Source organism: Ipomoea nil, unplaced genomic scaffold (assembly GCF_001879475.1).
Source record: "Ipomoea nil cultivar Tokyo-kokei standard unplaced genomic scaffold, Asagao_1.1 scaffold0276, whole genome shotgun sequence".
Taxonomy (NCBI): Eukaryota; Viridiplantae; Streptophyta; class Magnoliopsida; order Solanales; family Convolvulaceae; genus Ipomoea; species Ipomoea nil.
The window spans coordinates 5,277,874-5,349,962 of record NW_017616704.1 but is presented as its reverse complement, the minus strand read 5'-3'; the positions used below and the strand labels follow the sequence as shown (position 1 = coordinate 5,349,962).

Below are 72,089 nucleotides of genomic sequence, written 5' to 3'. Positions count from 1 at the left end.
AAGAGAGAGGATCAACTGATCCTGTTGAACCTAGGCAGTGTATGCCGGATTTGGAACGGTGGAACCGGCGGCGGTGACACCGGAGTCGCCGGCTTGTTCCGCGGCGGTGATGGTTGCCGGAGGACATGGGAGATCACCGTGGATGTAGCCCAGCAATCCTTGTCCGCGCAAGAAGGGAATGATTTGTGTATGCCAAAAGGGAAAGTTTCGTGTGTTTAGCTTAATAGATTCGAAGTGATGGGCAGTGTTTAGGGAATTGGTGGTGGCCTGAGCGGGAACGGTGGTGGTTGTCACCGTGCGCTCGGAGGAATTCGTTGACATGATCGGGAGTAGGAGAAAAAATAAGACAGAGAAAGCCTAACGCTAATTGATACCAGATGAGAGAACGAATTCAAAATGATTCAGATTGATGAGAGAGATTACAAGGTAGAGACCTATATGAAAGCTACCACCTAACTCTCCTATACAATAGACTAGAATAACAAACTAACCTAAGACCACAAATATACAAACTATATAACATAACACTATTATAACATATATTATTAACAAGGATGTCCCGCTGTCTAGTCGTCCATGAACTCACGAAGCGTAGGCACGACTGGATTAGCAAAAGATCATCAAGTGGTGTTAATGAGAGTTCAATTTACTGCATTGTCTATGAAGAAGTTGGAATGGCTAACATGTACATCTACTCAATCTTTCCATTATATTGGACTATTAGAGACTGATCTATCTCTCTGATCTCCCATTAAAGATAAGGTAAGTCTCTCACTCTCTGACAACAACGCTAGCTCTCCATATCCCTTTAATTATATTCGACCTTGCTACAACATTTGAACAGGTGGTTATACTTTTGGTAAGCCTCATTTATTTACAAGAATGGGACCACAAAAATCTAAATATCGGCCCTGGTTGTAATTTGAGTAGGTAAGTTTAGATGTTCTTTTCTTCGAGTGTTTTTCTTCTTTCTTTCTTTCTTTTTTCAATTGCACATTTTTCTTCTTCGAGTGCATATTTTCCATTCTTTGCATATGTTCGGTCTCAGTACTTAGTTTTCCCTTTGAGTGCAAAAAATTTGGCATGTGAACATTTCTGTGTGTTCAAGTGCACATTTATGGGCTAATATGTATTATATGTTTTGCATTCTTTTCAATAATCTATAACTAAATTTCTAATGATATTTGTAAGATTTACAAACGATTTATATGGCCAATTGCTTCAATAACCCTTAAGTTGAATAACTTTTTTTTTGCTACCATAAATTGCTCCGATTTAACATATTTATGCCTTTGAGTGCAGAATTTTGGCATTCAAGTGCACATTTAATGCCTTCAAGTGCATATTTTTGTACCTTCAAGTGCATAATCATGGTCAAGTGTTTATTATATATTTTGTCTTCTTTTCAATAATCTATAACTAAATTTCTAATGGAATTTGTGAGATTTACAAACGATTTGTATGGGTAATTGATTTAATAACACTTAAGTTGAATAAGTTCCCTTTTTGGTACCATAAATTGTCTGATTGCACATCTTTGTGCCTTCAAGTGCAAAATTTTGGTCTTCAAGTGCACATTTTTGTGCCTTCAAGTGCATGTTTTTGTGCTTTCAAGTGCACAATTCTTGTTAATTCGAAGTGTAATTTTTTTTTTTTTTTTTTTAAAAAAAGTAGATCTGGATGAATATAATGGCCGAGATTTGTGCGCATTTTTCACCTAGGGAGTCCTTCGCACCTGATCTTGGACACACACACACACACACACACACACACACACACACACACATATATATATATATATATATATATATATATTTAAGTATTTAATTATTTTTTATTCTAATTCATATTTATTACCAAACAAAGTCGCTCTTACTTAAAGTCATTATCATTACCAATTATTTAATTCTCATTACCATTTCAATTTCAATGTTTGAACCAAACGCACCCTCGGGTAAACAAGCATAGTAGGGTGCAAAAGTCCCCAACTAAACATCACCTAACGGGGCGTTTGGTTGGAGGAAATTATAATTCCATTCCCACCTAATTCCAAATGCAAGCAAATTCCTTCGTTTGGTTGGAGGGAATTGCAATTTCGTAAAATTGAAATTCTTTTATATTCATGGAATTAGAATCTGATGCCCCCCTCCCCCCCCCCCCCCCCCTCCACCCAACACCTTCGTATTTCAATTTCATGAATTTTAGGAAGAAAAAATAACTTTGAGAAAAAATTATCCCTCTTTTTTAACCTAAATTGGTCTTTGATTTCTCTCTTTTGATTACAATGTGTCTTCTTCTTCTACTCTCAACAGAGAACATCAATAAGTTTCATTGCTTTCGTTATGCAATTCTAGAGTTTTTTTTTTTTTTTTTGAAAATCAATTCTAGAGTTTATTTACATTGTGTTACATAAATTTTCAAAAGCAAAATTTGAATTTGGTTATTTAGGATTTATAATAATAATAAGAGTAAAAGACATTTTTGGTCCTAGACTTATAGTAGCTTGGACAATTTTAGTCCTTTATAAAAAAAAAAAAAAAATTGCCAATTTTTGCCCACACTTATTGTGACGAAGACAATTTTGATCCTCTGTCAAAATTTTCATCTGTTGACCGTCTAAATGAGGGGTATTTTTGTCATCCAATGTGTTGTTCTCAAGCGAAGAAGAAAGTGCATGCATCGTAGAAAAATCATTTTGAGCCGCTGATCTCTCAGGATCAGTTTATAATCATAGATAGCCACCAGTACAAGCGGCAGCAAGCAGCCCAAATATCCAAAGAAGCCGCTGGTGACGCCGGACCCGGACGCACCGAAGATCGCCAGGCCGTGTAGCGAGTGTAGTAAGAAGTTCTGGTCATGGAAAGCCCTGTTTGGCCACATGTGCTGCCACCTGGAGTGGCAGTGGCGCGACATTAATCCTCCCCCAAATTTCAGGCGATCTTCTCCTCCTCCTTCTCCATCACACAATAACCACCGGCGACAACACTGCTACGACGCGTCGTTGAGTAGTTCCAGTACATGGCCTCATCATGATGATGATGAATGTGGTGGTTACTATTATTATTATTATTCAGAAAAAAAGGGAAGGGGAGGAGGAAAGACGGAGGAAGATCAAGAGGTTGCTGCATGCTTGTTACTGCTGGCCAATAATGTTGTGTCTTTGGATCATCACTACTCATCGGGTGATCCACAACAGGCGGTTGGGGCTGGTTTTGGCATTAGCTGCGCTGCTGCAGTAGGAACACTAATGGAGGAGGAGGATGGAGAGGAACAATAATAGAAGAAGAAGATGAGATGATTAACATACAACACAATCATCGTCACACTTGTAGCATCCGTTCCAGAGTTTTCTCCAATGGTAGAGCCTTGGGTGGACATAAGAAGTTCCACTGCAGGGATAGAGGAGGCAATGACAATACCCATACCTATATTCGCTCACCCACATCTCCACCTCTGCAGCCGCCTACTTTAACAACCGGCAAGATCTCCGTTCATACCTGGAATTTAGATCTTATCCACAAACTCCGGCATCGACGACTCCGCCTCCGTCCCCCGGACTCAGGCCATCGCCCCCGTCGAGTTCACAGGCTATTCCATTGACTCTGTGAACGCCCTCAGCTACTCCCAACGCCCCCCATCGAAGCTTTATCTCTCGCTGTCAGCCCCAGACTACCAAAAATGCCATTGTTTTCTGAATAAGCTTTTTAGGATGTTTTCAAAACGTTAAATGAGAACCCCTATTTATAGTTGTAGGATATGATAAGATGATTCTCCCAAATGCTCTGTCAGATCGGGGTGTGGGGGCCCTTAGGGTTGGGGTTCAACCTTTTGGAAAAACGATATGATAAGATGAGTTTTGATAAGTTCAAACTCTTTAATTTTGATATTATCTAATTAAACAAATTAAAAAATATTAGTATTATCCAAAAATATATTAATATTCAAAAATAATAATCTCTATTAAAATTTCAATGTCTACAGTGTCATATTGTACAATATAATGCTTTTAAAATGTTACAAAAAGTATTAGTGTATGGGTCTAACTCCCACGGTAGTGGAGGAGTGGCATGAAAATTAAAATAGTAGCAATTATTCCACCTAGTTGACTATTGACTTTCTTAGTTTAAGCCAATCAGTTACGAAAAATACTAATTTACTTTTTTATAGTTCTTTGTATACACATTACTTAATAACATCTGGAGTCCTCTAAGTATTGTGATTTTGTTATGTTTAGTCTTAAACTTTCAAATTGATCCATCGTGGTCATTAAAATTTGAAATTATTATTATTTGTTGTTGAGCATATAGCTATTAATGTGCAATCCAACTATCAACTTAGTCTTTTAGTTGAGATGGAGCACATGCTTCAATTTTCATGATCTAAATTAATCACATATGATCCTTCAACTATAAAATTTTAACTAGTCGTTCTTTCAAGGGCACCCTAGCAAATTTTTTCATAAACTAAAGGCATGAAAATAAAAATAGGGAATTAGGTTTGCACGCGGAGTCCAAAAGGGCGAGCAAGCATTATTTGCATGTACGTTATGTCTTCATCTACGGACGGTCCCCGCCGCATGGTTTTTAATTTGATTCCAAATGAAGCTAAATTACGTCGCTGTTGCCGACTATAATTTCATGAAACTTATTGGATCATACTTTTATGTACGTGTTTAATTGGTGTAACCTATAAGCAATCTCTGGTCCACTCCATGCTTCAAATCCGATCCATATGTCCTCCCATCCTACTCAACCTACAAACGTTAAAATTATCACTTTTCCACTCAAGAAATTAAAAAGAAAAACACTACCTACCCAATTATCAATTGGTACATTAAGGTGCTAAGCGCTAGTCGGACGCCCTAGGGCGCCTAGACGCCTCCTAGGCGATCGAGTAATTCAAATATATCATCTCCACTTTTCTCACTTAGGGTTGTGAGTTGTTAGACTATTATAATCTTACAAACTAGTCAACTATACATGTTAGATAGTTAGTTGAGTACATATATGGTTAGAGGAATATAGAAGAGGAACAATCGAGCAGATAAAAAATACCACTCTGTTGAGTTAGGCGCCGACTAAGCTTAATTGGACACTAACTAGACGGAGTTAGGCGCCCAACTCGGCGGTCGGCGCCTAGGCCACCTAGTCGGCCAACCAACTAAAAACCGCTTAGGGCTGAAATTGCCTTGGCCTAGGGGTGCATAGCGCCTAGTTAGCACCTAGACGGCGGCTGTCTAAGCCGATTTTTACAACTGGGTACATCATATGAGAGTATTCTTTTATTATCTTTGGATGACTTAATTTTTGTGAAATTGATTACTCACATAACACGCACCCCGTCAATTATATTGCACAAGAGCACATACTTTTCATCTAATCTATCCTTTAACGTAACATTAAAGAGGAACCAATCAGACCATCCTCTCATGCATTAGATAGCAATTAGCAAGAAGAAATTAAAGTGCATTGATCCCTTTAAATAAGTTCTCTACTCTAATAAGCAAAAAATAACATTTTTTAAGCCCTCGGTACTAAGGAGAAGACCATAATTAAGCGTGGCTGTTGGGATAGAATTTTTGTAGCCGACCATGACAATAAATAAGGTTCATTGATCCCTCTTTATTAGACAAACAAAAATTTTCTTAATCTTGTCTTGTACGTTGAATCAAAACAAACAAGAATAAATAATCTGAGACTATGGATATGATACCGCTACTTGATTTGGAAGGAAACTGTAACAAAGAATATATCAAAATGTTAAGTAAAAATCCCAAATCTTTAAAATTAATGGATAGAGATTGTAAAATTAATCATTTTAATTTCAAAAGTAAGTCAATAGTGACCTTTAGTTATGCACTGAGATGGTAATTTGAAGATCTAAGTTGATAATATATTTGGTAAGCGGACTATTAATGTAACTGTGAGATTGAAGGTAAACCAACTCCATATTAGTCTTGTACTGGTGGAGATATTGGATTCTATACAGAAAAAACACACCGAAAAAAAAATAGAAAAAGATCTAGGGGCCGTTTACTAACTGAAAATTTCTGGAAATTTCCGGAAACTGGAAAATAGAAAACAGAAAACATGTTTACTAACACAATTTTCTATTTTGAAAACTGAAAATATTTCTGGAAATTTCTGAAAAACTGAAACACACTTAAAAACTATTTTCGAAATGGAAAACAGAATCATCTATCATCTATTTAGTTATATGTCACTATAACCACATTACTATAATTACATTCATTATCATCTTATTTTACTTATCACTATCTTCTATTTTTTTCTACTTACTTTACTTATTTAAACATAATTTATTTGCTCACACTTTAAAGTTAAGACATTATTTACATTATCAAAATTAAGAATTAAACTCTATATAATGTTTTATTTTAGATTTTGATTGAACTCAATAGATTATTAGTTTGAATATTTTTAATTATGTTACATTATAATACAAGTTCGGTCTAGATATCGAATATTGAAATCTCACATATATTAGAATTCAAAGTAAAAGTTATATATTCATATACATGTCATTCAAATGAATACATCCAAAAAAATATTTTAAATATTAGCTCAAAAAATATTAATATTATCTCAACTAAATTTTAAGTGAAAATTGAAAAATTAGAAAACAGAAAACAGAGAACAGTTTTTTGGTAATAAACAAGTTTTCTAAATAGAAAACATAGAATGGAAAACAGAGAACGAAAACTGAAAATTAGAAAACAGAAAACAGAAAACAATTTTCTGTTAGTAAACGGACCCAAGGCCGGCCCAGAGGGGCGGACAACATGGGCACCCGCCCAGGGCCCATTGTTGAAAGGAGCCCCTTAACTTGGATTTTTTTTTTTTTTTTTGATAAAGATAAGAGAAAAAAAATTTCTTGCATGACCATGGATTTGAACCCACAACTTCAAAATTATTATTTAACATTAAATCCACTTAACCATTACAATCATTTAATATAATAATTCAATTAATAGATACTCTGTATATATTAGATAATATTAAATTAATTTATAATTAAACTTCATGTAGCCATATAGGGGCCCAAAGTTTGAATGAGCACTACTCCGGAATTAGTCTAACTGATTTTTTTTTTTTAAATAAAGTCTTAAAAAAATTATATGTCGATAAAAATTTAAAATTATCCTTTGAATTATTTTCAATTAACACAATCTTTTGAACTATATATATATATATATATATATATATATATATATATATATATATATATATATATATATTAAGGGCCCTAGTTTTTACTTTGCCCCGGGGCCTATAAAATGATAGGACCGGCCCTGAACGGACCCCTAAGGTTTCAAATCTATCTTGTTAATAAGTGCATGTGTATTTACTGCAATTTATATTTATAAGATGGAGTTAATACCATCTGAAGTCCTCCGAGTATAGTAGTTTTGCCACATTTAGTCTTAAACTTTCAAATTGACCATATGTGGTCCTTCGACTTTCAAATTTAACCATTTGTGGTCCAAGTTAACCACACATGGTCCTTTCAAGAGGATCACAACTGGTTAAATTTTGAAACTTGAAGGATCATGGGTGGTTAACTTGGACCATGAATGGTTAAATTTGAAAGTCGAAGGACCACGAATGGTCGATTTGAAAGTTTGGAACTAAACGTGGCAAAATCACGATACGCGGAGGACCTCAAACAGTACTAACTCTTATAAGATGTGTCATGAATATCTTAGTTTATGGCGATCACCCCACTCTTCCTATATTTAAGTTCATGTACAGTTGAACTCAGTTATATATATATATATATATATATATATATATATATATATATATATATATATATATACATACTTGAGTTCAAATGAGGACCGGTATATTATAGAGGATTGTGAGGACTAATATGACGTGTGCCATTACTCTATATGTCGTGTGCATGGCCTGATGTAGTCGTGTGCCACAGTTTGTATGTCGCGTGCATAGATTTGTTAATTAATAGAGTTTAGGTTCGAAACCTAATGTTTAAATGTATTCTTGTGTGCCATTGTGTATTAAGTTGTGTGCCTGATACTAATTTGTTGTGTGCCCCAATATTGGTCCGCATAGTCCTCTATGTATTTCAGTCCTCATGTGAACTCAACCCTACTAAAGTATGAGCTATTAAATTACCTGATCTAGGAACGGACTTAATAAAACAACAATCAAAATAAGTAATAAAAGACTCGCAACTATCTATGGCATAGCCAATGTACGAACGAACTGGTCCAGTGGTGGAAGACAAATAATGCTAAAGAGTTAGGCAATCCGTGTATAGATGAATAAACCGCTCCCCACGATTTCTGAGCCATGATAAAGCTTCCTTGCACGCATAAGCCTCGGCCATTAATGGCGAGAAGCAATCGGGAAGGGTAGTGTTGAACGTTGCAAGATATCCTCCATTCTCGTCTCAAAGTACTGCACCAACGGACACTTTATTTGTCTTGGGATGGTAGGCCGCATTGAAATGGCACGTCTGTACCAAAGGTGGCGTGGTATGGCTGGCAGCAGCAAGAAGCGTTACGGCCTCATCGGCCGTACTTGGCACCGAAGCAGCCGACTGCTGGTTGCTGCCATGGTGAACATGTTGTCATGCATGGAGCGCAATAGTGGCCATTGCTACTAGCTTCCTCGGAGTCGGCAGGTAAGCATCCCAAACTGCCCCATTTCTCGCCCTCCAAATATAATAGAGAATTGCGGATGTGAACATAATTCCATTAGTGTCTAGAATATTCATAATTTCACCAAACCAAGAATGAAAATTATTCGTCACAATATTGGGGATTGGAAGATGGGATTCACGCCAAACGGAGCTTGCAAAATCACACAAAACCAATGAATGCATAGTATCCTCATGAGTAATATCACACACAGCACAAGTAAGATCAATTTTCACCCTCTTTATGGGGAAAAAAATAGTCAAATCCATCCACACCACATATATTTTTGGAAAAAGAAATCTTCCATACCCAAACTAATTAATATGAACCATATACATACCAATTTACATTTTTGTCAATTAAAATAAATCCCAAGAAAAAAAAAAACAGAATTAAGAAAAAACAAATATAACCTTAAAGATTGATTGATTAACTAAATTAGTAGGCCGGATATGGTAAAATTATGGTGTATTTATATATTACTCTGCAAATCATGCGTAATTAAGAGGAGGATGAAATGGAAGATAATGTGGTTGAGGAGGATGTTCTGGGAGAGTGTGAGTGTTTGAGAAGCACAACCGGCGGCAAGACGCTGGTCTTTCTCCTTTCTTGCTCCTTGATCAATTCGCCGGCGACGCCTTCCAATTTTTGCAAATTTGTGATTCCGGCGACCTTCCTCCCTTGAAACAGTATAGATTCCACGTTCCTCTGTCTCAACATCTCGTCTGCAATATCACTTGCCGCCGATCTTGTTTTTCTGCCATCTAAAATTTGATGTCTCTTCCCAAAAATTCCATGGCCTTGAATCCGAATATAGTTGCTCTTGCTGCTTGCTTGTCCAAATGCCATTGATAATGCTTGATCCACCTGCATTTATATATGGATTATGATTGATCATCTCGCTCACTATAAAGAAATAAAGTTGCCTCTTTTTTACTAATTTAAAAGGTTAAATTTTAATTTTTAGATGTGAACTAATTAAAGCATGTGCTCCATCTCAACTAAAAACTTAACTCATAGCCTTTAGTCTGATTCTGATATTAAATTAAAGCATATGCTCTATCTAAACTAAACTAAAAGCTTAAGCTCATAATTGAATTGAGCTGTTATATGGTCAAACATATTACATTATTACATACATACCATGTCGGCGGCTCCATCTCCAGCAATGGAAACGAATGCAGCCGGCGAAGACATGAAATTTCCGGTGCCGGAATCTGATTCGCCGTTGCCCAACGACACCACTAACAAATCTTCCACTCCGTTGCATAGGGGGAACTCGTGCTTGTTGTTGAGCACGTGAGTGATGGCGGCGGCAGTGGGATTGTTCATCGCCACCCCACCACCCACGGCGGAGATTCTCGTCTTCCTGTCCACTGACTTCATCTCCACCGCTCGATCCGCAACCGTGGCCCCACACACCTCCGCCAACTTGAAATCACACCCCTCCATTTCCACAGCATCGGCTCGGGAAAACAAGAACGGCGCGCCGGTGCTGAGGTCGTAGCACGGGATCAAAACCGCTTTCGCCGTCTCTTTCAGAGTTGAACATCCGAAAGCCTTCTTGAACACCTTCGACGGCCGGAAAACCCGTCGGAAAACTCCTGTCGGTGATGACAGCGAAAATTTCCGGCCGTTTTCAACTATAAACTTCAGCGCCTCCTCAGCAGTAAACATTGGACCACCCCCATCTTTCCTACGCGTAAAAAGCAAAGCAGCCAGAACCCCTCCGGCGCCGGAGCCAGCAGCCACGTCGAAGAAATCGGCGATGTGGGCACTGAAATTTCCAGATTTCCGGCGAAGAATCGCTTCCAAATGAGCCAAAGACTTAGCGGCCAGCACCCCATCCGTGGACCCACCAGCATCAATGGAAAGAATCCGCACTTTCCCGTTACCCGGAAACACGGCCACCGACTTAACTCTCTCTTTACCGGCGACCGGCGACCGCTTCGGATCATCACATCCGAAGAGAAACTTGTTTTCGAGGACAGAAAAGATTTCATAAGTAAGCTTGTCAACTCCCATGGTGGAATCCAGCATCGAGACAGTGGAAACTGCCGCCATTACCTTAACCTCTTCTGCAGATAGTGTTTTCAAGAAACCAATTATGATTATTTGGGTGGAAGTGAAGAGAATAACGCAGTTCAAGCCTCTATATATAGAGCCAAGATTTTATGTTTGATTCTTAAGAATTAAATAAATTACAAATTTGTAATAAGTTCTGTTATGGTAAATGATCCACCTTTATTTGCAATTGTACATTCTTTGTTGAATCTCCAATCCTGAGAGGATGTAAATTCTTATAAAGAACTCCCTCACTTTGAGAGGTTACTCCCACACTGTGCTTGGTGAGACTCGATCACTGGTCATTTTTTTCGAATTTTACCTTATGACCAGTTGAGTTGTCCATACGATCTTATTTACGATAGTACATGCATAGCCACATAGGGGTTTAACATTATTTGGAATAATATTTCAAAATAAATTATTGACTTTGAAATAATGGCACCCTAGTTACTATATTACATATATAGGGGTTTAATTTAACGCTACTTGGAATAATATTTTTATTTTTTTGATTTTACACTGTAATTTTAATCAATTAGTCCTTATGGTCTTTTACCAATTAAGACTATAAAATGGAATTTTTTAATGTACTTTCAAATAGTAATTATAAATTTTTTGGTCACTCAAAAAGAACGGTAGACTACGGCAAATTATGCTCTGCATCCGTATGCACCATGCATGGTGCATACAGATGCAAAAACGACGTCATTTTATTAAAAACGCGCGTCTCCCCTTTAAAAAAAAAAAAATTCAAGTTCGATTCCCAGCAACAACATATGAACTAAAATTCCAGAATCGATGAACTATAATTCCATAATCGATGAACTAAAATTCTAGAATCTAATCTATGAACTAAAAATTCCAGAATGAATGAACTAAAATTCCAGAATTTATAAACTAAAATTTCAGAATCGATGAATTACAATTCCAGAATCGATGAACTATAATTCCAAAATCAATGAACTAAAATTCCATAATCTATGAACTAAAATTTCAGAATGAATGAACAACATAATGTTGTTGCTGGGAATCAAACCTGAATTTTTTTTTTAAGAGAAAACGCACATTTTTTATAAAACGACGTCGTTTTTGCATCCGAATGCACCATGCATGGTGCATACGGATGCACAGCATAACTACTCGTAGAGTACACGGACACTTGGACAACAACCTGTTGAATTTCTTCCCTGATTAAATATAATTATTTAATTTGATTGCAGCTAATTATTTATAAGCAAGCGTGGGAAGGTGGAGCCAGGGATGAACATCGTGGAACATTCCTGCGGTAAGGTGTGGTGGCGACGGATAGTTTGAAAGACAGAGGAGGGAAAATAATTGTTTTGGCGGCTAATGATTTTGACTTTTACTTTTATCCTTCCACGCTAGTACATACTTGTAATGGAATTTTGTGCTAAATAAAGATAGATTAGATTCTCACTTTATTTAACTATTCAAATTAAAGCACTTATTATTGTGTATTTTAATTGCTATCCACTGTACGTGCTTTCTTTCAAGTCAAATTTGGGTTTTAAAATAAAGAGTATTTACTACATTAAAGGAAAATACATTATTACCTATGTTACTATTTGACATTTTTTAGTAATATTGACTTTATTACAACTGATGTTTTATCCGTGCGTTGCATCAAATTTTTTTTATTATTATGAATTTAAATTTAAAAAATTGAAAAAAATGAAAAAATGTAAAAAATTTACAATATAATAATATAGTTGGACTTTTATATATTTGGTCAAGTATCTATTTTCATAACATACAAAATTTAAATTTAAATTTTGTATGGTTAATATAATCTTTAATCAGCATGTACATATTTTGATAAATTTATAGAAAAAATTCACATAATTAAGTTGATTTATTCCTAATTGTATTTCATATATATTATAATTCTAAAAATATGAATAATAACTAAGAGAATTATACCTAGAAATCAATAAAAAAATATATAAATTTTAAATTTTATATGAGTACGTTTAAACTCTAATCGGACGCATTTCCTTATATGATTGTATAATACATTGTATATACACATAATATTTATTAATATGTATGTAGGAAAATTCCATAATATAATTTCATTAATTATAATTTATATTGCTAGATTTATAATTAAAAAATTACATTTAGAAATTAAAAAATTAGCATTTAAATGTTGTATGATTAATATAGTATGTATGTATGTGTGTATGTATTTAAAAAAATCAAAATATTTATGAACACATATTTTATAATTTCATTTCTTTAATTATATTTCATATTTTATTAATTATAATTTTATGAAATTATCAAAAATATTGCCAAGGAAGAAATATTTTATTTCTGAATTTCTTTAATTGTATAAATTATAATTACCAAATATTGTGGCAATTACCATAATAATTTCATTAATTATAATATTTGTTCTCTTCTAATATTGAAATATATTACCATAAAATTGCCATAATAATTAATGAAATTGTCACAATTTTGAAATATATTACCATAAAATTACCATAATAATTACACGAAAGAAAACAATAAAAATTATCAGAATAATTACCATTAATAAAAAAAAATATTAAATTATATTAAATTTAAGGGAAAATGACACTTTTTCCCCCTAAGTTATATACTTATAGCACTTTTTCCCCCTAAATTATTTAAGTGGCTTTTTTTCCCCATGAAATATTAAATGGATATATTTACCCTTAAAATAAATATTTAATTTATTTTTCTTCTCTAACAAATTATTACTATAATTTGGTTCAAACTAAAGAGATACTATAGCAACCAAACCAAAATATTCCAATTACAATTTAGAATCAAACGCGATACTTAGAGTTTATTAAAATCGCGAGCCGAAATGACCGGCTCATGTTCCGAACTGAAAAAATAAAATACATTTTTTGTTGAATTTAGAATATTTTAAAATAAAAAATAAAATTTTAAAATAAAGACGGTTCAAAATCGTGAACTGGATCCGGAACCACCGGTTCACGGTTCAGGGTCCAGTTTTTTTTATTCATAAATTTAATAAATAGAAATCTAAATATTGGGTTTTAGATCTGAATCATAATCGAAAACTTTTAATTCGATTACTATAGTGTCCGGTTCAGTTCGAACCAAACCGTGGTCATCGCTACATATACACAATAATTTGTTAGAGAAGTAAAATAAATAAAATGTTTACTTTAAGGGTAGAAATGTCAATTTAATATATCAGGGGGAAAAACCACTACTTTTAAAATAATTGAGGGGGAAAAAATGCTATAAGTATATAACTTAGGGGAAAAAAGTGCCATTTTCCCTAAATTTAATTATATATTAAGGTAAGTATAATTTATTTTGTGCCAATAATATTATACCTTAATTATAAAAATATATATGTACATAGATTATCATAAAATAACCATAATAATTATACTGAAAAAGCTGAAGAGAATTACAATAAATAATTACTCCCTCCGTCCCATTTTGTTTGTCTGGTTCGGTTAACGAGGCTTGATTGAAGCTATTTTTACTTCAATTTTTCATAATATTAAATTTATTTTTAGTATATAAAATTTATATATTTAGAAACTACATTAAAAGTACTATTAAACATAAAAAATCAAATTTAAAAATAATTAAAAATGACTAAAAAAAATTAGCAATGAAGAAAGAGTTGGATTGACCAATGAATAGTAAACATGACAGGTAAAATGGGACAGATGGAGTATTATGCAATAATATTAATTATTAAGGCGAGTATAATTTATTTTGTACTAATAATATTATATTAAGTATAAATATATATATAAATTACTATAAAATTAACATAATGATTACACATAAGAAGGAAATGAGAATTATCATAATAATTACCATAAATAAAAATTAGGCAATGAATTAATAATTAATTATTAAGATAAATATAATTGATTTTGTACTAATAATATTATACCTTAAGTATAAAATAATATATATATATATATATATATATATATATATATATATATATATATTAACACACACAGAGATTACCTTAAAAGTATCATAATAATTACATAAAAAAAAAGAGAATGATAATTTATTTTGTACTAATAATATTATACCTAAAGTATAAAATAAGTATATTAGACAATTATATTAATAAATAATTAATATTTTTTTTGAAAGGGAAATAATTAATATTTTGATACATTAAATTTGACGAGTTAGTACATAGAATTAATTCTTTAATTATAATAGTATTATAGCTTAGGGTTTTTTTTTTTTTTTTTTTTTTTTTTTTTTTTTTTTTTTTAAGTACTATTGTGATTACAAGGTAGAATCTGTTCTATATACTTTCTCTAACTACTACAGTCCAAAGAATCAATACCCCACCACCGGGGTTCAATCCTGTGACCTTCCTTCAAGGAGAGCCACAGATATGCATCTGAGTTCAAGGTGCTTGACATAGCTTAGTTAATATATATATATATATATATATATATATATATATATATATATATATATATATATATATATATATGGAAGAGATCAGGTGCATTTGTGGCTTCCCGTGCGGTTGTGCGGTTGATTAATATGCGTGAGTTTTATACTTAATGTGCGTGAGTCTTGTGTTAATGTGCATGAGAATTGTACTTAATGTGCGTTTAGTGTGTAATTAATGTTAATGTGCGTGAGTTTTGTACTTAATGTGCCTGAGTATTGTGCTTAATGTGCAAGGGGTTTGTGCTTAATATGCGTGACTTTTAACACAATCGCACAGGAAGCTATAAACAAAATACATACAGACCACAAACTCACACACATTAAACACAAAAGTCCGACGAAGACGAAGACGAAGACGAAGACGTATATGATGAAGAACAGAGAGAGGGGAAGAGAGGATTAAGGGAATAGGAAGAGAAGACGAAGACGTATATGATGAAGAACAGAGAGAGGGGAAGAGAGGATTAAGGGAATAGGAAGAGAAGACGAAGACGTATATGATGAAGAACAGAGAGAGGGGAAGAGAGGATTAAGGAAATAGGAAGAGAAGACGAAGACGTATATGTACAGGAGCACATTAACATTACACACTCACACACATTAAGTACAAATCTCAGGCACATTAAATACAAGACTCAGGCACATTAAGTACAAAACCCACGCACATTAACATTACACACTAACGCACATTAAGTACAAAGTTCAGACACATTAAGCACAAGACTCACGCACATTAAGTACAAAGCTCACGCACATTAATCAACCGCACAGGAAGCACCCAACCGCACTGGAACCTTTCATTATATATATATATATATATATATATATATATATATATATATATATATATATATATATATATATATATATATATATACTTTTAATTATATATTGATATTGATAAGCATAATCTGTGTATACACTTTTGGAAAATATTCATTATTAAGAAGGTGATATAATTTAAACTGTAAATTATTAATTTGATTGCGTAATATAATTGTCCTACTAATTGATTCTATTCTACTACAATTCAAACATTTGAAGACTTTTTAAAGCTAAATACCTATTAATTGCCTTAATAATTAAGATAATTCTTAGTCTCATCAATAGTACTAACAGTATTACTTTGAATTTTTATAAATAAGATAATATTATTAAACTGAAATAATTAAAAATAATGTGTCCAAAGTATAAAAGATTTTATAATCGACTTAATAATTAAATATTAATTTTTATTGCCTAATACAAATTATCAATTATTAAACATTATTTTTGGTAATTATTGTATGCCATGTATTAATACTAAAAGTATTATGTAGGATTTTTATAATTAAGGTATAATATCTAAGACTATGTGGTCTAATGGTACTCGGGCTGGACTTTTGTTGTGAGTTCGAGCCTCAGGGGAGGTGATATTGGTTTTTTGTGTTTCAGTCACTTGAGAACGTATATGAACACAGATACTACACTGTAATATAGCCAGTAGCATTAAAAAAATATTTTCCGCTTATGGACACGCTCTTATGCGAACGGCCGCCCAAGAGAGAAATAAGAACCATTCAGCGTCATTCACGTGTCCAGATCAACGAATGAGATGTAATTTTTAAAAAAAACAACGCAGTGGTATTTTTGTAAATAACTCGAACTTTGGTGTATGTAAATGTCTTATAACCTTTGCAAGTAAAAAGTGAAAGTAAAATCACTTACAAGTACACCTACTTTCACTTACAAGTGCATGTAATTTTACCTTGTTAATATTCATGCACCTAGGTGCAACTACTTATAACTAAAGGTGCACCTAGTTATAACGTTTGGTGCACTTAGTTTTGATGCTCAGTGTAAATTTTACTTGCACTTCACTTACAAGTGCACCTACTTTCACTTACTAGTGCAAGAAATTTTACGTTGTTAATATTCATGCATCTAGGTGCAACTACTTATAACTAAAGGTGCACCTAATTATAACGTTTGGTGCACTTAGTTTTGATGCTTTACTTGCACTTGTAATACATTTTACATGCACTGAGATGCACTATATGAAACTGCTACTTGCACTTGTAATACATTTTACTTGCACTTCGATGTTCAATTATTTACGAAAATGCCACCGGATTTTATTAAAATATCAGTGTTTCTCATCCTTTAGATCTGGACATGTGAACGACACGCTGAATGATTCTCATTTCTCTCTTGGGCGTGCAGTTTGCACTTAAACGGCCTCCTATATATATATATATATATATATATATATATATATATATATATATATATATATATATATATACACACACACACACACATACATATGACTCTTATTTGTGATAGTCACAAAGATGCCATTGAGTTACAAATTACTTTAATTTACATATAACTATTTGACTTAGAAATTCATTTTCTGAAACCATTATAGCATTACTTCATGTCTTCACCAATAATATGAAGCAAAGTTCAAGTGTATCGATTCTTTTAAATAAGATTTTAAGTTGAAGTCTTGTGAATAGAGTGCAGAGCCTGAGAGATATTTTTGTAGGAACCGTTGGTAGGAAAACACAAACAGCTTTTCTGCCGAACCACTCGGTACCGAAGGTACCCGAGACATGGGAATATATCCCACAGTGCTCCCACCATCTTGTGAACCAACGTTCACTGGTGTAACTTGGGAATTAGCAACATTGTTGCCATTCCCTCCACTGTTATCCGCAACAACGTTATTGTTGCCGTTTCTTCCATTGTTGTCCGCAACAACATTATCCTCCCCATCAATTGGCAGTACGGGATGCTCCATTTTCTTCAAGGAAATTCGGAGAAGACCACCAACGGGAAAACAAATAGATAAGGTTTTAAGATTGTAGGAACCGTTGGTAGGAAAACACAAATAATAATCAAAAATTAAGATTATTATTTTCTTGGAAAGAAGGGAAGAAAAGATGAAGAAATTTGGCTAGTGTTTGGTGTTGGGATTTTGCAAGAGTCAAGTGAGCACTCTTTCCTTAAAACCTTATTTGTCACCTCCCAAAGATGCTAGGAGCGTTGTGGCCTAGGCTTCCCAGGATAAAACTTGCTATGATCCAATGTTTGAGCATTCAAACAAAGGATCCAGCGAGCAAGACAAGCTATGAACATAGTAGGCAAAGAAAGTGAGTAGAAGCATAATTTTGAGGCTGGAAAACAATGTTTCGTGTACAGTGGTAGTGCTGTAGTGTGTGTGAAAATCTGCTTCTCACTACCTCTCTTATATAGGGGTGAAGGAGCCAAAAGCTTTTAATGAGGCACTTTAAGGCACCCCCCACTACATCTTGTAACAGAAACATTTACCATGGGTTTCAATTCAAAAATAAAGATTGGAATTAATTCAAGAATTAATTCCGTAACAGTAAGAATTGAACCCAACAGTCACAGAAAGCAGTACAGGTTCGTGTAGGCCGAAACTTCCAGTTTCGACCATCAGGCCGAAACTGGAAGTTTCGGCCATGGTGCCTTGTCTCGTCTCGGCCTCCTTTGGCCGAGACCACAGTTTCGGCCCATGCCCGAAACTTGGATGGGCAGTTTCGGCCAACCTAGTGGCATTGTGTTGGAAAAAAGTTCCGGACTTTGGCATAACTTATTGCCCGCAAGGCCAGCCAATTTCCGGACGACATTCGTGCCCGCAGGTGTCGGCGCACACGAGCTCGGGCTTGTATCAAGCCTTTTTTAATTTTTGCTAGTTGGAATTTGATTTGCACCCCCCCCCCCCCCCCCCTCGCGAGAGAGCCTCTATGCTATACAATTCTACAAGCTTCAAAAGAGCTCTTGTATATAAGGGGGGAAAATCTTCATTCCAAAGCAATGTGGGACAAAAAGCTCACTTTTTCCCTTCATTTTCCAACTCAAATGGGTCTACTTTGAGAATCAATATCTCATTCACCCATTATCCGTTTTGAGCGTACAATATATCAATCTCTTCGTCTCACTACGAAGTATCCGAATCCACTTTGACCCGACCCAAATCGGAAGTGGACCCCACTGATAATTGTACCACAAAATAGCCACTTAACATGCCTTTTTATGCCATTTTAAGCTATTTTTTCCAACAATCCCCCACATGAATGAAAAATTGATTTTCGGTGTATTTTAAAATCAGAAACAACTGTGTTCAAACGGTTGATCCCTGCATAGGATAGGTAGGGAGTCACTATACCCTTTGAACCTTCCCTCGTAAAGACATGTTTACTCTACTGGCTGTACGGTAGAACGCGATGTCTTTGAACCGACTGCCGTTTGTGTTGACGATGACATATCTCACACAGGAATCTCCCAACCATGCTCTTGCTCTCACGAGTGTGCCCGTTTTGGTCGTGGGTCACCGTTCCTGGTTCTGCGAGAGTTTCTAAAGAATTGTGCCCAACAATTCTCCTTTGAAGCGACCCTCACTTCTCTCTAACATAGGTCATTCTTTCTTGAGTATCCCGCATACTCAAGAATCATTAAAGCATTAACATGCTAGCCTCTTGCGGGAGTCACTGTTTTAACGATGGGTGTTAGGGAGTCCGAAACCCCCACAGTGACGCGCTCCGTTCCATAATTTAGTTGTCCCATTGAACCTAGGTGCCAGCTAGGTTGGGTATCCACTATAGAACTTTTTTTAGTCCAAGGGCATTAGACCCATTCCTCGTGTCAACTTCTTCACAACTTCTCTTCCTAACCCTTTGGTCAGCGGATCCGCTATATTGTCTTTTGACTTTACGTAGTCAATCGAGACAACTCCAGTTGTGAGTAGTTGTCTAATGGTATTATGTCTACGACGCACATGTCTAGACTTACCATTATACATATGACTCTGTACTCTCCCGATTGTGGCTTGAATATCGCAATGCACACATATTGGAGGTACCGGTCTTTCCCAATTAGGAATATCCTCTATAAAATGGCGTAGCCATTCAGCCTCTTCACAACCTTTGTCCAAGGCTATCAGCTCAGATTCCATCGTGGATCTAGCTATCACAGTTTGCTTAGAGGATTTCCATGCAACGGCTGCACCGGCTAGTGTAAACACGTAGCCACTCGTGGACTTAGAGTCCTTAATATCAGATATCCAATTCGCGTCGCTATACCCTTCAAGTACAGCGGGATATCTCCCGTAGTGCAGTCCAAGATCACGAGTATACCTCAAGTATCTCATAACCTTTACTATTGCCTTCCAGTGCATAGCACCGAGGTTACTCGTATATCTACTGAGTTTACTAACCGCATAGGCAATATCCGGCCTAGTACAACTCATAAGATACATCAAACTACCAATAACCTGAGCATATTCCACTTGTGAAATACCTTCTCCGTGGTTCTTGGTTAGATGAATGTTTGTATCAAATGGTGTCCTAGCCACTTGACTATCATCCTTGTTAAATTTCTCAAGGATTTTGTCAATATAATGTGATTGGCTCAACACGAGACCATCAGGTCTTCTAATGATTCTAATCACGAGGATTAAATCAGCCAAACCCATATCCTTCATGTCAAATCTTGCATTTAACATGTTTTTAGTAGACTTGATCATCCGATCATTACTACCAACGATGAGAATATCATCGACATACAAACAAAGGATGACGTAGCTGTCTATCGTTTCCTTAACGTAGACGCATTTGTCACTTTCGTTTATTTTAAACCCGTTAGTTAACATCGCATGGACAAACTTCTCGTGCCACTGCTTAGGCGCTTGTTTTAAACCATAGAGCGATTTAACCAACTTACACACTTTCCTCTCTTGGCCCGGAACCACGAACCCTTCGGGTTGTTCCATATAGATTTCCTCATCTAATTCGCCATTTAGGAAAGCGGTTTTCACATCCATTTGATGAACTTCCAAGTTCCGCAACGCGGCTATGGCAAGTATCATCCTAATGGAGTTTATTCTCGTCACGGGAGAATACGTGTCGAAGTAATCGAGGCCCTCGCGTTTCCTGTAACCCTTGATTACAAGCCTAGCCTTATACTTCTCGATGGAACCGTCCGGTTTCATCTTCTTTTTAAAGACCCACTTGGATCCTAAGGGTTTACTACCCGGAGGAAGATCAACAAGTTCCCAAGTGTGATTCTGTAGAATAGAATCCACTTCACTTTTTATAGTCTCTTTCCACATTGGTCCTTCTGTAGAAGTCACTGCTTCTACATACGTTCGAGGCTCGTTCTCTATCAAACAAGATAGAAAATCGGGTTCATTTTCTAATAAACAAGTTAGAGTACCCGAATCGTACTCTAACAGGTAAGTTAGAAAATCAGGACCGAATGATTTTCCAACTCTCGCCTGCTTACTGCGTCTCGGCTCGAGCTCGGGTTCTCTCTCGGATTCCCCACTATCATTATCCATAGTTTCGTCAAACGTTTGTTTTGACGTACTTGGTCCCTCGTTGGACCTACAAGGAAATATATTTTCGAAAAAATATGCATTCCTTGATTCTATTATCGTGTTCTCGTGTACGTCCGGATTATGGGACTCGTGTACTAAGAACCGATAAGCACTACTATTATGTGCATAGCCAATAAAGATACAGTCCACCGTTTTAGGACCTATCTTTACTTTCTTAGGTGTTGGCACCAAAACTTTGGCAAGACACCCCCACACTTTCAGGTACTGGTAAGAAGGTTTCCTACCGTTCCACTGCTCATAAGGAGTCTTATCGAGCTTCTTTCGGGGTACCTTATTCAAAAGGTAGTTACTTGTCAAAATCGCCTCACCCCAAGCATCTTGAGGTAGGCCCGAACTTATAAGCATCGCATTCATCATATCTTTCAATGTACGATTCTTTCGTTCGGCAACACTGTTCGATTGAGGTGAGTAAGGTGCAGTACGCTCATGTATAATACCTACACTTGCACAGAAGTCACCAATAGGTGTTTCGTACTCACCACCTCTATCGCTTCTAACCTTCTTAATTCTCCAATAAGTTGGTTTTCCACTTCATTCTTATAAAGAACGAATTTATCAACGGCTTCATCTTTGCTCTTAAGCAAATACACATAGCAGTATCGTGTGCTATCGTCGATAAATGTGATAAAATACTTATTACCACCTCTCGTTTGTATCGATCTAAAATCGCACAAATCACTATGGATTAATTCTAGTGGTTCAGTTTCCCTTTCAACCGATTTGAAAGGTACTTTAGTTAGTTTTGCCTCAACACAAATTTCACACTTATTATTTGTGTCAATATTAAAGTTAGGAATATGGTCCATGCTAATTAATCTACGCATAGAATTAAAGTTAACATGACCTAGTCTACCATGCCATAAATTGGAAGACTCAAGCAAGTAAACAGAATTAACTTTGCTTTTATTGATAACAGGAATTACACTGAGCTTAAAGAGCCCATCAGTTACATATCCTTTACCAACAAACATCCCTAACTTGGACAAAACTACTTTGTCTGACTCGAACACCATGCGAAAGCCATGCTTGTTCAACAGTGAGCCAGACACAAGATTCTTCCTCAGCTCAGGAACATACAGCACGTTGTTCAACGTCAGTTCCTTCCCGGAAGTCATCTTCAGAACCACCTTGCCCATGCCTTCCACAGCAGACTGAGCAGAGTTTCCCATCCACACCTTTTCACCCTCAACGGTCTCAAAGGTGTTGAACATCTCTCGGTTGCAACACAAGTGCCTGGTTGCACAGGTATCAATGAACCACTCACGAGGGTTTGAGCCCACGAGGTTCACCTCGGTCACCATAGCCGAAAGGCTAATCTCGACCTCCTTCTGACTGTTATCTCCAACAACATTGGCTTCAGAACTCTTGTTCTTCTTCCTTGGAGCCTTGCATTTAGATGCTCTGTGGCCATGCTTGCCACAATTGTAGCATTCACCAGGAAACTTGTTTTTGGTAACGCCACCTTTTGGACCTAGCTTTCGCTTGTCCTTCTTGTTCCTCTTGGAGCTCTTACCGTGCTCCACAACGTTGGCCTTAGCGCCAACAACAATAGGAACTTTCCTATCATTCGTCCTGTTCCCTTCCTCAATCCTGAGTCGCTGGATCAGGTCCTCCAGATTCATCTTCTTTCGCTTATGCTTAAGGTAGTTCTTGAAGTCCTTCCAACCTGGAGGCAACAAATGGATCACAGATCCCACTTGGAGGGCTTCACTTAGCACCATGCCCTCGTCACGGATCTCGTCAAAGATTAATTGCAAATCTTCTACCTGACTTAGCACGGTCTATGAATCAACCATCTTGAAGTCGAGGAATCAGCCAACTACAAATTTCTTTGAGCCGGCATCCTCACTTCGGTATTTGTGATCCAAAGCTTCCCACAACGCTTTTGATGTGCTTATCTTTCGATATACATCATATAGCGTGTCACACAATCCATTCAGGATGTAGTTTCGGCAAAGGAAGTCTGAATCCTTCCAATAGCCAACTGCCATCACGGATTGTGCATCTTGTTCCTTCAACACGGGAACACTCTCGGACAAGAACCTTGACAGGCCGAGAGTTGCTAGGTAGAACAACATTTTCTGTTGCCACCTCTTGAAGTTCGAACCAACACCGGTGAACTTCTCCGGCTTTTCTGCCGAACCACTCGGTACCGAAGGTACCCGAGACATGGGAATATATCCCTCAGTGCTCCCACCATCTTGTGAACCAACGTTCACTGGTGTAACTTGGGAATTAGCAACATTGTTGCCATTCCCTCCACTGTTATCCGCAACAACGTTATTGTTGCCGTTTCTTCCATTGTTGTCCGCAACAACATTATCCTCCCCATCAATTGGCAGTACGGGATGCTCCATTTTCTTCAAGGAAATTCGGAGAAGACCACCAACGGGAAAACAAATAGATAAGGTTTTAAGATTGTAGGAACCGTTGGTAGGAAAACACAAATAATAATCAAAAATTAAGATTATTATTTTCTTGGAAAGAAAGGAAGAAAAGATGAAGAAATTTGGCTAGTGTTTGGTGTTGGGATTTTGCAAGAGTCAAGTGAGCACTCTTTCCTTAAAACCTTATTTGTCACCTCCCAAAGATGCTAGGAGCGTTGTGGCCTAGGCTTCCCAGGATAAAACTTGCTATGATCCAATGTTTGAGCATTCAAACAAAGGATCCAGCGAGCAAGACAAGCTATGAACATAGTAGGCAAAGAAAGTGAGTAGAAGCATAATTTTGAGGCTGGAAAACAATGTTTCGTGTACAGTGGTAGTGCTGTAGTGTGTGTGAAAATCTGCTTCTCACTACCTCTCTTATATAGGGGTGAAGGAGGAGTGAATTCCATTTTTGGTCCTATTGTTATAGGGGTGTTTCTAATTTTAGTCCACCTTAATTTTTTTTGCCACTTTACAACCTCTGTTATTGGATGTGTTCCACTTTTAGTCCACCGTTAATATTTCCGTCTAGAGGCCGTATAATCCACGGGCATTTTGGTCTTTGTATGGTTGTCTCTTCTCTTTTAATCTAGGCGCTTCGTCCTCCTCCTCCGATATTCGAAGATGGCTCTTCGAACAACTGGCCCGTTTGGTTCACGGAATAGGCCAGGAACGGCATAGCATTCCCAGTAATAGGCCTATTCCTTTGTTTGGTAACCATTTCTATTACCAGGAATAATATTCCTGGTAATAGCCTATTACCTCAAATAAGGTAATAGCTATTACTAGGCCCCCCCTGGTATTAGCCTACTACTGAACGTCCAGGAATAGATTTTAGAATCTATTTTCTTTTTTACCCCTTTCTTTAACTTAATTTTTTCATCATATATATAAATTTATCCTATTTCACCACCGTCGTCGCCACCACCACTATCACCACCGTCGTCGCCACCACCACCACCACCACCACCATCGCCGCCGCCACCACCACCACCATCGCCACAACCATCGCCACCCCCACCACCACTGCCACCGCCACCACCACCACTACCACCCCATCACCACCACCGCCACCACCATCGCCGCCGCCACCCCGCCCACCGCCACCAGAACCACCACCACCACCGCCACAACCGTCGTCGCCCCCACCACCACTGTCACAACCGTCACCGTCCCCACCACTACCACCCCAGCACCACCACCGCCACCACCACCATCGCCACCACCGCCACCACTATCGCCGTCGCCGCCGCCACCACCATCACCACCACCGCCACCACCATTGCCGCCACCGCCGCCACCACCATCACCACCACCGCCACCACCATCGTCGCTGCCGCTGCCGCCACCACCACCACCGCCACCAGAACCACCACCCAACAGCAGCAGCACCACCACCACCGCCACAACCGTCGCCGCCCCCACCACCACCGCCACAAGCGTCGCCGCCACCACCACCGTCGCTCCCACCACTGCCACCACCACTACCACCCCAGCACCACCACCACCACCACCACCACCATCACCACACCGCCACCACCATCGCCACCACCACCGCCACCACCATCGCCACCACCACCGCCACCACCGCACCACCACCACCGCCGCCGCCACCACCATCATCGCCACTATCACATATTTTTATAAGGATACTTATGTCTTTTAAAACATATTTCATTTCTATTCCTTAAATCAACCAAACACTGTAATATAATTTCTAAAGTCTATTCTTTCCGCGAACCAAACAATAGAATATAATTCATATTCTATTCCTTGCCTATTCCATTCCTTATGGAATAACATTCCTATTACCTCAAAATTTATTCCGTGAACCAAACGTGCTGAACGAGAATGGGATGCCAAAGCTACATCGTTTCGTTCGTTCCAACGTGGACCGGCGAGGTTTCTTACGTTTTAGGTTTAATGTTTTCATTTCTTTTAGTCAAGCATAGTCTTGGATGAAAAGAAAGATCAAAATACCCCTAGATTACAAGGCCTCTTGATGGAAGTACTAACGGTGGACTAAAAGTGGAACACATTCAATAATAGTGGTCATAAAGTGGCAAAAAAAATTAAGGTGGACTAAAATTGGAAACACCCCTATAACAGTAGGACCAAAAATGGAATTCACTCGGTGAAGGAGCCAAAAGCTTTTAATGAGGCACTTTAAGGCACCCCCCACTACACCTTGTAACAGCAACATTTACCATGGGTTTCAATTCAAAAATAAAGATTGGAATTAATTCAAGAATTAATTCCGTAACAGTAAGAATTGAACCCAACGGTCACAGAAAGCTGTACAGGTTCGTGTAGGCCGAAACTTCCAGTTTCGACCATCAGGCCGAAACTGGAAGTTTCGGCCATGGTGCCTTGTCTCGTCTCGGCCTCCTTTGGCCGAGACCACAGTTTCGGCCCATGCCGAGACTACAAGTTTCGGCCCATGGCCGAAACTTGGATGGCAGTTTGGCCGAAACTGCTCCAGTTTCGGCCAACCTAGTGGCATTGTGTTGGAAAAAAGTTCCGAAGTTTGGCATAACTTATGCTCGTGCCCGCGCACACGAGCTCGGGCTTGTATCAAGCCTTTTTCAATTTCTGAAAGTTGGAATTTGATTTGCACCCCCCCCCCCCCCCCCCCCCCCCCCCGCGCGAGAGAGCCTCTATGCTATACAATTCTACAAGCTTCAAAAGAGCTCTTGTATATAAGGGGGGAAAATCTTCATTCCAAAGCAATGTGGGACAAAAAGCTCACTTTTTCCCTTCATTTTCCAACTCAAATGGGTCTACTTTGAGAATCAATATCTCATTCACCCATTATCCGTTTGAGCGTACAATATATCAATCTCTTCGTCTCACTACGAAGTATCCGAATCCACTTTGACCCGACCCAAATCGGAAGTGGACCCCACTGATAATTGTACCACAAAATAGCCACTTAACATGTCTTTTTATACTATTTTAAGCTATTTTTTCCAACAATTTTTATATATGCAGTTTAAATTTTGATTTAAATTATTTGAAATTCAATATGACTATTAAATACTCCATACTAAATATTTCTAATTAAAATATCAAAAAGTGTCCATCTTTCCCCTCTTTGTTCTGCTTTTTGCTTGCATTGGGAGTGAACTTTTCTAAGCATTACTAAAAGATAAATTCCATATAGAATGTCCCTAACTCACTATTAGATTGGTTAAGACCAACAACTAATAATAAATGAGTGTCACTCCACATATGATTTGTTGAATTGAAAGATTTTTTTTTTTTTTTTTCCAATTAGGAGCCAAGGAGTATGCATTCACTGAACAAATTTTTACTCTATATGATCTTGAGATTATATAAGTTTCTATATATCATTGGATTTTGTTACACATATTAAAATCATAACAATATACTAGTTCATTCCGACCTAGTTAGTTAGATTTCAAAAAATGAATACTTTAGTTTACATGTTTTGCAAATCAATATATATAATCTAACTCATGTTTTACTAGTTATAGATCTATAATATACTAGTTTTCAAAAAAAGAATACTTTAGTTTACATGTTTTGCAGATTAATATAATCTAACTCATCAATAACGTATGGTATTTATGCATTTCGTAAAGATCCATGGCTATTGTCCCATGCAAGAAAACATTGGGCGTTTGGTTCAACAATTATTATTCTATGGACCATTTGTGTGAACCATAAATAAAATGTAGATTTTTAATCTATTAAAAGTACATTATTTGTATACATAAAGTACATTATTTTAAAGTACATAATTTTTTATATATTATCAAATAATGTACATTCAGTACACAAATAATGTACTTTATGCATATTAAAAATGTATATTGCATTCATGGTCCACACAATAATTTGTCTTGGTTCAAGTTATATAACATAACCAATGGATTAAGGGGGCGTTTGGTTCGGGTTATATAAGATAACCAAGGTTATATTTGCTTGGTAATATAACATTCCCATGTTTGGTTCATGTTATGCCATTTTCTCCCTGGAATGTAAGATAACCTCCACATAAGGTTTTTAACTATTGCAAAGGAATGTGAGATACCCTCCATTTTCTTAAGTAATCTCACGTTCCCTTGTGTTATTGCTAATTTTGTAATTGTAATACATTAATGGCTTTAGTTAATATTGAAACTCTTAATTAGTTAATTAATTTTAAATTATTTACTTCTATACTTTACCATTGTCTTATTTATTTATTTAAATTTTAAATTTATTAAAATACATAAAAAAATAGGTTAAAAATATTCAAGTAAAAATTTCATCATACCATAAAAAAAAAAAAAAAAAAAAAAAAAAAAAAAAAAAAAAAAAAAAAACTCTTCAACCAAACAGATTTATATTACATACCTAACATTCACAGCAATCTAACCAAACATAGAAATCTAACATTCCCTGAGATAATATAACATTCTGTGAACCAAACGCCCCCTAAGAGTTTTGAAATATCACATTCACATGTTTAATTTGGTTCATGTTATCTCATTTTGCTAAGGAAATACAACTTTCCCCAAGCAATGTAATATACCCTCCACATAAGATTTTGAAAGGAATGTGATTCCCTTACAAATATGAGGTATTCTAACATTCTCATGCATATTTGCTATTTTGACATTTTAATTAATTATAATTATTTTGAAATATATATTTTATGTTAGCTTATTATACATATCATATTTAATTATTTTTGTAATTATATATTTTATTGTATTTCTTATTACGTCATGTTAGCTTATAAAGTAATTTTGTTTCTCAAGTTCAAGCTCTTAGTTAATTATTTTTAAATCATGTATTTATATATGTTACCATTGCCTTATTTAATTTAATTAGTATAACATAAACGATAACCCATAAATAAACCAAACAAGTTTATATTACATACATCAGTTTTAACCAAATACATGAATCTAACATTCCCTAAAGTAATTTAACATTTCTTGAACCAAAGGACTTTCAAGTTGTAATATAATGATATCCTTATCCTGCAATATTCTCTCAGCCTCAAAAGTGGGTCCACATTTACATAATCAAATTTGTAATTTCTTCAATATTTTATCGATCTACATACATCCTTACAATATATACTCTTTCGCTTTTAAAAGTGGTCTCACTTTCATATCATATATTATGAGTAAATGCAAGCCAAGGTCCTCCGAGTTTGGGGGTTTCGCCATTTTTAGTCCTAAACTTTCAAATCGACAATCTGTGATCCTCCGAGTTTTGAATTTGACCTGGCGTAATCCTTTCGTTAAGATATTCTGTTTAAGTCATGAAAAGTAAGGGCCAAACAGTCTTTTTATTGCAACCCCAACCAAAACAATTAATTTCCCTAAAAAATTAGCCTTATTTTTTTTTTTCAATTGTAATTGTTTTCGTTCAATTGCAAATTTTTTTACTTAGAAATTAGCCCTCAAAAATTCGTTCAATTGCAATTTTTCTATGGATTAGGGCTAATTTCTTAGGGAAATGAATTATTTTGGCTGGGTTACAATAAAATGATTGTTTTGCCCTTAATTTTCACGGCTCAGACGGAATATCTTAACAAAAGGACTACAACAGGTTGAATTCGAAACTCGGAGGATCACGAAGGGTCAATTTGAAAGTTTAGGACTAAAGGTGGCAGAACCACCAAACTCGGAGGACCTTCACTGGCATTTACTCCATATATTATAAATATAATAACAAAGTAATAACAAAATAACTAATAAAAAAAAAAGTAATACACAAAAGGCTGATGATTTAGCAAGCTTGCGAGAGACATTGATTTACAAAAAAAAAAAAAAAAAAAAAAAAAAAAAAAAAAAAAAAAAAACACACACACACACACACCATCTTCCAAGTCATTTTTCCGGGATGCATGGGGTAGCCTAATGGTTTCTACATGCAATCCCTTTTCATTTCATGAACATTTTCGCTATTTAAAGTATTTTGTAATATACTTTGTAGCACAAAATAAAAATATTTTATATATTAACACTCCTTATATATTACCTTATAAAAAAATAGAAATTAAATAATCTAATTCTTATTTTATTTAATTTTAAATGAGATATTAACGAAATATTTTTCATTGACAATATTTAAAATATTATATACTACTATTAAATTTTAACTCATATATACAAGATTTCTTACTTCATTCCATAACTTGTTTTTTTTTTAAAAAAAAAAATGTTACTGACTGTATTATATTGGTGTATCCGTTTGACCTAATGAAGCACACAAAGTCAACAACATCTCCGCTGAGGCTCAATCTCATGACCTCCCACATGGGAGAGGTCACTATATGCCACCTGAGCACGAGATGCTTGACATTCCATAACTTATTTGATTTCACAAAAATTAAAAAAGTAAAGAAGTTAATTTATAGTAGAGTTAATTCCCAAAATGATCTTCTGACTATGGCCTTTTTCTCAAATTGGTTCTGACTTTTAATTGCACCCAAAGTGGTCTCCGACTATTGAATTTTAAGTTAAAATGGTCCTCCGTTAGTTTTGGTGTTAAGTGGGTGTTAAAATGAGGGGTAAAATTGGTAATTTAGGATTTTCACTATAGTCAAAGGACTACTTTGGGTGCAATTAAAAGTCAAAAGATCAATTTGAAAAAAAAAAAAAAAAAAAAAAAAAAAAAAAAGAGATCATAGTCGGAGGACCATTTTAGGGTTTTTTTTTTTTTTTTTTTTTTTTTTTTAGGGGAGGAATTTTCTCTTTATAGTTCAACATGATTTGTACTCATTTTGATTAAAAGGGGTTGATCTTGTACTTATTTTTATTTTCTAAATAAACAATCTTTTTACTTTAATTGTTAGCTAGAAAATTATTTTTTTAAAAAATAATCTAGAATAATAATTTGATTATTAGCCTAGTACTTATATATAGTTGTACAAACTAACATAAAATTTGGATTAAACTCTTTATTATTCAGGAATGCTTGACATAATGTATTTGGATTTTGATTTTCTATGATCATAAATAGTCATATATATAATGACAAAACTATTGTGAAAAATTACAACCAAATAGATCACATACATAAACAATTGCTTATTAAAAAAAAAAAACAGTTAAATACAAACGGATAAGAAAGATAATAAAAAAATCATTGTCTATTCCAAAAATACAATATTGGTTTATAGGGGCATAACAAAAAATGTTGATTAGTGGAGGCGAACAATTAAAAAAAAAAACTTCAAAACGTGATAAAAGAATATGTATAATAAAATATGAAATGGTTAGAATAAATTGTATATCAACGCTGTTAATATTATATTCATAAATACTTTTTAATTTAATTAGATCAACTCTAAGTATTTTATATTAATTTAAATACGACAATATACAATTGAAACTTTTAGATTATAGTAACTAGATATTTCATAAAAATGAAATTTTCTTTTAAAATATATTGGCCCTGTTTGGTAAAAAATTGGCATATAGGTCAATTTTGGCTTATTTGACCATTATTAATTGTTTGATTTAATTAAAATATCAATATAAATGTTTGGTTAATTAGCTTTTTGTAACTCCAAAAGGCTAAAATTCAAAAAGTTACTCCAAGTAACTTTTTCAATTAGCTTTTTGAGAAAAGAAATTATATCAAGCAGCGAATTTACTAAACACTTTTCTAAAATAGCCAATGTTATCAACTATTTATACCCTCTAATTAACACAATCAACTAACAGCTAATAGCCATTTTACCAAATAGTACCATTAACTAGATAGTTCAAATTGGTCCCTTGACTTTTAATTGCACCCAAAGTAATCTTTTGACTATGTAAAACCCTAAATTACCAATTTACCCCTCATTTTAACACTCACTTAACACCAAAACTAACGGAGGACCATTTTGGCTTAAAATTTAATAGTCAGAGGATCACTTTGGGTGCAATTAAAAGTCAAGGAACCAATTTAAGAAAGTGGCATAATCGGAAGACCAGTTTGGAAATTAACTCTATAGTATAATAATTATTCGTCTATGACAAATGATGTTTCTTTTTATAAATAAATAAATACAAACTTATTTCATTCAAATTATATCCTCTCGCAATAACAATATAATCCTGAAAAAGTTACTTTTGAATATGAGCAATCGGAATTTAATTAGATAATATTCTCTTAGATAATATTCTAAAGGAATAAGGGTTAAATAAGCCACCGAACTGCACACCAAAATGCAATTAGGCCATCAAACTTAAAAAAACATACAATTGAGTCCCTTAACAACACAAAATCATACAATTAGGTCTAAAATAACTTATTGACTTGGAATTGTGTTGACGTGGCGGTTACCAATTTTAAAATAATTTTGAAATATAATTTTAAAAAATTAATTAAATTAAAAAAAAAAAAAAAAAAAAAAAAAAAAAAAAAACTACAACTGCCGGAGACGAATCGTTTCCGGCAGTTCCGTCTCCATAGCCGGAGACGATTCGTCTCCATGGCCGGAGACCACCTTCGTCTCCATGGCCGGAGACGAAGGGATGGTCTCCTGGCCATGGAGACGAACTTCGTCTCCATGGCCGGAAACGAAGAGTTTCGTCTCCGGCAGTTCTTGTTTTTTTTTTTTTAATTAAAATTTTAATTAATTATTTTATTTAAAATTTTATTTAAAAATTATTTTTAAAATTGGTAACCGTCATTTCAGATAAACAGGTTATTTTGGACCTAATTGCATAATTTTGTGTTATTCAGGGACCCAATTGCATTGTTTTTTAGTTTGATGTCTTAATTGCATTTTCGTGTGCAGTTCGGTGGCCTATTTTAGGGCTGTGCAAACCCGACGAACCCGGCCGATCCGAAATCTGAAACCAACGCATCCGACCCGACCGCCATCCGAAATTCCATATCCGATCCGCAGCTCTATACGACGTCGGATAAAGGAGTTCGGATAGGGTTTGGTTTTTTCCCATCCGACCCGTCCGATTACCAGAAGATTGCTAGGGTTAGGTTTTAGGTGTATGCTAGACGACGTCGTATGAGGTTAGTATATATGTATGTTGAACGCTCTTGTGAGCCAGATGCGCAGCTCTCTAGTCTCTTCTCTTCTCTGAGACTCTCAGCTCTTTTCTCTCGTTCTCTGTTCTCTGACTTCTCTCTACTCCTCTCAAATCTCATCCTCTGAATCTCTCACAGTCTCACCTCTCTCTAGTCTCTACTCTCTGAGAGTCTGACTGTCTGAGACTCTAAGTCTCTACTCTCTACTTTCTCCATCTGAGACTCTGTGGAGTCTTCAATTGTCCAATTGTCCGATTGTCCGGTGGTGGACTGGTGGAAGCCTTTCTCGAGTTGGTGGTGGACCGTGGACTGGTGATTAGAGGCCCTTGTTCTCCGGGGAATATTAAGGGGAAACCAAGTAAAGCACAAACCCTAGTTTTTATTTTTGTGATCTGTTGATTATTTTCTCTCTGCATGTTCAGATGTTCGTATATTTGTGTTAGTCTGTTAGATTATGCTATGTTTTGTTCTATTTTATGATCTATTATGGTGGAAGCACAAACCCTAGTTTTTATTTTTGTGATCTGTTGATTATTTTCTCTCTGCATGTTCAGATGTTCGTATATTTGTGTTAGTCTGTTAGATTATGCTATGTTTTGTTCTATTTTATGATCTATTATGGTGGAAGCACAAACCCTAGTTTTTATTTTTGTGATCTGTTGATTCTTTTCTCTCTGCATGTTCAGATGTCGTATATTTGTGTTAGATTATGCTATGTTCTGTTCTATTTTGTGATCTATTATGGTGGAAGCACAAACCCTAGTTTTGTAGTTGTGATTTGTGTGGACTGTGATATTGTAATCTGTTGAGAAGTTCCAGATTGCATGTCACTTGTCTAGTTGTCTCTAATTTGTGATACTTTTGATAGTTTGATAAGGGTTTATGTGATTGTGATTTCTGTGGACTATGATAAATTGGTAATGTGATATTGTGATCTGTTGAGAAGTTCCAGATTGCATGTCACAGACTCATAGTGTCACTTGTGTATAATTTGTGATATTGTGATCTGTTGAGAAGTTCCAGATTGCATGTCACAGACTCACAGTGTCACTTGTGTATAATTTGTGATACTTTGATAGTTTGATAATTTGTGATACTTTGGTGGAAGCCATTAAATATTTAAATGATAATATTTTCATAAAAGTTAAAGGCATGAATGTGAAATTATCAAGTTTCAAACTTGAAATTTCCATTTACTGGTGGAAGCCATTAACTGAGTCAAGATGGCTTGAGGTTTGCAGATGAGTCAGTTAAAAGGGTGAGGGTTGCAGTGAGATGGGTTAGGAACTCACCTGCTAGGTTGAATAAGTTCAGAGAGCTTGCTGAACTCATTGGGGTGGAAGCCAAATCAGCTTTGCAGCTTGATGTCCCTACAAGGTGGAACATCACCTACATTATGCTCAACACCGCAATTCAATATCAAAGTGTCTTTGACTCATATCATCAAAATGATCCTTCTTTTTCTACTGACTCGGGTTCTGCACCTTCTTTCCTTGATTGGGAGACTGTTGAAAGCTTAATGAAGCTTTTGAAAACTTTTTATGAAATGACAGTGAGAATATCTGGTTCTCTTTATGTCACTTCTAACACATTCTTCTCTGAGATCTCTGATCTAAGTTGCATGCTGGAAGATATAACTAAAGCTGAGAATACTGAAAAGGTAAAACACTTGTGTTTATTTGTGTAATTGTGTATAACTTGCCAAGTTGTATGTGTTTTTAAATGTTTATGCTTTTTGAGTTTCTGTATTTATTAGGCAATGGGCACAAAAATGAAAGACAAGTTTGATAAGTACTGGGGAGATCCAGAAAAAATGAACCATCTCATTTTCTTTGCCAATATTCTGGACTCCAGAGATAAGGAGGAGTATATGCCTCACCAGTTTCTCCAGTTGTATGGAGATGTCAAAGGCAAAGAATGTTTTGCCAAGGTCCAAACTGCAATGGTTGCATTGTATAATGACTATGCAGCTACATACTCTGACAGTTCATCCTCTAACCAACCTGTCCAGTCTCAGCCTACTACTTGTACAGTTGGTAGGCCTGTCTCAAGGATGAAGAGTGAACTTAAAAAAAAAAAAAAAAAAAAAGAGATTAGAGAGTGGTGGTGGAAGCAGTAAGCAGACAGAGCTACAAATATACTTGAGTGAAAATCTGGTTGAGGATGATGAATCTGTGAATTTTGATGTTCTAAAGTGGTGGAAGAGTCATAGTGAGAGATTTCCTATTCTCTCCAAAATGGCTAGAGATGTGCTTGCAGTTCCTATTTCCACAGTTGCATCTGAGAGTGCATTTAGTACAAGTGGAAGGGTGCTTGATGCATTTAGGAGTTCCTTGACTCCTAAAATTGTGGAAGCCCTACTGTGTACCCAAGATTGGTTGAGGTTTCATAATCAGCCAATCACACTTGAGGAAAATTTAGATGAGGTTGAAAGATTGGAGAAAGGTAAATATATATTTCTTAAATCATTTCTTTTTTACTTTTGTAACTTGTAAGTCTAGAACTAACTACTTATACTTAACTGTTTTGCAGAGTTACCCACTGGAGCTGGAACTACTCTACCATCAATGCTGCCATCCATTCCTGTAATGTTTTTTCAGTAATTATTATTTGTTTAACTAATTATTTATCTTTATATGTTATGGTGTTGTACTGTTGTTTGCTGATGGCCTTCACAAGATGAAATTCTAAGAGTCTTAACAGTCTAAGTGGCTTGGCAACTTTCTATAATTATATTATAGAAATGTTGCCCCACTTAGAGTTGAGCAGTATTCACTATTCAATACTGATGTCTCATACTCCTATTACATCCATTATGGATCTCTGGTATTTCTCACATCCTCTGAATTGATCTCTGTTCAGTTTTAATGCATTATTATTTATTATTACTTATTTTTTTGGCAATGATGATGCTTCCACCACTGTCTGTACAAATGGTATAGTGTTGCTATGTTGCTCATGTGCTATTATAACACATTTGAGCAATTTGCCACTATCCTTACTTGAAATGGAAAATTGCAATCTGAGCCTATAAGGCTATTAGCCTAATGCCCCTACAACATAATATTGTTACTTAGTTAGCTGTTTACTACATAGGTTGTCTAATAATCTAATATTGTGTTAAGTTTTCCTATTAACAGGAAGAAGTGTAGAAATGGTGATTGATGATTTGATGTCAGCAGATTTGCTGAAAAGGCCTAGACTGGATTACTGGAATGATTGCTGTCTTGCTGAAGTTTAACTCTTTAAGTGATTAACTTTGAATTTTTGATGTTTTGGAAGTTAAACACTTAAACTTAGATTAATTTTGTATTGGTTTACTTTTTGCAATTTTGTTTGTAAACTTAAATTATTTAGCTCTGCAAACTGTCCATTAAAAGTTGTTGCATGTTTTATTTTGTTAACTTATTAGTTATTACTTATTTTGTTAATAGAAACTTGGTAGATTAGATATTATCATATTAAATTAATCATATTATGTTTTTTCAGTTTTTAATTTTCAATTATTAATGAACTTTTCCAAATCCAAATTAGGTCCGACATCCGATCCGAATAATCCGAAATCCACATAGCATATTCGATAGGGTTTTAGTTTCAAAAAAAAAAAAAACAGATAGAACTTCAAAATTTCAATCCGCAATCCGATCGGATGAACGGAAAAACCATCCGATTCGATCCGATCCGTCGATTGCACAGGCCTAGCCTATTTGACCATTATTCCTATTCTAAATTCATACTAGTAAATTAAAAGAGTAAGTGTTTGAGCAACAGACAAAAACATATGTCTAAATTCAGTTTTTTTTTTTTTTTTTTTTTTTTGGTGAGGTCTAAATTCATAGTAGTACTAGTAATATCCACGTGAAACAGTAATACTCAGTCAATGGACATATCCGCACGTAGAATCGTTGAAGATTCTGTCGGCAGTCGGCGGATACACTTTTCCCATTATTATCATTATTGCGAAAATTATTATTATTATTAGGAAAAATGGCACTTTTTCCCCCTATGTTATATGCTTATAGCACTTTTTCCCCCTGAGTTATTCATGCATCCACATTTGCCCCCTCAATTATTATAAAAGTGGCGGTTTTTCCCCGTGATAATATTAAATAGACATTTTTACCCTTAAATACATATTTTATTTATTTCTCTTGTTCAACAAATTATTGTTTATACGTAGGGACGGCCACGGTTCGGTTCGAACTGAACCGAACACTATAGCAATCAAATAAAAAAAAATTCGGTTATGATTCATAACATAACCCAATATTTGGGTTTCCGTTTATTAAAATTGTGAAGTGGAAAAAAATAGATTCTGAACCGTGAACCAGAGGTTCAAATCGGAACAACTACTAGCAATAGCTTAAAATTAGAATTATAATATTTGCAAATAGTGTATGTTTTTTTCGCATTTATATTGACTCTCACATATAAGTATATATAATCGCGATTTGGTTTTTATTTTGAATCGTTGTTTCACAATTTCGGATCCAATTTGAACTGTTGGTTCAAACATTATTTTAAAATTTTATTTTTTTATTTTTAAAGTATTCTAAATTCAACAATTAATGTATTTTATTTTTTCAAATTGTGGTTATAATTTGTTGGAGAAGTAAAATAAAGGAAATATTTATTTTAAGGGTAAATATGTCCATTTAATATATCAGGGGGGAAAATTGCCACTTAAATAATATAGGGGGAAAAAGTGCTATAAGTATATAACACAGGGGAAAAAAGTGCCATTTTCCCTTATTATTATTATTTCAGTGTTTCACACTTTGACCTGTAAATTATCACACAATGCATGCATGTACTATCATTGGGGAAGATACAATTGCCAGTTAATTTTCACTAAGAAATTATTGACATTTTGTGGGAAAGATTGCACTTTTTTTAGTCTCACTTCATTTAATTTTAGAGTTACATAAAAAAAAAAACAAACAAAAAAAAAAAACAAATTGGATTACAGAATGCAATCTTGATTAACTTAGCATACAAGAATAATTTGCAAATTAAACTCATAAACTAATTCGCAAAAATTAAAGTATATAGCACGATCAACATATAAATATAATGCAAGTATAATTTTTATATTTCGGCATTAGCTCACGCAAATTATATAACCTGCAACGCTATTAGTATAATTTTTATTGTTCTGTCGGGTCGGGGTGTGGGGCCCTTAAGGTTGGGGTTCAACCTTTTGAAAGAATGAAGTCTTAATTTAAAATCATTTTCTACTAAGGATCCGTTTGGAAAACAAGAAAATGACTTCTGAAAAATATTTTCTGAAAAATAATTCATTTTTCAGAAAATATTTTTCATTCTAGTATTTGGTTGTGTTCTGAAAAACAGTCTTGATGTGTTTGGTTCATTTTATGAAAAATGAGTAAAATTGTATAATTAAACAATTTAATTATTTTATTTAAAATATAAAATATTTATACTAATATTAAAAATAATGTTATTAATTAATTTTTTTTTTATAAAAAAACCGATGGTTTCTGCCGGAAACCAAGGCAGTCCAGAAGAACGAGAGCCTTGGTCTGGAAGCCTTCATCGTCGTTTGTCTATGTAGTAGCCTTGGTCTGGAAGCTAGCCCTTATCATCGTTCATTGATGTAGCCTTGGTTCAGAAAATGTAAAGATTTTTCCCCGTCAATGAAAAATGTTTTCCGTTGACTGAAATTTCCAAGCACATCCAAACACTGAAAACTCGAAATATGATTTTCAAAAATCATTTTCTGGATTTCCAAACACGCCCTAATTTGTGGCATCTTCAATTCGTTAGAATATTATGCATTTTATTTGTTAAAAAAATGTTAATATGCACATGAAATACAGATTTTGCGATCATTAGTGATACTCTCAAGTATCAACCTTGTTTTCATAATGGCTTAGTTGTAATAATCTTATATTCGTAAAAAAAAAAAATCAATATAAAATGTCTAACAAAAATAGTTATATTTAATAAATTTAAAAATATTTATACTTAAATTTATTATTAAAACTTTAAAACAAAATGTATATGCTCGGTACGTTTTATGATGGATAGATAAAATTTAAAACATATCACTTAATTATGATAACTATTAAAATTGTATTAAACATACAGTCACAAATTCATGTATTTTGAAATATAATTTGTCTTTTACCTATTAATAAAAGAATCCATGTATTATATAGTTGTACGGTACGGTTCATGTACCGACAAGTGAATGAATGTTTTTGAACGACGTACGACTCCTGTGTACCCTCTTTCGTCCCTTACCTCCAGCTGTAGTACCCACACCACACTCTTCATTTTCTACCTACTTCCACACTACTCCATAATCCATAACAATATACTTCCTTGATTGTTGGGTGGAGGCCGATAAAAGGTCAAATTTCGTACTACGTGGTTAAGTGAAATCGATAAAGGGTTTATAAGATCAAGTTTCGCACTCAACGTCTCAAAAAATATAATGGTGATCTATAAATAAATAAAGTTTGCATTTGTTATTAACTATAACTTTTGATATAGTGATAAGCACTTGATCCAAATAAGTGATATCAGAACTAGGTGGCTGATATTCATAAAAATATACTTCTATGTAAATTTGTGTAATGCCGAATGTATCGGCCACAATCATTTATATAATATATATAATTGTACGTATATGCGTATAATATTTGTTTATTGTTGTTGTTGTTATCTGATAACATAAAAATGTCACTTCTGATTAGTTAATTGTCAAATAACAATATTGTTTATTTAGTTTGATTAAATAATTTATTACACTGTAATAAAGTTAGTAGTATTAATTTTTTTTTTTTTTACTAATCACGTACGTTATATGAGAAAGTATTTTATTTTTATTTTTTTTTGAAAATGAGAAAGTATTTTATTTAGTTTCCAAGAGTTTTATAATATAATTTATCACGTACACCCATATGTGAAAAAAGTAGAATTTGGATAAGGTCAAGTTATATAAGTCAGATCCATTCTTCTCTCTTTCCTTTTTAAAAATTATTATTATTATTATTATTATTATTATTATTATTATTATTATTATTATTATTATTATTATTATTATTATTATTAAATTCTTAAATAATATAATCATAAAAATAAAATATAAAATTTCACAACTGTACTTGTGTACACCCTGCACGTACACAAAATTAAGTTATAATGAGAAAGATGACGATTGTTTATATATTATGGCGGCGTTTGGTTAAGGTATTGAATAAGATATCGAATTTGAATCATAACGAAATATTTAATAATTCAAATATATATGTATTGTTTATTTGTATCAAATATTATGAGTAATGATTTTAATAATATTCAGTTAGACCTGGCAATTCGTGTATACGGGTCGACACAATAACGACACGAATACGATAAGGCTAAACACGGACACGACACGTTATGGTTAACGGGTTCAAATTTTAAATACGAACACGATTTGTTAACGGGTTGACATGATAGACACGTTTTGTTAACAAGTTTCAAGTTGTGTCGACACGATGTGACACGAAATTCGTTTAAACCCGCTATTTTTCATTAATATATTTAAAAAACTAAAATTTAAAGTTAAGTTCTAAAAAAAAAAAAAAAAAAAAAAAAACCTACAGTTCAATCTATTAAAGAAATTTAAAAATATCCAATTCATAACATTCATAAAATGATAAAATAACATCTAAAAATAATAATTAAAGGAGTCCATACTAGTTTTTAGAATAAAATTGAACACAATAAAAATTCAAATTTTAAATTGTTGAAACATCAATAATTGGTGCGTAGGATCTTGGTCTAATGTAGTAAATTCATCATCCTTAGTCATGTTCATAATATCTTTTGTAATCTCATTCATGCCAATGGTTCTTAGCGGGTTATAAACAGGTGGGGTAAACGGGTTCGTGTTAACGGGTTAACACAATAATATTAACGGGTTAAACGAGTTCTTAATAGGTTTAACGGGTTGACCCGTTAAGACACGAAACATAACGAGTTGACCCGTTAAGACATGAAACATAACGGGTTAACCCGTTAACGATCCGGGACACGTTAAGGTTAAACACTAACCCGTTATTTTTGTGTCCGATTTCATGTCATGTTAACCGATCATGTCGATAATTGCCAGGTCTATATTCAGTACAAATTGTACAATATATTGTTATATCGATTTTATTAAAATGATTTTTAATAATGTCCGATACAAAACAGATTATACGTGATTGGAGTGATTTTCGATGAAGGTTTTTGGATGTGCGTCTTTGCTTTGAAAGTTTGAGTTTTAGAGAAAGTTGAGAAAAAAAATGTATATGCCCCGCATTTAAACTCTTATTCCAACTATTTAATCTGTACTACTTACTAGGTCAAATTAACTATTTTTTCTTAGTTTATTTATTTATTTTTTTTTACTCACTTTTAAATATAATTTTTTTTTATTTAATAGTACTTTTAGTGTAGTTTCTAAATGTTAGTATAAGTTGTTATTATTATTATTATTATTATTTGTTTAATATTGTGTGGCTTAGATAGCTTGACTTAGTTTAGCTATTTGATAGGATTAGTTAGAGTTAGATATACTCTGTAATCCTGATGTTACGATCATTAACGAAATTCCTTTTCCAATCTGGCATCAGACTAGGATTTTTCGATCTCTCTAACCTCCACCACAAATTCCCCCCTCCCTTCCCGCACATCAATCGACCATGTCGTCTGGCTCGGATCGCACAGCCACTGACGGCGGAGCTCTGGCGGCCGGCGGTTCCCTCGCCGGGGCTCACCACTATGTCACAATGAAATTAACCTTGAAGAATTACCTCTTCTGGCGTATGCAAATCGTGTCTTTTTTGCGAGGACAAGAGCTCCTGGGCTTTGTCGACGGTACTTCTCCCTGCCCACTGGAGCAGATTGCCGGCACACCGGCCTCAGACGATGCGTCGTCCAGTCAAGCACCAGTCACGCTCAATCCGGCCTACAAGGCCTGGGTGAAACAGGACCAAACTATCATCTCTCTCCTGGTTTCGTCAATGGCGGACGAGACGCTCCACCTGGCTCTCGGGCGGAATACGGCGGCCGAGATTTGGTCCTCCATCACCGGCGCGCTGGGCTCCTCAAGTCAGGCGAGGTACCTGAATTTACTCTCCCAATTTCAGATGCTCCGGCAGGGGAATGCGACCACTGCCGATTACCTTGGACACGCCGGAGTTCTCGTCGAGGCGCTGCTTCAAGCCGGCCGGCCTTTGACACTGATGGAGCAAAACCTTTACATCATCCGCGGACTGCGACCGGAACTCAAGCCCCTTGCCACCGCGTTAACAGCCACTGGAAACCCGGTTTCGATTTCTCACTTGTCTGATTATCTGCAGGCACACGAATTCATTTTGGTTGACGATTATCCCTCCCTGGACAGTGGCGTGGCTCATACTGCGTTGTACTAATACTAAACTTAATATTATGACAAATTGAGTTAAAAATACCTTCAGTCAAACATCATTAATCGAATCAGATACATAAAATGGAACGGAGGGAGTATTTAACAAGGTAACAAGTTGACGACCAAGTGCGACGAAAATTAAGTCAAATTAAATGAATATTTTCAAAGTTGAGAACAAAATGTAACAAAATTGTGCTACTTCAAGGATAAAACAGTATAATTATATAAAGATAAATAATATTTTTTTTTGTGAAATTTAAATTACAAAGATAAATTAATAATATATTGTGAGTAGTATTAGTACTTATTAGTAAAGTTGTTGGTGGGGTATAAGTATAAAGGAATTATGTATGTATGTAAGTAGATGTAGGGGACCGCAAATTATGAATGGCAAAGCGTTGAATTATTCCTGATCAGATCACACGGCTGCAATTAAAGCATCAAGGACAAATAGTAGGTGAAATATGAAACAACGCAAATTATGTGGTGGAAACGTGTTCACTATGTGCATGGTGAAGACATGGGTAAATCCACAACTTTTATGTTGTAGATTCATAATTTCTATGCTGTTGAAATTATGAATCTACAGTACGGTATAAAAATTATGAATCTACAGTACGGTATAGAAATTATGAATCTACAGTATAGAAATTATGAAGATTCATAATTTCTAAGTTATAGATCCATAATTATTATGGTTCTACACCTTAAAAATTATAGATCTATCATGTGTTCATCATGCGCATGGTGAACACAGTTCCACAGCATAACTATTGATGAAACGATGTGGGGGCCTCAACCTCAACAACACAACCCTTTATATTCATCCAAAAGGTTTTAATTTTTTTGCATAAGATTTATTGTTGGCATTCGATTCATAAGATAGACTAATGCCTGTAATGAATAAGACCTATATGTACGTGCATAGACGCAAAATCGAGTAAAGATAACCCGGTTTTACCATATGTCTATGGCGTCGTTCAGCTAGGCCCGTATGTTCTGGTGTGTGGAGGACTCGTAAGATGTGAAATTTCACAAGAATTAAAGAGAGGTAGTAATTTAACAAATTCCCCACCATTGTCAAAAAACACGGTAATTGACAATTTTCAACCAATTTTTTTGAATTGAACAAACACATCATAGACATCAGACTTTTTCTTTAAGGGATTGACAAAAATAATATAATAGTAATAACCATCAATAGATTTTTCAGATGTACCCCAAACATCAGTGTATAGCAATTCAAGCGGATTATTACTAGACAAAGTGTTGTGAGCAAAAGGCAATTTGTGAGACTTATTTAGCAAACAGGAAGAACAATAAAAATTGGAAAAAGAGGTAGTAGGAATATTATTTCGTCTTAGCAGTGCACTGAAAGCTCTGTTGGATGGATGACCAAAAATGTGATGCCAAGACGATAAAGATGGTTTAATGATTGTATTTATTTGTGGAGACGAAGGTAGCCAAGCTCCGTAAACGTCATGCATGTTCCTCCCTTGCATTAGTGGCGCCCCCGTGAGTCGATCCTTCACAAGAAAACAAGAGTAAAAAAATTTCACCGACACATTATTAGTTTTGCACAACTTGGAAATTGAAATTAAACGTTTTTGTAATTTTGGGACATAAAGAACATCAGAGAGGTGTAAACGACAAGTTGGTGTAGGGATATTAGTGTGACCGGTGTGAGTAATTTGAAGAGTTTTACCGTCACCAAGTTGGATCTCATCAGGCCCACCATAATCAGAGACTGACTGCAATAATGAATGTGACGAAGCAGCATGGTGCGAGGCACCAGAATCAAATAACCACTGTTGTGAACCATTATGCGGCACTGCTGTAACATTAAATGTGGCCGACTGTTGACCAAAATTGTTCATGTTTACATTATTATCTCGAAGAAATCGCATAAGCTTCCGACAATCTCTCACTTCACGGCCATAAATGTTTCAAAACCTGCATGTAACATTTTTACGACCCAATTTATTTGCATTAGTACAAGACTGAGTTGGATGGAAACCCGTCGAGCTTGAACCGTTTGTCCCGGCATGTTGATTGTTGAAATTGCGACCGCTAGAGTTGCGGTTGGGCTAATATTGTCGATTTGAAGACTTTTGGGTGGCATTTGCTGTAGCAAGGAGGGAATGTTGTGCCTCAAATTTTTTCTGTAGCTTATGCTCAAAAGCTGTTAAAACATTGGAGTTCAAAAAATGTAATAGGTTATGGACGAATCCGAATATCTTCAACAATGGGTTCAAACTCATCTCCCAATTGGGCTAAGGTGTTCACCACTAAATCTTCCTCACTTACTGGACTTTGTGCAAGGGGAAGTGCATCAGAGATAGGTAGATAGCAAACATATCATCTAAAAATTGTTCTATGGAACGACCATTAATCGGATTGGATGTGTTAGTGTTTTATTTGTGTAGAAAAACCTCAACATATAATTGACAATATTATTATGGCAAATTAAGATAGGGTTTAGCTTGGTGTCTGTTTATTCTTATAGAAGACTGACTGATCAGTACAATCAACAGACGCACTGCTAGATCAAGTCACTGAAGATCTGATAAAGGAAAGTTTTCTAAAAAGCTGGGACGCGGTTATGAGATGACAGTTTTGGAAAGAATATCAGCGGATCAGCGTGAAAGATATGGACCGGATCTTAAAGATTCCATTCTTCACAAAAATTCCTACCATCTACAACCAAAGATATATTTGGAGAGAGTATCCAAATCAAAGAAGTATATATATCCTTATTCGTTCAAGAATTAGGGTGACATTGATTGAAGCCGCAACACTCTATACTAAACAAAATACACATCTCTGTCATGTCTCTTCTCAAGACAATAAGTTCTTGGTAATTATGAAGAAAAACTTGAGAAGTATCAACGTTACTTAAACGATAGGACACGAAGATCACTCAGTTGTGGGAACAACGTGGGACTGCGTCATTGAAGCGGACAACATCAGAGTTAGCTCTCCAATTGAAGGGATTTCATTGGACTTCTGCATGCGTGGCTCTCTGACTTCAACACTCCATTAAACCTTTGTAGACTGGGTACTGACCTTGTGTGGGGCACTTGGGTGAGATTATTGTTTCTCTACCTTTGTACATTGGATTATGATTTAGTGGATTGGACGCCTCGGTGATCGTCCCCCAGATGTAGATACACACTGTATCGAACTGGGTAAACAAACATATGTGTTGATTTACTTTCTGCCTTAGTCTTTCGCTTTAAATTAATCTGCTTTCTATCTGGATGACTGGTCGATTAAGTATCTGAGTTAGTCAGTCCAGTATTCCAGTTGCCAGAAACTAAATCAATATTCTTATATTGAGAATATGCAAAATTACAGGATGCTAATTTTGACTTTAGCGAAACAATCCGAGTGCGACATGGGCTAGCAAAGCTTTCCTTCAAGCGATCCCAAGCTGCTTTTGATGTCAAAGCATAAGAGATAGTTGGTTGAATAGAGCCGGTGCAACTACCGAGGATGGCATTCAAAATAACAAGATCTTGCATGTACCAAGCAAGATAGGCTGGATTCAAAGTGGTTTGAGTAGCATCAACATATTTTGATGGAGCCGTTGTCGTGCCATCGATGTAACCTTCAAGGGCAAGACCAATCAATGCCGATTGGATTGGTTTTTGCCAAACCCAATAATTTGAGGTTGTGAGTCGGATGGAAAAATTGGCAGGAACAATTAATTGAATAATGGGTGTAACAGGAATGGCCATGGAAGTAGAATAAAACCCGAGAGAAGAGGAAAAAAAAATATAGGAACAGATTTTGCTAGAAATTTCTGGCTCTTATGTGAGAATATAATAGATGTGAAAGTTGATAATCTATTACTGAACCCATTGGTGTGGCAATCATGAGTAATTAGTAGAGTATACTTATTAGGTTAGACATAAATCATATAATAATCATCATTCTGTTTGCTTAAAGCTTTGATTTAAAATTTCTAATATGGTTTCTGGTACTGCATAATCATATCATGTTCTTCCTGCATCTTAAATTAGTTGTAGCTTTAACACTTATTTTTTAATTATATTTCCCTCATTTTTGCTTTCTTCAGCAATGGGCTGGGAGCCGTGCATTCTTCCATTAAATATAATTGCTAATATATATATATATATATATATATATATATATATATATATATAGACTATTACAGAAATAACATACAACGTCGAATATATAACGTTGATTTTTTAGTTAACCGACATCAAAACTCAAAACATTAAATAAATTTAAAATTAAGAAAAATAAAACTTTTCACGTCGGTTTCTCATAAAAATCGACGTCGTAAATAATTTTAATAAAAAAAACAAAAAAACACTATACGATCTCGGTTATTTATATAATCAACGTCGTATAGTTTAACTAATTTCTTTTTTATTTTTTTTATAATTGGTTGACGACGTCGGGTTTTTTTAGATTTTTGAGTGGTTGCTTGATTTTGAGATGTTGAGGTGGTGGGCTGGTATGCATTACAAGACAATTAAAAAAAAAAAAATCTTTCTGTTTTTCTTTTTTTCCTAAAACTATTGTATGAGATTTGTTCAAAAGAACAAAAAAAGTTAGCCTTGGTGAAATATTTTAGTATTTGATAAATGGATAAGTAATTATATTGTAAATTAGTTTTTTGGCGGCCTCTTCCACTTACGCACTTAACTTTGCTTGTGAGGAAAGAGATGGAATTTGAAATAGGCAATCAGTACAACATTCATTGTTTTTGAAACATGATTTTAGCTCTGAATTAATGCACGTAGGGTTGGCTTTTTATGTTGAACGCTTTTAATATTCAAATGCATAAATCAAATTTTCAAAAAGAATAACGAAAGTTAGCCAAGTTGCAACTAATTACGGATGCCCTAGGGTCTGATCTAGGGCAAAGTTGAGTTAGTGATAGTAGCTAGGGTTTTAAATGATTGAAAGTTCATATTAATACTATCATTTTTTTAAAAAAAAAATGATATTTAAATGTCATTTTAATTTTATTTTTCTTCTCATGAATTTATAAATATAGTGTAAGGTTAACTGACATCTTTATGTACCTTGTACTTTTATTTTTTATTTAAGATAAAATCAATACTTTTTTTTTTAGAGTTACTGGCTCTATTACATTGTAGTATCTGTTCATATACTTTCTCAACCTACTGAAACACAAAGAACCAATAACGCCTCCACTGAGGCTTGAACTCATAATCTTCCAATTGGAAGTCCAACCCAGATACCATTAGACCACATAGTCCTAGTAAGATAAAATCAATACAGTCTTGAATGACTTTAATTTTACCTCTTTAGACTTGAAAAAGCTCTCCACTTGCATCTTTACTTCTATCTTAAGATTAGACTGTTATAATTTTTTTTTTTTGGTCTTATTTTGAATGGACTTGTCTCTCCTCTGACGTTTGATGCCAGGTAGAGGACATGAACATTCAATTCATGGATTGAGTGAATATAATGATCGTTAACGTCTGAGACAAAGAAGGTTCATTACTTGAGTCGCGAGGGGAAAAGATGTTTCATGTTACACGTGCAATGAAACGGCCAACAAAAACAATGTGCAATGCAAATAAATCCCCTCCCTGCCTTTAACTTGTCTCGTCTCTCTATCACAATCACAAACTCATAATCCCCTACCTACACAACAATTTTTTAATTTCTTGTTTTCAAACAAATTATGAAATTAGAATTAGTTTAGAGTTGAATATAAATGACTACTAAATATCACCTGTAAAAAAAAAAAAAAAAAAAATGCAATCAATAGCTTTAAGACAACATTGGAGTTGAGTAAAATATTAGCGAAATCTCTTATAATTTGGTGTTTACAAGCCAGCCAGCCAGCCAGCCAGCGCATTCATTCCTCAAGAAAACTTGGGAATAGAAGAAGAAATTTAGGAGAAAACAAAAAACATGAGTACAAGAATCCATCCAGACTATACATTACCTTGAAACAAAATCTTTCTATGCAATATAACTACACAAACTAATTTTAAAAGACATCTACAATCTATGGCAGACAGACAGACCCACAAGGGTGGGGGTGGGGAAAGAAAGGAAACATCATCCCTTCCCCAATCAGCCTACGACCCGATGATACTTGAGGAATATGCAGCTAAGTCAGCAAGGGACATGAATAAAATCAAACGACCAGAAATTAAGAAGCGTATTACAAAAAAAATAATAATAGACAAAAGAGAAGGGGAAACTTGTACAAGATAGTACTCCCTCTGCCTTGTTCCCAAGCTCACAACATTTTACATTTTCCTTTCAGCTGAAGAAAGCTTTAAAGCCCCCATTGGCATGGCATGGCATGGCATGTCTTAGATAGCTAGCTGCTTGTACATTGTAAGCTCTAGCTTAATTATATATTTTAACAGGCTTTTCAAATGTGTGACGGTTCTGCAATCACCCAAACATCAAACCAAATCAGACAGCTGTCCAAAGCCCATAAACTAATCTTCGCAAATGACTGGGAAAGCATGCATTACCTGACTAGCTGCATAAGCTCTCTTTGGTGTATTATCAGAGTGCTCCAAACCAAGGTACTGCTCCCATGCACCATATACATCTCGTCTCTGGATAAAAATCAATAATGTGCTATCAGATGTAGTCAACCGTGGTCGCCAAAAAATGAATAGCTAAACATGATGACAAGTCATTTTAAACAAATCTATCAAAGAGGAAACTTTCATCAAGAAAGAGAATACAAACAAAACAAACTGTAACCATCACCTGAAAACGGCTGGATACAATGTCCGCGTCCTGAAGATATTCTGGACGCCCCAGTGATAAAAATGCAAACTTCCACTGTTCATAACACAGTAGAGAAGCTAGGTCAATGATTGGGATTTGAAATATCAAAACCAAAAAGATACGCAGTATACAAGATGAATATGTCCAACAATTATTGGAGTGTAACTTATGCTGCGGAGAGCAAGTATACAGAAGAGATTGTACCTTGGAGAATTCCTCTTCAGGAACCTGCAATTTTTTTTGAATGCGGACCTTAATTTCGGCTAATGTCTCACCTTCATGGATGACCAAAAAGAAAGGCTCACCAAAATTTTGGACTTGCTGTTGGAAAACAATGCAATTTTTTACACAACACAATTTTGAAATGAGAATAAAAAATAAATAAATAAAAAGTAATAATGTTTCCTACCAGTTGGTTCTGAGATGTCTCTTTTGTGAAGTGGTAAACATGAACTAAGCGATCATGAGGACCAATGTTTTTCTCCTCTTCTGGTATCTGATGGAAATAACAACAATAGTACACCATACAAAACAAGCAGAGAAAGATGGCATTGCATGAACGATAGAATATATGGCATGCACTAAAATTCCTAAAGCACATAACCATTGCGCATCAGCAATAACCAGTAATGCTATATAGTAGTAATGAATGGAGAGAAAGCAAAGTGAACAACCATAGATATCTCACCTCCTCAGCACGCAGCGTCCAGTACTGATCATTTATATTCTCAATTTTTTCATTGGGAGGGAAGATCTGCAGATGAGAAAAATCTGATTTCAAACACAAATGGAGAAACATAACGAGATCCAAGATAACTAACTTTATGAGGCAAGACACTAGAAAGTCAATTTCTCATAAAGATTTTTGACAAAATTTGTATTTACACCACAGTGAATTCCTCACCTTATAGATTTTGTGATAGAAAACTTCAAGCAATCTAAGTTCGGCATTAGGATGAGACAACTCTACCTGTTTCACCATACATAATAGCAAATACATAGTCAACCATTATTAAAGGAGCCACCATAGTAAGATAAAATGTATATATGCAGGTATAGGAGTATAACACTAGTACAACCCTTGTGCTTCTTTTTCTTTCATTTATAATAGAAAAAGGAGAAGGGAGGGCAAGACAAAGTACAGAGGTGAGACTGCAGAATACTTGCTTCAGTTTTACACAACAAACCAACTCTAAGTTAGGGTGGAAGGTCAAACTGCTTGCATCTACAATGCTTTAGTAATGAGAACAATTGGGATGGCAGCAATACAAAACAATATTATCCCACTGAAGGAAAAAGAATCTCTCATTAACGGGAATGACAAGAAGAAAATTGCAAAGATACTGACTTCCCTTTACATTTAAAACTTTTCTTTTGAAAATTGATATAATACTGCTGCATACCTTTCCCTTGATTTCATTAAGCACATCTCCTACAGTACTCTGTTTTGGCAATCTAACATTGGTAATTACAACCTGCAAACAACAAAACATTACGATGCTATAGAACGTTTTCTGAGTGAGAAATTAGCTGTTGGACATTTAAGACACACCTCATCCTTTGAGGCATGGTGAAACGCAACTTTGAGTGTCTTGAGACACTGCAACTCTGGTAGAGGAATGTCCAGAACTTCATAATACAAAATATCAGAAATCTACAACAAGAAAGCAAAAAATGTTAACTCATTGTGATCAGGTTTCATGCTAGCTAATAAGGTTGCTACTAACTCATGGGTAAATATAACCTTGCAAACCACAAACCCAGCAAGATTAGTGCCCTAATTATTATTCCTCTATTGGCAAAGATCATTTCAAGTCATACTCACCTGATTGTAGTGGACTAGCATGTCAACCAAATGATCAACAGATCGGTATTTGATAGGATTAGGCTTGGGTTGCTGAGAATAGCAGTTGTGTGGGGTAAGTCTAATTTTGGAGGGATCATTTAAACCAAGGCGTTGAGCTACTCTCTCCACAACATCATCATAAGTATGATTTTTTGCTCTGAAAATTAATGATTAAAAATTGGTTAAAACTCTTATAAGCAAATAAATACCTCACTGTCAATCTAGAAGAATGATAGAAATGTACTCACAACTCCAGACAAAAATCATCCTCCTTGGGTCTCTCCAAAGACCGAAAATGGACGAGCTGTAAACATGAAATTTGAGAGAATGGCATTGTAAGTTCTGTTTTGCCAATTTTAACTTTCAAAAGCTACCAAAACTTCAAAAAGGGAGGGACTCCAATCACATTTTCAGCATTGGGCTTTACCATTTCAAAATTCATATCAGTTCCCTAGCATTATACAACTTCGTTTATTTTCAAGGTCAGTTCTTCATTAGGGATGGACACATGCTGGGATTGCTGGGGCTATGATCATTTAGGAAGCTGTTATGATTAAAGAAGTATTATTTTACTAAAATTACATTACATAGTTTAGATATTAAGAAACTACTAAATAGTTGTTTAGCCTATTACTTAATTTAGTTATTTAGAAGCTACTAAATAATTATTTAGTTTATTAATCTTAGTCTTCGAATTAGTTTAGCCAATTTAGTTATTTGGAAACTACCAAATAATTAATTATGCTTAGTTTAGGAATCCTTGTAATCAGCCCTATCTGGAAGAATGAAAAAGCAGAAACTTAATCCCAAAGAAGGGACTAAGGGAGTTTTGGGTCTCAAGCAAACCCAGCGTTTCCTTTTTCTTTTCATTCGTTTCTTTGGTGTTTTTCTTGCCCATGGCATGAGCATATAACAAGGGAACACAGATATTTAAAAAATATTAATGCCCAGTTTCCCATACAAACACAAAATAAGCATCCATCATGCACCATTTCCCAATGAGCATCTGTAATATTATTGGAAACAAAGGCCCAATGTGTAAGGCTCACAAATTATGTAGGCACTAGGCTATGGAGAATAAAGACCACATAGATGACAATATTTCTAGAGGTTAACTTATGACCAAATAGTCAACAGCTGAGCACTTGGTTACCACAAGAAAGCCCAACCATCTACTAAATTATTAAAAACATTAGAACAAATAAGATAAGCAAATCACATTTATGCATGGGCAGCATGGAAATAACTAGATCTAAATAATACAAAAGCCGAGATATCAATACCTGGCGATTTTTCACATATTCCAAAAATGAAGGAACATCTGGATATCTGAGTTGCTCCTCAATTTCAGGGGAAGGTCTCTTTTGAAAGCAAATAATATCACCATCTTCAATCTGTCATAAGAATAAAGAATCTAAAGATCAAAATGTGGAGTTAACCCAAGGTTAAAAAGGTCCCAAGGAAAAGCAATGAACTAAAGTGCAGACCTGGCTGATCCGAAATGAAGCCCTTTTGTCAAGACGTTCACACATGACAGAAGGCTCGAATTTGATTTCCTAACAGAAGATCAGAAACAAATAAATAAAGAATAAAGGTATAAATGAGTATTTCAGATGCCGAATGTATACTATGCATCAAGTACCTTATTTTAACAAGTAAATGATCACAACAATACAAGAAAAGGTACTGATAGCACAAACCTCAAATAGTTCAATTTCCTGATCAGGAGCAAACCCAGCCAGTTCATTCAGCTTTGTTAATATCTCAATTGGTTTACCAATACTCTTCACAAAAAGCCGACCAACAAAACTAAAAAACAAAATAAATCAAACTTTAAAGAAAAATAAACAAACAAAAATCCTCCTGCTAAAAATAATTGAGAAGCTTTTTATCTTAAAGGGAGCAACTTACCGAAGTTGTTCTTTTTCAGGATCATAAAGCTTAAAGAAAAGAAGTATCTCTTCTTTACTTTTGTCAGGTGGAGGAATGGGATGCAGATCCTTTTTTTTTTTTTTTTTTTTTTTTTTGTAACAAATAACAGAAACAAAAGCAGCAACACAGTCAACATTAATACCATTGCCCAGTGAAAAGAAAATGATAAATTGTCTTCAAGATGACCTAGAAATTTACCGGCCCAAATTCTACTTCCAAGAATAATTTAAGCTCTGCATTATTGGTCTTGTTGGAAACTTCTCTCAGCTGCCCAACCTGCACTTGCAAAATACATACGATGAAATATTACAAAGCTTACCATTTAGTTGCAAGAGACATAATATATTATAGCTTGCCACCGTCTATTTATCACTGAATATTTTGTTTGACTTCGGATATGACAATTATGGTAAAATACTGGCTTGGTACTAATGTGTTTCATTAAAAATATGTTTTTGCACAAGTAGGCACAAAAAATAATAGGATATCGTATTTTTATGTTGTTTAGATGTTGAATTATTGGGAAGTGTGGTAATGAGCCCAATCCTTTCGCTACCTGTCAATGTAAACCAAGTGGTTGACAGCTGTCAGCTTAGAACAAAAGCTTGCCCAGCTTAGAAAATAAAGCTATAAAATAATACACAAAATAGCTAGATAAACCTTTGATTCCAAACATGAAACATCAAGAAAATATCTTCTCTTTTGGCCAGTGTAAACTATTTTTACAATAGCCACAAAGTAGCTACTATTGTATTCACAAAAGACAATTACCTTACATACATTGCACAGATGTCATCCAAACAACAAAAGTCAACAGCGAAGGATTATGTAGAACAAATTGGATCAATTCAAATAAATTTATTTAAAACAAAAAAAAAAAAACAAAAAAAAAAAAAAAAAAAAAACAGGGAAACTCACTGATTGTAACTCCTCTTGTGGAGTCAAAGGGCGATTTGGGCGATATGTGTGGTTTTGTCGCTTTGCCCATATCCAAAACCGCTGAAACTGTACAGGTATACCAAGCTCTTTGGCAACCTCTTCCTGCATTTTTCATGGATAAGTTAGCCAAGTTCCAAAAGCTATTCAAGTTCAAGCCTCTCCAAAAATAAATTAAAGATGGAGACATGTTAGGCATTCCCCGATGTAACCAAAAGAAAAGGGTACACACAAAAAGGACTTTGAATTTATTCAAAGGAATTTGATGCCCAACAAATTTTGTTCCAAACAAGCCAAAGCAAACAGAGAGGAGAAAGAAATCATGCATTGTTTCCCTCTCTCTGGTTCAGATTCCAAACTTAGCCAATTTAGCTAGAACATTGACTACACATACACACAAAGAAAGCTCATACTTGCCAAAATCCATATAACATTGCCAACAAAAAAGAAAATGGAATTCATAATATATTTATTTAACTTTGTTCATTTTATCATTTAACAACCAACTGGTATTACTATGAAAGATTAATATATACATCTATCTTGGATTTTGTACGTACAGTTCTTGAGTGGGCCATCACATCTAGCTACTCAATTCACATTTTGCATGTGTTTGGTTGCTTTAATTTAATGGAGGAAATATATGAATTAGGTTAAAAGGCATCTGTTTTTAAAATATACTGTATGAATTTAGGAAAACAAAGATGAAACAGTACCTTGAAAAGGTTAAAAGGCATCTGTTTCTGAATCCGGAAGCTATGAACTTTGTCATGATCAACGAGATCAAAATATATCTCCTTACCAATCTGTTCTCTTAGATCCTCATCACGGGCAACCTACATGTATTAGTGGCTTTAATGAACATTTTTGGGGAAACAATATCAATGTCATTTAAATTATATCAATTTTAAGAAAACCTTGATAATAGTATAAAGGTGGGCCTGTGCTTTATATCGTCTCTTATCCTCCTTCTCTTCTTGCTCTTTCTTCAACCTTATCTGGAATAAGAACACAACCATTATTAACCGAAGTTCATACAAAAATAATTAATCTACTTCCAAGTATGAAATAACATAACCTACCCTAAGGTGTTCTGCTATATCATGCTCATCCACATCACAAATTATCTTATCCTTGTCACTCTCACGTATATAAACAAGCATGTAAGCATTTGAGTATTTTGTAAATTTGAATGGAGTGTTGTTGAAGCCTGGATTTGTCTGTGGCAACTATTTCACATAGCAAAGAACAAGTCAGAAATCAGAATGGAAAATAAGCAGGATAAATTTCTTTTTTGACAAGTAATAAAAAAGCAGGATAACTGCTTTTATTAATAATGTTACCTCCTCCTCACCACCATACTGCTCCTCTAATGCCCTCTTAATATCTTCTTTGGTGACCCGTTCATCATCAAATTTATACCTATAAGATAATCAAATGGTCAGATTTGAATATTTGATGATTAGAAAACTCAAGAAAACTTGCTTCAGATTTTAATAGCTAACAATTATTCACATACATCAAATAGATAAGGATTGTCATAGAGAAGAGGTACACATACAGATGAAATATGAGGCGTTATAGAAGATGGAATAGTACAAAAGCAAGCATTATTAAAATCATTAAAACATGTGCAGCACTAAAATCAGACAAATTTGACGCATAATTATAGTCTTCATTACATACATAGACAAACCAATACTTGAGTGGCAGAGCGGAAAAGTAAAGGAAATTTCAGGAATATGATGCGCACCATTGATCAGAGAGTGTAGGCCTGATGAAAGCATAATAGTGTCCACCATGCACGCCACCACTATGAACTAAGACACTGTCAAATGAAAAAAAGATTGATGGGCTGTGCATCTCAAGAACAAATATTAACAGCTCAAGGAAAAAAAAAAAAGTTTGATGAGTTTGTGTGAGCAGATAGAGAAAGAGAGAAGGGATAAGGCCAGGGAGGCAAACAAACCTGTGAAGCGTATAGAGGTTGCGAACACTCCTATCTGCTTCTGGAGACAAATATTTGCCATTTTCTCTATCAAGATCAAGCTCCAGAGGGAATTCATAGCGGTCATTTATCTGCAATTAGCATCACAATAACTCAGTAACACATTTGAATGAAACCATTAGGAGGTGGCAGGATAACAAACTTCAATTATATGTGAAAAATCCAAGTGAATCATTCAAGCAAGCATAACAAGTTTGAATTACTTTTCATAGTAGTTTCCTATTTAAGAGGTTGATTGGTTCCAAAATTTGTTAATGCACTCACTAATTCAATCCCAAAAACTGGGAATGTTCAAACATAATCCAAATTTGTTACCCCCCCCCCCCCCCCCCCCCACCTTTTTTTCTGGTTGTTTGGGGAAAGGGCTGAAGGGAGAGCTGGAGGAGGGATTGTAAACTTCCTGAATCCCAAGAACCAAGTCACCCCTAGGATTCCCACTACTCTAACAGGTTAAGTTGTCAGCCATTTCTTAAGTTGGACCCCTGTACTTTATTCCTAGAATTTTCCTCCTCACTCTGTTCAAAACTTGCAAATGACCATAAATCATAGTCTATATCCCACCCAATTCCCCATTGTTTCAGCCAGAAAACAAGTCCCAATCAGTAATAAACAACCCCGAATCATCTCATTCTTTAGCTGCAAAACTGCAAGCCAAGTTGACCCCAAATTGGTACTGCATCACTGTCCTGCTTCCTACTGCAGAACAGAGTGAACAAGGCATAAATTATGATCAATCTCATCTCTTATGCATATGCATGATGCAGTAAGCATCAACTATACTTCAATAGATTGCATATACTCTTGGTGATTATTAGGGCATCCCCATCAATGCATCTTTCTTGGTTTTTTGCAGAACAAAAATCACCAAATGGGTTTTTAACTAATATGGGGGAGGGTTTTTTGGTTGGTTTTTCTATCCTGCAAGTTTAGTTTTTTTATGGGCCCCTTTGCTGAGAGAAATGGAGAAGGCACGCTGCCTGAGCCGCGCGTTTGGGCTACATCCGCCCCCAGCTGGGCGCATGCAGTACACGTGCCAGCTGGGTGCGTGATTGCTCAGTGTTATGTTTTTTTTTGTCAGCTTTCTGTTTTTTTTTTTCTCTTCCCTCCTACTTGGACATGTAAAAACCAAGAAAAATCTCCTACTATTGGTGATGCTCTTAAAAAAATAATTAAAATACTACACGAGAAATAGAAGATTTAAGCACTACTATTTGATGTTATAGCAAGTAACCTAACCAATTTAACTGCAAAGGTAAATTACAAATAATTTCTTGTCATAGCAATAATAAGTTACCATAGTCTATAGGTTTCCTTGAACAAATTAAAATGATGGGCTACACCAAATAACATTACTGAATATGTATTGGAAAATGAACAAATAACAAAATTTCCTAATATCAACCTTAACCATTGTATCTCGCATGAAATCATATTCAAAACGCTTCAGCTGAAGCTGCAGAACTGGAGGGAAATCAATAAATAGTACACCCTTTTTAGCATCCTGAAAACAGAGTGGAAATAATCAATATTTCTGTGAACATGGAAGAAATTAATCAGTGAATACAAGTTGGAAAAGATGTGGAAATATAAATAGAACAGAAAATAATTTGATTTCTGCATGGAAAATGGCAATACCATTCTTTCAATTCAAGACATCTAACCACCCATAAGAATAATTCAATTTCTGATATTGTTACCTCTCAAGAACTATTGAAAAAATTAAAATGTTTCTAAATGATTCTAGGCAATAACAAGCTCATAATTATTTTTATAGCTATTACTGACCTGTAAACCATGTTCTTCAGCATGGTACTTGTTATCACCTTCAAGACGTTCAACTTCAACATATTTGTCAAAAGAAGCATAGACATCCCGACAGCCTTTAACATCAAGCTGAAGATCTACAAGAATGGACAATAAAGTTCAGTACATCGCAAGTATCAAAGATTTCATGATCAACTTGAGAAACAAAACGCAATACCATAAAATGATTCTTTTCTTGTTGATTTGAAGTCCACATTTATGCATTCTATGTAATTCATATGGTGCCCTTCAAATAACTTCTGTATTGTCCCTTCTACAACGGTACCCTGGACCACCAAATCCATTGGTAAAATGTTTGACCAGATGTATGTCGATTATGATCGTATTTTTATTTAATAAAATAAAGGTCATGCCTTCATCTTGTCTTCAAGCTTTTCACACAACACCCTGTTAAGTTCTTGCACATCATGCTGCATGAATGAATCATACGTGTCCCATCCAAATGATTTTGTCAGTTCTTTTGTAGCCACACTGGTATCACTATACTGGAGCTTGTAAAACAACCTCTGCAGAGCCAAAGGAATGCTCCCAGATGGCATATCATTCTCTGTAGTTGGCATGTGATACACAGCCTGATAGAACACAATCACAAATGAGAAGCATTCTAATCCAGAATATCAATAGGAAAATGAAATTTAAACTGATTAATAATTAAGATCACATTATGACCTTCCGAAAGTAGGGAATATGGTAAAGAGTTTGCAGGAGAGAATTCATGTAACAAGTTGCTCCCTGGTTCTTAAGCCCTACGTAACCTGTCTCCTTCTTTGAGTCATATGACCAATAATCAATGACCTTCCTTACAGCAACATCAGCTTCAATTACAACAGTATCGCTCACAAGGTATCCCTTGCCAGGGTCATAAAGCTCACTAAGAAGCATGAACGATGTAAAACCCCAATCACTTTCCCTTTGGTTGAATTGGTGTTGCGTCTCTGCAAAGTCATAATAACACCATCCTAAATAAAGTATGATGGAAAAATCCAAGTGACCATTTAAATATCTATACAAGATGGTGACACAAAGGAGATCTATTCATTTTCCTTGCACGCTTATTAACTTATTATCCTAATCAAGCTTCTAAGATCAAATAACAGTACAAAGTACTAATTGATGTTAACAATATGGTCTCTTGAAATTCAGTGGTAAAGCTTCCTTCAGAGCTGCAAAAACTAGTAATTCTCTGTCAATGAGCAGCTACCATAACTTTTGTACCCCACTATTGGATTGATTCCAATTACCTTGTTTGTTTGTCTACTTTTGCATTCAAATATTTTAGTAAATGACAAAAGTCATCATCTTCCCCCTCTCCAACTTTTGGACTTCTGAATCAAAAATAGAGATACGAAAGGAAAAATAAATAAATAAATAAATAAAATGCTATTTTCCATGTGTAATGTGTTGGTTGTGGAATTTGAATATGTTTGTGTGAGTATTATTTTCATTTCTTTACTTATTTTTACTCCAATTCTCATTTATTACCAAACAAAGAGACTATTTTACAAAGTCATTCCAATTACTCAGTACTTGATTCTAACCATAGGGATAGCAATTTCAATCTGATCTGCCAGTATTCACACAAAGAAGCCCAGCATAGATCCGGTTCAGGTTTCGTATACAAAACCAGCATAGAACCCCACCAAACTCACCCCGTTTTATATATATATATATATATATATATATATATTGTGTGCGTGTGTGTGTATTGTAGTTATTTCTAAAATTTTACAAGAATTATAACTCACCTTAAATTTTAATTTTTCATTTCTAAATAAATAAGTTTATTTGAAAAAATGAACAATTTAGTTATTATATTTTAATATTTTTATTATTTTATATTTTAATATAACTAGTGAATTTTATTATACATATAAATAGTTTAAATACTATTGCTTTTAAAAAAATATATTAATAAGATTTAAAAAAAAAAAAAAAAAAAAAAAAAAAAAAAAAAAAAGTGATGGGTATCCACATCAAATGGGGTGGGGGTGGGTTTTGAAAAGGTACACCCACTGCAGGTCAAGGGTGGGGTGGGGGTAGGTAAAGAAAGTATAAGGTGGGTCAGGTAGTGGATGTAGTCGCTCCCAACCCATTGCCATCCCTACTGACCAAACACCTCCTGAATTTATCATACCCAATATAATGATTGCATGCAGATCAGACCTTATTCTGCAAAGAAAAGAATTTACATGAATTGCACCTGCATGGACACTTAGCAGTATACCATGCTTAAGCAACAAGTTATAATAAAAAAAGTTGTGCTCATCATCATCTCAGTTCATGAAACTATTAGGGTTCAAATGTTTAACCACAAAAATGCAAATGAGATTTCAAGGAAACCAGGACCTTGTCACAGTAGTCAGTTTTGATCTTTTATTTTATGGTTATTATCCTAGTCTTCTTACAAGCTACATCAAGAAGCAAAGATGGGAAGCAACAACATTCAAATGTTAATATGGAGTTTAAATTTAGGGAAAGTCAAATGATAGATCTTATCCACCCTTATCCAACAATCCAACACAAGACTCAAAGTTCTTTTCCTCCAAGCCTCTATTATGTTTTAAATAGTATTTCCAAATATGTGATAGTTACTATATAAAATATGATTAGTGTATCACCAAGAAGATAATAGAAATACAGAAACAACCCAAGGCAGAGGCACAAATAACAAATATTTCTTATGATAGAATAAAGTTTTAGGAAAAGACAAATGATAAATCTTATCTAACCTCATCCAACTATCCAAGAGGAGCACCAAAAGTACTCTTTCCCACCATGCCTATGATGTTATTTTATTAGTATAGGTCAGAAGTCGCAGAATCATGATCATTAGGTAGAAACAAGAGAAAATGACTATCAGTACACTTTTAATCCATTGGTATTAAAAATTTAAAATATACTCCATCTGTGTGTGTGTGTATCTAGGGTCAGATATAATTAGTTTCTTCCAGAATTAACTGATAGTAAAACTTTTGGCAGCACAATCCAGGTGCTTTTTTATTAGTAAACAGTTGGATGCACTCATCTAAAAAAGATTTTAGTTTCTTGGACAATAGCCACAGAAACAGTAGTGCTCAAGTACAATAGTTATTAATCTGAATGTATAATAAAAATACTTCGTACAAAGAATCATTACTTTAAGGAAATCAGGAAAATATGCACTCGAGAAAATATTTTCATTATATGCATTAAAAAATATAAACACAGAAACCAAGGAAGATAGAGCCTGGAGGGGTATGCAAGAATAGTCTCTTCCTGTGGGACAAAAGGCCTAGTAGTAAACATGAAAACACAAGCAGTCTTCCTAGAACATAAATACAAGCATATACTTGTACCCTAAACTTTAACAAAAAATTAATTAGAGACAATCTAATTACAGAAGAAGTAATGGAGGCAAACACTAGACAATACCCTTTTTAACAGTATACTTGGGATTAATTTGATTCACAACAGCTAAGCTGAACTGGGCATATCTATTCCACCCATATGGTAAAGTAGCTGAATCTGCCACATCCAAATACATTGACAAGCATTCCACATTGTTTCCTTTTGGAAATATTAGCACCCGCCTGCAAGAACCAATGTCAGCCACTAATCACCCAATTCTCTAACACAGCAAATGACCAGAACAAAGTGATCATCACTTCTTACCATTTATAACCACCTACAGTAAAAACCTCTGAGTATAGCTTCTTCACATTTAACCTAGAAAAATTTTCAATTGTCCATGTGAAGCGAGAAGCCTGTGGCTCATCTACTGCTTGGTTTTCCACCGCATTAGCACTCTCTGTTGGTGTAACTGTTAATTAAATCAACCAATAGAAAATCAAACTTAATCTAAGACACCAGTGCATGTGCACAGAAAGAGACATCAATTGGGAGTGTTAAGAGAACAACCTTCCATGGGCTGAGGACCTTCCACTAGTGGCTGAGGACCCTCCACTACATCAGAGTGCGGCACAAGCATCTCCTCTTCCTGCTGCTAGAGTTTTTAAGAAAGCAAAAATTCAGAAAGGATCGCAACTTTAAGCCAGAGGCAATAAAACGAAGATGAGACCACATGACCAGGTGTGATCCAGTAAAAACCCTAGCCCAAACTGATATATCAAAACTCATTTCGATTCTCGAAGACGTTAAATCCACTTGAGAAGCCGAATCATCACCTCCCTCACCAAAACCCTAGCATGATCAATGTCCTCCCCACACCCCACCCCCAATTGTGCGCATGTATACTTATACGTATCGACCTGAACAAGCAGGTGCTTACCATTCTAGGTATTACGAAATGAAAGACAAATTAAGGGCGGCAGAAGAGTGGAGAGAGAGAGACTCACATCCAACGGTTGATGATTCAGCATGGTCATAACGGAAGAGAAATTGAGGGTCCGATCAACAATTGAAAGGGATAGCAAGAGGAGGCTCTCCGGTGAAGAGAGAAGCGAGTTGAGGTGGAGAGAGAGAAAGAAGACTCTGGGTTTCTGAGTGTGTCGATGGCGGGGATATGCTGGGGATTATGGAAAAGGATGAGGGTAGATTAGGGGAAGGGAAACTTGTTCGGGAGTGAGGGGCTAAGAGGTACGCTATTGTAAATTGTAATCCCGTTTTACGCAACGCGATTAGAAGTAGCGAATGAGGGTATGAAACGTAAAATGGCACGAGGAGTGACTACACTACGCCTTCTGTTTCTTGGGGAAACTTGCCGTTCTCAAAACGCAAGAAACTGTTTTCTAAGGCTCCTTTTCAAGACTAAACAGCGGTAAGGGCTGAGATTTTTTAGATGTTTTGTAAGTGTGAGTAGGAAAAAAGGGATGGAGGAAATAAAAATAAGAAAAAAATAATAAAATAAAGTTGATTAAAAAAAGAAAAAAGTCTAAACAGCGACAGAAACGCGTGTAGTGCATGCACCCGATGGGCACAGTGGTGACAGCAACGCCTGTGCGGCGCGAATGTCAAGGCTGAATAGTGGGTCCCACATTTCTGCAAAAATCCCTTCTTTGCGAATAGGGATGTTAACGAATCGAACATAAACGAACGAAGGTTGTTCGTGTTCGTTTGTTAAGAATTTTGGAATTTTTGTGTTCGTGTTCGTTTGTTAAGGTTTTTGAAAATCATGTTCGTGTTCGTTTGTTAAGCGTTCATTAGTGTTTGTTAACGTTCGCGAACATGTTCACGAACGTGTTCATTTACGTTAACGAACACGCTCGCGAACGTGTTTGTCAACATTCGCGAACACGTTCATGAACGTGTTCGTTAATGTTAACAAACATTTTCACAAACATGTTCGTTAACAAACACGTTCACGAACATGTTGGTTTACGTTCATGAGCACGTTCGTGAACTTTTAATAACCAAACACCTACACTCGTTCATGATCACAATTCGTTCGTGAACAAGAAATAATCTACGCTCATGTTCGCGAACATTATTAAACGAACACTAAACGAGATTGTTCACGAACATTATTAAACGAACACAAACGAGCTTGTTCACGAACATTATTAAATGAACACAAACGAGGTTGTTCACGATCTCTTAGCAAACGAGCATACAACTGTTCAAGCTCTGTTCATTTATTAACCGAGCTCTAATTTTTGTTTGTTAATGGATCGTTTACCTTAATAAACGAACATAAACGAACGCTTACCGAACACGAACACGAGTAGTTTGCCGAAAGCTCTGTTCGCTAACACCCCTGATAGTGTAAATACGGTGCTACGTATTATACTACTAGGTTGTGTACTCTCGGAGGGCAGGATAGAAAGGTAGCAGGTCGGCAAGTTATCCCTTTATCTAGAAGTCTCCAAAAGTCCCCCCTACCCGCAATAAATGCGGGTATTTATAGGGACAAGGAGGCGGTTTCCAAACTCCCGGCATGTTGGACACGTGGTTTCCATGCAATTGAGGGCGTTCTAACCGAGAAAACCCCTACGCGTGGCATTCTACAACGAAGGAAACCCTACACGTGTTTGTGGTCGGGGTAGAGTGCAGGCTTTTAGCCGACCGACTGTTTATCGCTCGGTACCGGTCGGTTCCTGGTACTGACGTGTAAGCATATTAGAACCGACCGCTAAACTTGATACTCTACTCGAGGGACAAAACTAGATATTTGACTACCAAGAGCCCCCTAGCCCGTGTTCCTGACGAAAGCTTTTTGAAAAAGGGCTCGGGCTCAAACGAATACTTGGAAGGGGTCGGGATTATAGTCACGTTATTAGTGTCGCCTCCGATTCCATACGGTGCAGGCTCACCGTAAGGTTTTCCAATCGATCAATCGAGAACATAGGGACACATTTCTCCATCGCTCAATTATCCTAGGGATCCGCACCAGACTTCTGAAACACGTTCGCTTTTCTCGCCATCTCGAAGGCCTATATAAACCCTCTCGCAAGACTTCATTCATGCGTCTTCTCTTGCTCTTGCGGTCGGGCACCTCCGAGCTATCTTTTCAGCTGTACTTGGACATCTCCAAAGATTTTTCACTCAAAGGCTTAGGCAACCGGTAAGCTTCTTCAACTGTCGCTTTGTTTTGTTTTTCCTTTATATGCTAAACTTAATGTGCCCTGCGGCACGCTCGCCCGGGGTAAAAGCTACCCGGGTTTACGCTAAATACCCCTTATCCTCTTTGAAGGATACATGACTAGCTCCGACAGTGAAAACCCCTCGAACGCTGATTACGACGATGAGGTAGAGGAGTTTACCGACCGCACAGACACCGACGAGCTCGAGGTTGAGAACGGTCGGATAAGGTTGAAGCTTCTCGTAGTGGTGATGCCGCTACTCGGGAAGAACAAACGGCTAAGTCTATGGAGGAGCGACTAAGAGAAACAGAGGGTGACACTGTAACACCCCACTTTTCTTAATCTTAATTACAATTCTAAAACCACAATTAATACAAACTAAGCAGCGGATAAACAACTTAATAAGTAAACTAGTGGAATGTCACCGCCACAACCACCACTCCATGGTGATTGCACATGCTAAGGATGGAACTAAAACAATAAACCCAAACTAACATTCATATTACTTAATTAAGGGTGTGTTTGGAAACCCGAAAAATGATTTCCATATTACTTAATTAAGGGTGTGTTTGGAAACCCGAAAAATGATTTCTGGAAATCATTTTTCGGGTTTCTGGTGTTTGGCTAGGCAAAGAAAAGAGAAGTCAACGGAAAATAACTCAACTTTTACGGAAAATGACTTCCCCTTTTTTTTGGGGGAAGTCATTTTCCGCCGTTGTTTCCTCTGGCCAGAAGCTCGCCTCCATCAACACTTCTCTCCTCTGGTCATAAGCTAGCCTCCATCAACACCAAACTCCACCAACAAATCTCCGAATCTAACAGATCTAGACGAAGTTCTCTCCTCTTCCCTTCGTTCTCTCCTCTGGCCAGAAGCTCGCCTCCATCAACATCAAACTCCACCAACAAATCTCCAAATTTAACAGATCTAGACGAAAACCCACGGCGGAGGAAGTCTCCACACTGGTTTCCGATGCGGAAATCAGTGCCTCTGGTTTCCGCATCGGAAACAGAGAAATGGTTTCCGCAGCCGGAAACCAAAGCCACTGGTTTCCGGCTGTGGAAACCAGAGAATATAGCTAATACTCCGTATGATTTTGGTTCAAAAAACAAAAAGCAAATTTCGATTTTGTTTTTTTTTTTTTTTAATTTGATTTTTGGACATTAGATATAACTAAGCAAATTGGAGTATTGAAGTTGAATATTTCATTTTCCTATTCATTTTCTGGAAAATGAACCAAACACACAAAGACTATTTTCCGTTTTGCAGCCAAACACCAGAAAAGAAAATGTTTCCAGGAAAATGACTCATTTTCCAGAAGTCATTTCCCAACTGCTTTCCAAACGGACCCTAAATGTCGTAAGGGGAAAAATGCCCCGAAGTATAACATCAAGCATAAACATCAAAGTCTACAAATCCATCAAAATAAACATCATGACAATACTAAGAGTTTAGACTACTAGATCTACTAAGCTAGTCTAACTCGATCATCTCTCAACGCTAGGCCCACCTGAAAGGGGTTTTTCAAAACAACACATAGACAAGTAGGAAAACACCCGTTAGCACGAAGCTAAGTATAACCACACTCAACCCTGTAAAGTACTACAATATATACTTTGGAAAAACATTTGTTCACAAACTCAATCAAGCAATCTCAACACTTAGCCAACTTTAGATACATCACAGACTTTCTATATGCTTGCAACCTATAATATCAACAAGCATGCTTCAAATATAAATAACTCATCAACATAAATATACCAACACATATTTCTCATAACAAATCTCATCATAACTAACTCAAGCTATCAGTCAAATTCATACTAACAACCAATACAAAATTATTTTCATGTTTTCAAGTTCTCATCATGCAAACTGGATATGTAAGACATCAAAATGCAACTAAAGCAATCATGCTCGATATACAATCTCGGTTAATCATTCTCATATGCAATCTAGTGCAAAACTATACTCAAATGCAATCTCGTGCAAACATTCTCATTATGAAATCTCGTGCAAACATTCTCATTATGCAATCTCGTGCAAACATTCTCATTATGCAATCTCGTGCAAACATTCTCATTATGCAATCTCGTACAATACTATAAGGAGTTAATACCATCTAAGGTCCTCCGAGTATAGTGGTTTTGTCGCGTTTAGTCCTAAGCTTTCAAATTGACCATTTGTGGTCCTTCGACTTTCAAATTTAACCATTCGTGGTCCAAGTTCACCACCCATGGTCCTTCAAGTTTCGAAATATAACCAGTCGCGGTCCTCTTGAAAGGACCATGGTTGGTTAAAATTTAATAGTTGAAGGACCATGGGTGGTTAACTTGGACCACGAATGGTTAAATTTGAAAGTCGAAGGACCACAGATGGTCAATTTGAAAGTTTAGGACTAAACGTGGCAAAACCACTATACTCGGAGGACCTCAGATGGTATTAACTCATACTATAAGTATACTCATACACTCGTTTGTAAAATATAATACTTTTCTGTGGAGTTTTCTTAGAGTCACAATGGCTCGCTTTCTTTCTTGCTCAAACTTTCTCATACTTTATCGTTTCTCTTCTTGTGCGAGGCAGGTACTTCGCCGCAGCGAAGCCTAGCGTACGGTGCAATCTCGTGCATCTGCCACATCCGTAGCTACGGAACCTCTAACTCATGGGGAGGTAGGTCTTCACGAATCGTGAATGGACCTAACCGGCTCGGCAATCTAGCCGGCCACATACTCAACTCGCCCACAAAACCACTCTCTTGGTTCTTTATCTTTCTTTCTTGCTTTCTCTGTGGAATCAGGTATCGTACTTTTAGTGTGCACACCCCCTAACCAGGATTCCAAGCCTGGCAGGCAGTCTCCAACATCGTAACGTAGGAATACACCGCGTTACATGATAAATCTATCGGATCGCAATATCCGTTGCTTTCTCTTTTACTCCGAAAGGACATAGTCTCAACGGGTCCTCCAAAACCTCACATATATAGATAGATAATATATATATCTTTCAAGCACCAAACTTATGCATGTCACATCTCAGCAACTTCTCAATGCAACAAGATAAAGACTTTCCACATGCTCATGAGTTTTGGAAAATAGTACTTAGGCTCACGTTGGCCATTTATGCACTTTTGAAATATGATACACTTGGAATTCAATTTACAGTACACCATGCTTCAAATCTGTATATATATCTGATACTGCTAATTCTACGTAAGCAATAATTAAATAAACCTGAGACCAATTAAAGCAAGTAAATATCTTTATTGATCACGGTAAAGGCCCTAAGTACAATCTACTTGGTTGCTCTGAGTGCCGACTGACTGCGGTCGGGATTCTCTAGTAACAACCTATCGATCGTCCAAAAGTCCTCTACACTGTAGCTACTGTGGGTATTTATAGCCGCTTCGCCGGAGACACAAATCCGGTCGTTCGGCATGCTCTCCACGTAGCCACCACGTGTCACCCTCCTGGGTGCCCTGTCTGTCATCATAAAGAGCCGCCACGTGTCCTTTGTCAGCTCTTTCGCCAAAGGGTTACCGCTCGGTAATCGACACTACCGCTCGGCCAAGACCCAGTCAGACCCCGACCGGGTTCTTCACATGAAGCCCGACCTGTTACCTGCAAAGACAAAGAGAAAAGGACGAAGGCACCTCGGTCGTGGTAAAGCTATGGTGGTCGGGATATTCCCTACCAAAAGCCCCCCAGCCCGGGCCTTTTTGACCGTCCGGGAAAAAACAGGACGGGATGAAGAAGCCCAATCGTCGGCCATCAAACCGATCGGCCAGCTGTCATTCCTCCCCTCGCCATGTGTCGGCCACTGCCGGCCTCTGCGACTGCAACGGTTGCCTCGGAATCAGCGCGGGTCATGTCATGCAAGTGGACTCGTTTCCCGCCTAAATGTTCCCCTATAAATAGGCCCTTGAGGCCTTCATTTGAACTCTCCTCAATCCATTCAAGCGATCGGTACCCTCAGAGTGTCCCGAGCAGCAGTTCAGTGAAGCAGTCGAGCAAACCAAGCTTCAAGCTTTTCCAAAGTGTCTTCAACCGGTAAGCCCTCTAATCTCGAGCTTTTTCCAGCGTTTTATTTTTAGCTTCGCATAGGAGTAGGGTAGAACTAACTCTGATCTAACTTCCCGAACCCTGTACTAACCCCGACCGACCTTTAGGTAGAGAAACATGTCGGATTCGGATAGCCAGAACGTCTACGTTGCAGACTACGACGACACGATCGAACAGAGCAGCGAGGAGGTGGACATCATGTCCTACTCTCCGGAGGTCGAGCAACGACCACAACAGATCCCCGACCGAGCCCCCGAGCCAGCAGTGTCGTCAAGCTCATCGGGGAGATCGGGATCGAGCTCCAGCGGGTCGGGGAGCGACGACACGTCCACGAGCGGATGAAATTCCCCGGCTGAAAATGCTAGGGGAACGCCTACGAGGGTAATAGGGGATTACCCTCAAACCGAGCCCCAAGAGGGCAATCGGGCAGGCGAAGCAGAAGCGGTCAAGGAAGACCCCGCCGGGTCGGCGGCGCCAAGCGGGGACGGGTTTGAATTCCTCAACAGCGAAAGCGTCGAGGGCCAAAAGAGTTTGCTAACAAAAGGAGAAGCAAGCAGAATTGCTGCAACTCTTGCCGGTCGGGTCGAGTTCGACACCAGCAGGCAGCTCAGGAACGTCATCGAGCGACACCGGGGAAAGTGGCTCGGGATGCACTACGACTCCCTCATGGCCCCGATCACTTTCCCTTTCTCGAGCCTCCTCACCGCATTCCTGGGCTACTACCAGGTTATGCCCGGACAGATCTGCCCGAACGCGCACCGGATAATCACGTGCTTTCCCCAGATCTGCGGTCGGCACAACTTAGCCTGCACCATGGAGCTGTTCAACTTCGTTTACCAGGTGAAGGTGTTGGCAGCCGCGTACGGGGGTGGATTCCTGATGACCCAGTCCCGAGCAGACAAGTGCTCGATTGAGGGGCTGCCCGGGAACAACCGGGGGTGGAGAAATCGGATCTTTTCAGTGAAATATGATCCATGGATCCTCCCGGTCGAGAGGGTCTGGAGTCAGCGTTTCCGGAAACAAGTTATCCCAACCGAGACTCAGGCCCTTATAGACGCCGTCACCAAAATCTCGGGCGAGATTTACGAATACCAAATCTTCAAGACGCCCGAGTCCCTCGAAGCGGCCAACTTACCCGAGCCCGTATACGATATGCCCGAGAAGTACAAGCCCGAACCCCGGGGCATTACGATCGCAAGGATGCCCGCCCGGGGAAAACGAAAGGGCAAAGGTTCAACATTAGCCTTCTTCTCCGACCTTAATAGCCCGACTGGGCCTTTAACGCGATCTAACCCTTTCTTTTATTTGCAGAGATGACCGGTTTTGGAGATGAAGACATCCCGCTACGCTCGGTGGCCAAGATTTCACTTGGCAAGAAGAAAGCCCAGGCCAAACCGGCCGGGGAAAAGGAGATCCCGGTCGCCCGACCGATAGGGGCATCGACCGTCACCAAGGCTGAAGGCTACGTGGTGGACGCCTCGGAGGTCCTGGTCGCTCGAGTGGCGGTCGGGAAGGGCAAGGAGAAGACGACGGAGAAGAACGTCTCCGAGACCGGGGCCCTGAAACGGTGCCACGAGCAGCACAGCCCGACGCCCTCAGGCGGGGGCAGCAAAGGCGGATCTTCGATCCTCGCCCGGATTGGGAACGCCGGGTCGGCCAAGGAGGACATTTCTAAGCTGACGCCGAGCCAGGTAGCCGAGAAGATCGGTCACGACCTGGCTGAGGTAAACATATTTTCTTCTTTCAAGTTTTCTCTAAAGTAACTCCACTCGGCTAACTTGATCGTTTTGTGCATTGCAGATCTCCCGAGCGGCCCAATTTCTTCAACAGCGGGCCTTACAGGCCAACGAAGCCGAGGCCTTGAAGAAAGTCGCCAACCGGCGACTACAGGAGATCAGGGACCTGGAGGCCGAGCTCAAAAAGGTTAAAGCCGAGCGGGATATCTCGGAGCAGGTCGCCCAGCAGGCGATCGGGGAAGCGGCCGAGCTAAAGGCTCGTCAAAACGACCCGGACAAACTCGCCTGACATCTCTTCCGGGACAACGAGTCGGGCACTTGTTTTCTTCAATCCGTTCGGGGCACGGAGATCGGAGAAAAGCTCGTATGGACGTTTGGCCGGTGGGCATATAAAGCCGGCCAACGGAAGATGCGCGACCAAACGCGGAAGATCATGGAACAAGTCCTCGACGGAGATGATCTTCAACTGGTTTTGACTACGCTTCCCGACGAGATACCCGACCCGGGGCCTGCACCGTTCGAGCCGAAAGAACAACCCAAAGCGAGCGAAGTCGTGGCTACCCCGAGCGGAGCGGATTTGTCGAAAAAGAGTGATGCCGAGGCGAAGAAGTAGAATAGGTTTAAGTTTTACTTCTTTTTGTAAGTGACGCTGGTCGGGAGCCCGGTCCCGATTTTGTACCGGGCACTTTTCAGTCAATAAAGCTCATTTTTTTTTTTTTGTATATCTTGTGTCGCTCGTCTCTCTTTTCCGCACTTTTATTTTAATTATGCACGTGCCGACCTTAAATGCTCGACCTTATGGCCTTTTGGCCCGATCATGCACTACTCGATTCGTTCGACAACCGACCTTACGGCCTTATGGCCTGGTCGCGCGTCCATATCTTCGACGTCAAACTGACCAACCCGATCGGGTTTACCCGATCTTCAGGCCTTGTCGAAATTTTGAAAATGAGTAAGCTTCTACGGTCGGGTTTCTCCCGAGCGACGGGCCTGCAGATGAACAAATTTTGAAAATGAGTAAGCCTCTACGGTCGGGTTTCTCCCGAGCGACGGGCCTGCAGATGCTTCCTTCATCCCAGCCCCCACACTATTGTACCTTCGAGGCACGAGTGGGTGCGATAGTGGAAAGAAGTTGGACGGATCGGGGAATTGCTGAGAGCTCTTAGCTTTCCCGATCAATGGCGTGACCCAAGTGTCCGCCGAAGAGGAGCGCGTATGACCGGTCGATAGACTCGCTCGGTCGATGTATGTTTACGATGAATTAAACTGCGCGCAGTGAAGGTAAAGGGAATAACCGATCGGGCCGCCGTATGCAGACGGTCAAGCAATCACCGATCATATATACATTAAACCTTCCCGCTCGCAGGCGGTTAAACAAATATTTACAATGATAAATTTAATTACAACTGACGACCGGGACTAACTCGCAGGTCGAGCCCCCACTTCGTCCAAAGATTACAAAAAATAGGCTAATGCCAAAACATAACGAGGTGCTCGGAATTCCAAGTCCCCTCGATTACCCGACCGGTTGTTGTCTCCAGTCGGTATGTACCCGGCCGTATAATAGCGCTGATGATGTACGGCCCTTCCCAATTTTGAGCTAGCTTCCCGCCCTCCAAAGGTTGATTGGCCTCCCTTCGTCGTAGAACGTAATCTCCCACCTGAAAATAACGAGGGTTGACCCGGACGTCCTTTGAACTCTTGACTCGCTTCTGATACTCGGCCATACGCCGAGCGGCTAGCTCTTTTTTTTCCTCGAGCCCATCGAGATCCACGAACATCGCGTGTTCGTTCTCCTCTGCATTGTAAGTTCTTTCTCGATCGGTCGGGATCCAAGCCTCGATCGGGAGTCGGGCTTCTGCTCCATAAACCAGGGCGAAAGGGGTCTCCAAAGTAGCTTCCCTCGGGGTCGTCCGATAAGTTCACAACACATATGACAACTCATCGGCCCAACTACGACCAGCCGAATGT

The 72,089-nt window shown here is 36.7% G+C and overlaps 3 protein-coding genes across 5 annotated transcripts; all 3 read right to left on the bottom strand.

Annotated features, from left to right (window-relative positions):
- Window positions 1–8,969: 8,969 nt before the first annotated feature.
- On the bottom strand, window positions 8,970–10,826 carry LOC109154727 (patatin-like protein 3). Of its 3 annotated transcripts, XM_019302460.1 has the most exons (3): window positions 10,601–10,824; window positions 9,830–10,570; window positions 8,970–9,553 (listed from the first exon to the last, which is right to left on the bottom strand). In XM_019302460.1, the coding sequence occupies exons 1-3, from the start codon at window positions 10,748–10,750 to the stop codon at window positions 9,188–9,190; spliced, it is 1,257 nt and encodes a 418-aa protein (XP_019158005.1). In that variant the 5' UTR covers window positions 10,751–10,824; the 3' UTR covers window positions 8,970–9,187. The 3 variants fall into 3 exon arrangements, with proteins under 3 accessions (XP_019158005.1, XP_019158002.1, XP_019158010.1); XM_019302457.1 differs by having other exon boundaries at window positions 9,830–10,824; XM_019302465.1 differs by having other exon boundaries at window positions 9,229–9,553; window positions 9,826–10,826.
- Window positions 10,827–45,763: 34,937 nt separating this feature from the next.
- On the bottom strand, window positions 45,764–46,231 carry LOC109156155. The gene has a single exon (XM_019304012.1). It carries the CDS (start codon window positions 46,229–46,231, stop codon window positions 45,764–45,766), a length of 468 nt encoding a protein of 155 aa, XP_019159557.1.
- A 2,186-nt stretch (window positions 46,232–48,417) lies between these two features.
- Window positions 48,418–62,392, bottom strand: LOC109156746 (ubiquitin carboxyl-terminal hydrolase 12-like). The gene is made up of 32 exons (XM_019304581.1): window positions 62,140–62,392; window positions 61,703–61,787; window positions 61,457–61,604; window positions 61,217–61,374; window positions 58,475–58,740; window positions 58,159–58,377; window positions 57,963–58,071; window positions 57,767–57,882; window positions 57,384–57,482; window positions 55,943–56,052; window positions 55,727–55,801; window positions 55,317–55,395; window positions 55,056–55,202; window positions 54,891–54,971; window positions 54,690–54,809; window positions 53,956–54,078; window positions 53,236–53,313; window positions 53,017–53,105; window positions 52,806–52,914; window positions 52,593–52,661; window positions 52,389–52,499; window positions 51,354–51,409; window positions 51,085–51,262; window positions 50,812–50,913; window positions 50,663–50,734; window positions 50,164–50,229; window positions 49,948–50,013; window positions 49,669–49,755; window positions 49,464–49,580; window positions 49,239–49,313; window positions 48,995–49,081; window positions 48,418–48,905 (listed from the first exon to the last, which is right to left on the bottom strand). Exons 1-32 carry the CDS (start codon window positions 62,167–62,169, stop codon window positions 48,864–48,866), a joined length of 3,369 nt encoding a protein of 1,122 aa, XP_019160126.1. The 5' UTR covers window positions 62,170–62,392; the 3' UTR covers window positions 48,418–48,863.
- Window positions 62,393–72,089: the final 9,697 nt, after the last annotated feature.

What these genes read in the sequence shown, in the direction of transcription:
- LOC109154727 (XM_019302457.1), bottom strand. Translation starts at nt 10,750, where the DNA reads ATGGCGGCAGTTTCCACTGTCTCGATGCTGGATTCCACCATGGGAGTT. An exon ending in GAGATGGAGCCGCCGACATG is followed by an intron (nt 9,554 to 9,829) that starts GTATGTATGTAA and finishes ATATAAATGCAG; the next exon opens with GTGGATCAAGCATTATCAAT.
- LOC109156155 (XM_019304012.1), bottom strand. Translation starts at nt 46,231, where the DNA reads ATGGCCATTCCTGTTACACCCATTATTCAATTAATTGTTCCTGCCAAT.
- LOC109156746 (XM_019304581.1), bottom strand. Translation starts at nt 62,169, where the DNA reads ATGACCATGCTGAATCATCAACCGTTGGAT. An exon ending in TGCCTTTTAACCTTTTCAAG is followed by an intron (nt 54,079 to 54,689) that starts GTACTGTTTCAT and finishes TGAAAAATGCAG; the next exon opens with GAAGAGGTTGCCAAAGAGCT. An exon ending in CTTCATTTCGGATCAGCCAG is followed by an intron (nt 52,500 to 52,592) that starts GTCTGCACTTTA and finishes TTCTTATGACAG; the next exon opens with ATTGAAGATGGTGATATTAT.